We start from the raw sequence: 72,089 nt of genomic DNA on the forward strand, positions 1-72,089 counted from the left end.
CCAGAGCAGATCTCCTATAAGGAAAGGCTGAGAGAGCTGAAGTCCCAGCCTGGAGTTCAGCCTGGAGAAGAGAAGGCTCAGAGCAGATTTCGTCAATGTATATAAATATCTGAGGGGAGGGTGCACAGAGGATGGGGCAAAGCTCTTTTCAGCGACAGTACCAGAGGCAGTGGGCACAAACTTCAACATAGGAGGTTCTCTGTTTGAACATCAAGAAACACTTTCTTATTGTTAGGGTGACTGAGCACTGGCTCAGTTTGCCCAGGGAGGTTGTGCAGTCTCCCTCCTTGCCAATATTTAAAAGCCATCTGCACATGGTCCTGGGCAATCTTGCTCTAGGTGACCCTGCTTGAGCAAGGGGTTGGACCAGATGACCTTCAGAGGTGCCTTCCAACCTCAGCCATGTCGTGAGTCTGTCTTTCTGTGAACCCACACCTAGAAGCCATGCAGCACCTCACACCCTGCCAGCACACATTACTGCTTTCCTAAAATGTACAAGACAGCTGCAGATGTGAAGACATCCCAATGAATGTTAATCAGTGAGCTGTGTTATCTGAAACAATTTTTTGTTGATCCAGGTTATTTTCACTGAAACAGTTTAAGGAGTGAACGTAAAAGCATTTGAAGAGGCTGACAGAACAAGAGGTGACTTCTGGAAGGAGGAAGGTGGCCACTGGCCAGGGCTAGGCTGGGTCCAGTTACCTGTTACTTCCATTAACTAGTGCGTTTGCATTAGAAAAGCATGTATAGGTTCAGTGCCCGCACCTCTGAGCTGCTGTGTTAAACAAGTACTAGGAAATGGAAACGAGAAGACCAAGAAAGCCAACAAACTACTACAAAACTCAAGACTTTTCCAAACAAGCTAAGGAAAGCAAACTTCAAAACAATAGACTGTAGTGACAGCCTTTACTCCGGAACTAAAATGTCTGGGAATAGAATGGGTCAAATAAATTGATGCCTGTGGCTTCCTTACTGAAAAGGATGTGTCAAAATGTTCTAGAGTGAAGGTGCAGGCAGACTGGTTATGTAATCAGGCAGATCACATCATGGAGTTAGAAAGCACATCCACATATTTCATGAGGAAATATGTTTTCTTAGAGAAAAAGAGATGAACGTGATAACTGAGAAAAACACTTCATCCCAGATGAACCCCAAAATAAAGTTCTTTGGAATCTAGATCACCTTTTACTGATGAAATAAGAAGTACTATAGAGTATTGGATCTGGTAACTGACATATAGGGCCACAGTTTTGTCATTGCTGTCCATATTCTGCCCATAAGCATCTATAGGGTACATGTTTACGTAAGTCATATTTGCAGTGAGAAAAGTAATCCTTGATTTTTGTGTGTGATCCACTCTTACAGAGGTTTGCATCCTGCATTGTTTACATATTTTGGGATACCCAGTATTTTAAAAGACAGATCTCATTATCTTAAACCTAATGCAGACATAACTTGGTGTGAGGTTTTTCTAATGAGATAGGCAAAAATATCTGGCATCTCTCCCTTTGGTTTTTAAATAATAAATTTATAATCAATACATGTTAACTTACTCTCCTTGTGCTACCTTACCTTCTGCAAAACCTAATGTGCTGTTTCCAGATTTGTGTCAGCGTCAATCAGTAACTCTAGACAGGAAAGGCAGGTTTGTTATCAAAAAAAAAAAAAAGACAGGACTCATAACAGAAACCACAGCACATGATTTCTTCTCTGTCTGTGTTTTACTTTGTGGTGACTGAAGGTCATTGCTACCTGTGATCTGCCTGCTGTTTTCATTCCATTTCCTAATGGGAAAAAAAAGTCTTAGAAAAGCCAACATTAAACTTAATCTTAATAATCACCTGTGTCTCCAGAAAGGCTGGGAAATGAACTGAAATATTGTGGGTTTTGTTTCTTTTGGACAGATATAAAACATCCCAGACAGGGAAAAGGGGTCTTTCCCTCTGCTGTGCCTTCTTGGTATGTAATGTGGGAGTCAGCACCTTTGAATACTCATAAATGCATCAAGAATGATATTTAAAAAAGAAGAAATAGTTGAATGTGACCTCCTAGGTATGTTTGTAGTCCAGAGGTATAGTGAACATAGAATGCAAAACTCCATTGCTTTGTCTTGTTATTCTTATATGTACTATGGTAGAGCCCAGGGGTAGTGATGCCTTGGCAGTGGGTGCAGAGCAGTGCCTGTGAGTATATAAAAATTACCCTTCACAACGTTCTAAAATAGCACTGCAGGATTCATGTCTACTAAGGGTCTAAGGTGAGCCAGAGTGCAAGGCCACAATCAGTTCTCTTTTTTAAAACATGGCCAAAGTAAGACAAGAAAAAAACCTATGTTTCCATCCCTCCTCTTTTACCCAGTAGGTCATTGTTGAGGACAGTCTCTTGGGAAGAACAATTTAGGTTGTAAAGTCTCATCTATTTGAATACCTAAATCTACATCAGCTACCGTTCAAAGGCCCTAAACATGAGAGTACTGGGACCGGGAGGAGGGGGTGATAGAGAAGTCTGTCATTTCATTTTATGGAAGCTGTTCCTTGAAGTAAGTGTTCATTGAGCAAGAGGTGACTAAAGCATACCTCCATTACCCAGTGCAGTCACATTCAAAATGAGCACCTTTAGCTTCATTCTTTGTTCTGTTGATACCTTACCACTGTATATGGCTGATGAGCAGAACAGGCCTACAGGCCACCTTCCCATACCAAAAGTCCCACCTCCAGGCTAGGGAGTTATACTCACATGTTTGTTGTCCCTCCTTTCCCCCACCCCCCCCCCACCCCCCTTTCACCCTTTGAAAATCAAAATTTCAAAAAGGTTGAGGACCTTTGTTAAGGACAGTGAAGCTCAGAGGCATCAACGGTTGGGAACAGTTGTGGGCGAGCACCTACTTGAATTTCCTTGGAAGACTGACTGTAACCTTCTCTTAGACCATTGCTCACCCATGACTAGACATAGTGGGGAGAAAGCATAACCCTTCTTCTGTTGGCCACAGTTTGGATGGTAGGTGATATTTCAGGTATTTTCTAAAAGGCTGCTGGGGTGAGGATCTCAGAAGGCACTCTTTGCCTATGATACCAAGAAAGCATAACATAGGTAAGATCAGGGCTATTACCATTGAGTACACAGGCAACTGGGGGCATTCATTGCTGAAAACCTGGGAATCTGGAACGCCTTCAGGATTAGGTTTACCAAGGGTGTTGTTTGTTGGAGGTTGGCGATTTTCGACTCCAGTGTTTAAAGCCAAAGTTGAATACAGAAATGACCCTTCTCTTGAGGTTTTAGACTTCAGCTCTTCCAATTGGTTTTAAAGCCCACCCAATGCATTCATGGTGCTGAGACTTATTTTCTTATTTATTCCTATTTTTAAAAAGGGGGTGTGAAATATACGTACAGGATGATAATATTAATTTTCTTTTGGATTTTAAAAAAGTGACTAAGACCACTTCAAAAATGATGAAGATAAAATAATAGAGTGTCACTAATGTTATTAATTACAGTGAATGCCACAGGAGGATCCCCCGTGCAGAGTTCATTTTCTTTTGTTGTTAAATGAGTCTCAATGCTAGTTATTGTTAAACTGTGAGAATTGACATGGACTGCTGGCAAAACAGGCAATCTGCACTTTCTGCATGGTGGAGTTGCCCCTTTTTATAAGCCCTTGACCACATCTAATTCTACTCTGTTCTGCCATTTGAAAACTGCAGAAGATGTAAATCACTATTTAAGAGCTTTTGATATATGCAACTGTAAAAGGCTGTAGAAGTGCAAACATGGATGTTGCTATTGCTGTCACAGAGGTAGTAAATGTTAACCACAGTCCAAATTAATGTTTTAATTCTTCTTTGGAAGCAATTCACCTTACTCTTTCAAAGAAAACACCATCTTTTCTAAGTATTTCTATTATTCCTGTTCAGGCTGGAAATTCTTTGGCAAGGCAACACTGTGTTCACTTCATAAAGCCAAAAGACCAGTTACTGTACATTTTCTAATGCCCTTGACTATGCAGTGGAGACAAGAGACACCCTTCAGCAAAGCCACAATTCCTCTCCCTACATGTCTGTCTTTACTAGTCATTTCCATTGCCAGGCCTTTCAGAGGAAAAGGGTTATACAAGTGGGATCTGAAGCACTTGCATCAGGCACCAGGGCTGGAATCTCAGTGCAAACACATGGGCACATGCACGCAGTCCCAGAAACAAACAGGCACTAAAAATGTCAGTGCATCAGTAATACAGTACTGCACATTTCATGGAGCTCTGTTAACACCTGCTACTAGTGCAAGGCCATCTTTCTATCCTTTACTTCCTCCCTATGTACTTGTATTGCCTCGTAATTTCTGTAGGGATTTCTCTTTGAAGGCAATTATGGATAGACTACGTAGGAATTTATCCACTCTAATGTTTCTAATATTTATTTAACCTAATAGTTCCATTAGAAGTACTGAAACCCGTTACTTGGGCTCTACACTTGAGCATGATTTCATGTGTCAGCAGACAGCTCTTCTGCCTCCTCCTCCTTTTTCCTGTGCTGAACATAGTCCTTGTACCACAGCTTTATTTTTGCTACTCTTCTCTGAATCCTTTTCAATTAGCCTGCACATACTTCATTCAAATGTGGAGCCCAGAACAAAATCCAGTGCCTTACGTGAAGCTAGCCTACTGAATGATCTAGATACTGCTAAGTGTTGGACTTCACATTGAGTTTTGCTCTTGCCACAAATTACAGGAAAGACTCAGAAATGTTGTAAGAACATAAAAATAAGGGCAGAATTAAAGCACTCTTCACCTTCCACCTGCTTTGTAGCTGGCTAAGCAAGATAGGAAAAACCAAGATGTCTCAGATTCATTCAATTTCCATGCCAAATCAAGGGCATTAGTGTTGCTGTCCTGCACAGCACGGGAATGTATTACTTGCTAAATTGATAGGTCTTTGATCTCTCTGCTCTCACGAGCCAGAGAGGGATGAAAATTAACTGGGATAATTTCAACATCTAATTCTACATTTATAGCGATGCTCAAATCACAGACTTCTGAGTTTACAGGGGCCAGAGTCAGGATGAAAATGTTTTCCTCAGTGTTGTCTAGATGTATTTGGGAACTTAGAGAAGAGGTAAGAGAAGTCTAGTCTTCACTGCAGCATCAATGACTGGTTGATGGCAGTAACTGGGGTGGCAGGTGGCCACAGCTGGTTGATGTTTCTCACTGGAGATAGGGAGGGATTTCTTCTCCCTTATCAGAGGGACAAGAGTTTCCATGTTTTTCATCTTGTTAGCATAGGCTGTTTGCTAGGATCATGAGGATCTTCGGACACTGATGACACCTCAATCTTTCTTGTCCTTTGCCTGAGGCATGCAACACTTCAGAGAAGAGAATGCTTCAAGAAATCATTCTGCTCAGTACAGACCTACATCTATTATAGAGATATATAATAACTCTTACTATTGAGGCTGAAGAGAGGTTTTCACCAGTCCTTTGGGCTCTAGTGAAAAATGGAAGTGTGGTACAGTGAAATATTACGCATGCAACAATGTCTTGCTCCCATTTAGACATCTTTAAAGAAGGCCTCCTGAGTTTTCACAGCAGTATGTAGTAAAAGTAAGATATTATTAAAAGGTAGGTATGCTTAGGGAGGATACTAAAAATGAGTGGGAAATCTAGTATCTTGTTTAGTGTATTTTCATAGACTAAAAGAGGAGCTGTACTTTTTCATATTTGGACCTAGCTTAATTAGTATTTGTACTGTACCTTTAAAATGTTAGACTTCCAGTAGAGAAAGACCAGTTCCATCAGCCAGTATTTGTTGAGCAGAACTGACACAATTGTGTGCTCACAGTATAAAACCCAACTCATGGCTTTAGCATTAGACAACTGGCTGAAAGAGAGCAGAGGGGTGCCATTACTAAGCTTCCAAGTTGTAGTAATGTCTGAGTTTCATTCATGTATTTACTGTTGCCTTGATCATCTCCTTTAACAGAAAGAACTGCAGGAGGAGGAAATATACTCCAAAAGTACTGTGAGTAGCTGTTTGTGGTTATCTCACATTATCATCCCCAACTCAAAAAGTCACTCAGACAGACAACCTGAAAAAAATTTTTAAAACATGTGGACCCTTGACCACACACAACTGGAGCAGCTGACTTTCACATAACCTGAGAGCAACCCTACCTTGGCTCACCAGCAGGTCGCTGTCCTCCCCTGCTGCCAATGGCATTCCCATTCTGGCTGAGAGGACAAAATCAGACACAGACATTCATTGTTAATGTAGTGAAGTTCATCTGTTCAGGACCAGGTGTCAGCTATAGAGCAACCTGTCCCTGCCTTTAGGGTACATGCCACTTTATAATGGTTATACCCCTATTCTGCCAAGCTGTGAAACCACAGCCTTCCTATGCTCCAAAGAATCAAGTGTAGGAAGAATATGAAAACACTAACTCTGTGCCTTGATGTTGCTTTTCATCCTGTCTTCTTAAGGCAGTGACATGAGTATCCAACGATCCATGAAAGGATGAATCCTATGATCTATTCAAAACAAACAGTGCCTGTGGCAGTGTGAGCATTTTATGACTGTATCACAAGTATGAACCATAGAGTGATTTCCACTCTTGTCCATATCAGGTTGGTCATATATGCTCTGCCTGCTGTGAGGGAATCTCTTGCATTCCCTCTAGTCCTGCAGCAACACCAGCATGTAGGAGTGGTGAGAGAATTACGATCTTGGTCCTGCTGCAACAGGACAGGTGTATGTTGTACACTAAGAAAAAAGGCTGTACTTTGATAGCCAGAGCCTGCGGAGTTGCTCTGGAAATGAGGCTGGTGAGAGATTTCCAGAAACTGTTAGGGTAAGAAAGGCAGAATAGTGGCAGGATATACTGGTGCCTGCACCCAGCCAGTGCACAAGAGGTGGCATGGCTCTGGCATCCCAAAGCCTTTGCAGCCTATCAAGAGCCATAAGGACATCCTTGTCTTCTCCCTCGCTGTGGCTCCTGGCCCATGGTCGCACTGTTAGTGCCCCACACCAAGCCCACCTTCCCCTCCTGAGCTGGTCTTCTCCCTGGCAGCTGGTCTTGTGGTAATGTTGCATATGGGCTGCCCAGTTCACTGCTTTCTGACTGAGACTCATCCATGGCTCAGCCACGGTCAGCTCTTTTGATTTATTTTCCCTTCAGACAAATACTTCTGTGATGAGCGTTAGAGTAACATTAACAACATTTCTATTTCCATTCAGTTCTGTGTTGTTGTGAACTGCATTTCTCTGGTAGGTATTTGTTTTTGCAATCATAGTGATGAAACACATTTACTGGTTGTAGCAGTTACAGGAATTCTAAATAAATATCTGTCTTTGTTTAATTTCAGTAAATCGGGACATTTCACTAGCATCATAATAATAGGGATTTGGGGAATACTATGTGTCCATGAAATAATGCTTGAAGCAATTTATTCTTGCATCAGCACAAAACCCCCTTCATTTTGGGCTATTCCCAGAAGATAAGGGACTAGTTTTCTAAACTAGAGGATTTATTCCACTCCCCCACCCCTCCTCGATTTTGCTCTCAGTTTTGTATCTGTTTTGCTTTTGCAGCTTTGGTGTGTGAAAATATGTAATTGCAGTCTTCCACTGGATGTAAGTGGTACTATTTATAGTAGTTAGCCTTCCTAACCTCCAGGTTATTTTCCATCTCCAAAAGGTACCAATACTACTGGTGTGACCAATATCACCTTATCACTCCCTAGAAAAACATACAGATGTTGTATACCTTGTAAGTGACCCTGATTTTGGTAGTATTGTTATCCTGGCTTTCCTTTTAAATTTACTTTTTATGTATTTCCAGATAGCAGGCTGATACTGTCCAGATTTATACCTTGTTAACCCTTTCCAGATGAAAGAGAACAAATACATGTAACTGAAAGGTGAATTTAGAACAATATGAAGGGGACTGTAAACTGGTGAAAACACAGATAATGTTTGCTCAGTGTTTTCTCTTTAAAAATCATTAGCCTCTGTGTTTATGCTTCTTGGTGCAGTGATATGAAGGACGTTGATTTTATTCCATCATTAGGCACAGCCTTTTTTTAAAAAAATAAAATGTTATTTAAAATGAACTTTAAATTACATTGCAAATGTAAAAAAGCTATGCAGTTTTGAAAAATTGTTTGGCAATGCTGACCATTTTCATAGATTGAGGCACTTCATTGATTTCATACATCTGAAATCCAGGGATTAGTTTCTGAGAAATTATTTCCCCACCGCTCCCACTTTGATGGAAGGGTTCTATTGTTTTTGGGGCATGTCTGAACGCATGGGATGCCTGTTTCTGGGAGAACTCTATCATTCAAACGACATGATATGAAAGGCAGAGTGTAAACTACAGCTGTGGAGAAGCAGATTGTAGCTAATGGATCCAGATTTTGCCAGGACTCATCTGTACATCTTGACTTTACATTGAGTTGTGCATTTGCACAATAACAACAAACTCCTTTCCGTGTACCCTTAATTTGGAGTGTTTCTTAAATCTGTCTATGGAAATGTGTCCCCCAAAGTCTTCTCAAAAGCAGCTAAATTAGTTATGTAATTTTTCAGGACAATTATGATTCACAATGGTAGAGAATATGGGCTTTATTATGTTGCTTTTATGTATGGGTATCTACCAGTGAAATCTGTGAGGACTGTTCTGTGAGAAAAGTCCTCAGGACCCTGCCTAAAAAGTTGCATGTGTTAGGGTTGCAAATGGTGTATATTAATAGGAAAATTAAATTTGTTTTTCTCTTCATCCTTCAATAACATGTGAAGAAAACAACATGGTTTAAACCTAAGTACAGTATTCATGCTGGCCAACAACCCGCTATTGCGCCACACACGAAATTCCCATTGAGGTCAATGGAAGTGCCCTGAGCAGAGTGTCTCTTGGACTGAGCCCGTTTTTGTGTGCGTGTATATGTGCATGCATGCATGTGTGTGTGTGTGTGTCTGCGTGTGTTGAGTAATAATTTTTCCACACCAGAAAAAAAAAACCCAACCAAAACTTTGTTGTCATGCTATCTTACAAGGAAGCTAGTTTCACCCACACAGAGTTGAAAGCACATACCACTCTGTTACAGCACATAAACACTGTTATCACGCTAGTTGCAGAAAGAGCACTGTCACTGGGACATTTTATAGGCATGGGCTTTTATACTATTCAGCAAGCTATTGAAAATTAAAATGTAATTAGTGTAGCAAAACAATAGTTTGCATCTTTTAATTACTGTTCCATTTTTTTGACAGAATGTTTTAATTATTGTTTTTTCTTCTGTTCTGTTTTTATTGATTTGGTGCCAGTTCAATTGTGTTACCAAGACCTCCCAGTACTCAATGAATTTACCTCAGGGGATTCTGCCTTCTTCATTGTTTTAAAATAAACCAGATCTCCAACTACCTACAAAACAAAATTAGAAGTGGAGGAGGAAAAAAGGCAGACAGAAAGGAGAAAGAAGGAAAGAGGGGCAGGAAAGGAAGGAGGGGGGGCAGGAGGGTAGAAGGAAGGAAAGAAGGAAGGAGAAGGGTGGAGAGAAAGAAAGAAAGAAAGAAGGAAAGAAGGAAAGAAAGGAAGGAAGGAAGAAAGGAAAAAGAGAAAGAGAAAAAAAGAGGAGAAGGAAAAGGAGAAGGAGAAGGAGAAGGAAAAGGAAAAGGAAAAGGAAAAGGAAAAGGAAAAGGAAAAGGAAAAGGAAAAGGAAAAGGAAAAGGAAAAGGAAAAGAAGGAAAGAATGAAGGAAGGAAGGGAGGGAGGGAGTGAGGAAACAAGGAAAGAAAGAAGGAAGGAAGAAAGAGAAAGAAGGAAGAAAACCAAGACAGACCAAGAGGAAGAAAATGAGAGAAAGGAATGAAAAGAAAGAAAAGACAGAAGGAAAGAAAGGGAGCAAAAGAGAGAAAAAATCTTCTGTTATCACATGCTTGATATTTTTATTCATGTGTGTTAGTATAAAATTGTTATTTAGCTATATTATCAGATTTATTTTCAATTTTTTTATTTCAAAATGTTCTGATTTTTTGAAAAGTAGTAGGAAAACTCAACTGGCAAAGAAATTACATTTATAAAAATTTTAATGTAAAAATCATAGTATAAAACAACAACCCCCCCCTCACTGATAATTTCTCAGTATAGTCCCTTGGGGAAGAAAATGCCTGTCCTGAGAGACTAGGTTATGGTAGTACTGTCATTCGCTGTGGGTGTGCATGCACTCAATTTATTGCAGCCTTTCAGCTGTCAGAAAAGTGCAAAGTAAGTGGGAAATGACACAGAGCACTGATTTAGAACACTTTCATCTCTATATGGTCTGTTTTTGTTAGTGATCAAGAGAGAGGAAAGTAGCGGTTAGGCACTATCTGTACTACAAAGCAAATGCTGTGGAGGCTATACAGCACATGGTCTTTTGAATGACTGTATACCTCTAACTAGAAACAAACAAACACACAAAGCACTGTATTTTTTTGAGAGACTTTAATAGCTCCTTTGCAGCCATTTTGTACATAACAGGAAGCAAACCATTCCAATTTCCAGTGTGCTTTATTCTCAAGTATTTTCACCCAAGGGGTTAGTCACCATCTATTTTGTCTTACTTTTTACTTATTACATATTTGTAAAATGTAACAAGTCTCACTTCTTGCATATCTGAGCCTCTATGAGGCAAGACATTATTTACTTACTATGCTGTTATTTGATTACTTAATAAACAGCTCACAGAGGCAAACAACAAGAAACCCAAACCCATGAAGACCAACACTGCATTTTCAATAGCAAGATCCCTTGGGAGCCAGGCACTGGGATTTTCATAGCAGAAAAATGTGGTCATACCACTCAGAGGCATTGGCAGGGACTAGGAGAGACCGGGAGATGGTAGACATAAAGCCCAAACAAGGAGGAACTAGTGGAGAACCTGATGAAGTCAGGAGGATTAACATTGTATCTGTCTCTCCTGGGGTTCATAGTTTTGAGTTCCCTTCCTTTCATGAAACATCTGGTTGCCTTTCTTCAGGGAGGAGGGCCTCCATTTGCCTCTCCAAGTAAGCAAAGAAGGTTTGCTTTGCAACTTCAGCTCTTTCACGGAAAGGAAGACACGAGCCTTGCAGTTCACTGCTACACCTCAGTACTGCCAGCCCCTCCTGGTTGAAGGATTTGGTACTGGACATCCCTTTAATAAATTTGAAAAGTATTTTTCTTCCAAAATTTAGCCTTCAAACTCACAAATATCTGCAGCAAGTACCACACAAATCATTAAAATTGGGCAGTAGGTAGGATCTGCTGCTTTTAATTTTTAACCGTAGCTAGGCTACTGTTCTTTAAATTACTGTTTCTGCTCTACCTCCTTTGCCACTCGGCTGGAGAATCATCAACACTCTACAGGACAGATAAGACAGCCCCAGGCTATGCCCCATCACATTTTTGCAGGGAGCTGGAAGCTCCCCACAGCTGTGGGCAAAGGAAGCTCCCCACCCTCTTCCACGGGTACCTGAGAGCTGGCCCCCACATGCGCTATTGGCACTAGCCTTAGTGAGACAGTAGGCAGAATGTTGATGGTGGCCCATGTCACGTTGGGGTTGATGACATGGTTGGCCCAGGACACGTGTCTCCTGGTTGTAAGGAAGATGTGGGATGTGCAGCCGTGGTGTGAGTGAGGGTGGGGGAACCCTGGGCAGGGAGGCAGCGGCTGCCCTGTGGCAAGAGAGGAAAGTGCTCCTTTTGTTGGTTTTCCTGTCTTTTGCAGCCATAGCCCTGGAAAGGGATATGATCCAAGTCATAATGCACTCCCCTGCTTCCTCTGCCACTCAGCTGTAAAGTGCAGGAGCTTTCTACAAGGACATTGACCTAAGAATAAGGAAAGACATGTGGCCCCAGTCTGTACTCTGTTGTGATCCTACAGAAAGCTAGAAGGTCCCCACAGCTGTGCACAAAGGGAGATCCATACCACCCACTTTCTCTGTGTGAAACTTCTCTGTGTGCAACATCCTTACAAATATGTGAGGGAAAATGGGAATTTATTTCACCAAGAAGACAAATCCTAAACTTCATCAGCTTTTTTTGCAATAAATATATTTAAATAAATAAACTTCATCAGCATTAAACATATGTATTGAGAGTCACTATGAAATACATACTGGCACTAAAATTTCAGCCTGACCTGTTTCCTCCTGATTTTCTAGATGTTTGTTCTTCCAGAGAGTGCAACTGAAATTTATTAATATCCATTGTTCAACCCTGAGGACATATTTATGCTTCCCACCTCTTCTGTGCATAAAATATTGAAGTATAAACTTCAAGCCTACTTCTGCACATACATCTAGAGTGAGTATCTTTCTGAAGAGCTCCCTACACCTCACTTTCAACATTTGTAACATAGAGGTCTATGTCTGAGGGCTGGCTCCCTTTATAATCAGTGGGAAGATATACTCACAGGAGATGATTCATCTGACCTATTTTAGATATCTACATGAGGATAAGATTAACCATGCCCTAGAAGTATCTATTTCTACTCCATTGTCTGTAGAGAACTCACTGACTGCAAACATCTCAAGTTGGATGCAGTGAATCCTCCTTTTAATGCAAAGACCAATCATCCTGAGAAATCCCATGTTACTATCTGTCTTTGCTCCCTACCAACACTACAAGCTTATAACCACTGTGAATGTCAAAAGTTGTAGATGAACATGTTAATAGCAGCATCCCTGGATTTCTATTAATGTGTGAGGCCTGGCCCCCGTCTCCCCCAAGGGCTTGAGATACAAATGCTGTGGGTGTGGAGTTCCATGTAGGAAAGCTTTTACAGTGCAGGAAGATGGAGTAGCTCCTCCTCTGCTGGCATAGCATTAGAGTTCAGCCACATGTGTGTGTACAACCTTTGGATCTATGTATCATCCCTCCATGGGCCATGAGATTGTATCGATAAACTTGTCTCTCCCTTCAATTAACAGCTGCAGGGACTGTAGCTTTAAGCTTCGGCATGCTGCTTATGCCAACCTTCTAAGCAGGGTCCTTGCATTTTGCATCCCTTGCCTCAGTCCACTGGGACCGTGAACTCCCTCAGGACCCAGAACATATATTGTTGTCATAAGGTACTTCTGAAGAGTATGAAATTTGTACACATACATTTTCTGCACCAAATGGTTCATATGCAAAGAAGTCAGAGAAGGTGGAGTAAAAGAAATCACAACATGCCAGTGCTTCAATAATAACTTGCGGGTGTGAGGAGGGTAAAACCAGAGTGAGTGAGGCAAAAAAAGAAAGACACATGATTAGAAATAACCCATTAGGTGTCATTTTTTCATACGAGACCCACTCACGCTTGGCAGAGTAAAAACAAGTGTTCACCAATATTAAGCCTCACAATACTACGATTGTTTTCCTATCATTAGCAACACAGCCTAAGTGGTTCCTTCCAACAAAGGGTGGTGTTTCTGGCTGAAGGTTTGCTCAGCCAGCTCAGATTTGCTCTGAAGTTTATTTACATGCACACTGTTGTGAAATTGTTATGCTATGAACAGAAGTGCTGGAAAAACTGTGGGACATTAATCTGCCCAATACTGTTGTCATAAGTAGGCCCTGATCCTGTGGCCTGCTCCAAGTAGGCAGACCCCAGTACTGGGACAAAACATGATGCAGGCTGGAGGTCTTACACAAATGGCATAGCAAGGATGAGCTTATATTTCAGATTACAATTTCACAAATGTTTGTTTGTTTGTTTTCTTTTTCTAGGAGAGTTCTCTTTGGCAATTCATGGACCAGCACACTAAGGCTCCAACAGGATGTTGCAATACTGGCCAGGCTTTTTTTTTGAGAAATGGAAGGCATGGTGTAGGATACTCCTCCTTCCTCAGAAGCTTCAGCATAGTTATGTTTCAAGAATGTTAGTCTGGCAGCACTCCTTGCCTTGCCAGCAGCAGGTAAGGCTCTGTCTCCTTGGGAAGGACAGCCATTATTGTATTGTCTTTCTTTCTCTGTCCTGCACAGTGTTCCCAGGGCATGTTGTGTCAGCAGCACCTCAGGACAGTAAAACTTGGAGTGAATGCCTCCTGGAGATGGAAGGAAAGAGGTGCAGCTCTGGAATGATTGTTTTGGGCTATCTGCTGACTCAAGAAAGCATATCTACATCTACATCACAGGCAATTCACATCTCCAAAGTGTTTTATTGAGCAGTAAAAGGTAGAAAAGCATTCAGAAACAAGCCTGAGCGTGTTGTAATTGGATGGTTCCAAAGCTGGAGCCCTGAAGAATAGCAGCTTGCTTCAATTCAGCCCCAGTTTCCCCTTCACATGAAATCAATCATATCCTTGCTATATTACAATAAAACTAAAAAGTCTTCATGTGTGTCTATCTGAAGCCTCCTGCGTCTTTCTCCCTACCTCCACCTATTCCTATGCCTCTGATCCTCCATATTTTCATCAGAGGGAGTGCCTGATGTATGGCAAATACTGGAATAAACTTAAATTGCGTTTATATAATGCTTATTCTTGTCATGTGTGTTTTTTCCTTCTCCAAGTTTATGAAGGCCAGACCAGGATTAAAAGACTTAGCTTCACATTCCTAAAAGCAGTGCAAAACTTTCCACCCAAATTAGCTGGCAACTCCTCTGGATATCATGAACATAAAAATATATTTTAAAAGATGAATCACCTCTGGACAGCTCAGGTGAGAAGTAGCAACTTGGTAGCAGCACAGATAGCTCTCAGTTAATTTAATTTATTGGAAATGCAAGAGAAAAACTCTTACCAGGCAGAGCTGCCTGCTTTTGGACAAACAGCCTGTCTGTTTTGCATTCTCCTTATTTGTTGTTTGGACTTTGTCATGATATTCAAATAGATATCAAATACTTGGGGTCAATAGGAAGGACTCAAAAAGCAATTATGTGTAAGTACCGTCTAACTGCTAGAACTGAACAGTGATGTAGAACAAAATCTACAATTCTAGGCTGTGCAGTCATTTAAAATGAGTGAACACATTATTACATTGTATTAGTTAACGGGAGCCCTGGATGCACAAGTGGCAATTTCCTCTGCTTACTACCAAGCTATCTCACAGTTATTCCACAGATGCCTTACTCTAAGGACAGTATCACTGTCGCTTGTAACTGTGTTCATGAATCCCATTGCTGCAGACAATGCTGCAGAACCTACTTGTGAGGAACTGAGACCCACAAGGCTGGAGTCAGGAGGCTACTTGAGGTGCAATCCAGACACTCAGGCACCCAACATGAGCAGGCAGGGGTGTGTTACAGTGAGTTTGAAACCCACCTGCACACAAAACAGGGAGCACATGAGAGCTGCCCTGTAGGAAACACTTGAGCACAGGGTGAGTCTGTAACTCTATGGTGGTACTGTCCTGCAGAAGATGGGTCCCAAGCAGCCACAGAAACTTGCACAATCTGTTTTAAAGGATAGGCCTTGAGCTCCTAAAATTCTTAAAAGTACAGTCTCCGGGTCTGCCTTCAGAGAAAAGGAATGGTCCAAGCTGTGACAATAAATCATCCAGAATGGCTGAAGAGCCTTCATGTGCCTCGCAGCACCCCTGTACCACTGGGTGCTCAAGGGGTCCCAGGAAGATGGAGCTCACCACAGAGCTCAGCTTTTTTTTCCATGTATTTGCACGTGGCAGTCATTTAAACCTTTGATTGAAACAATCAGCTTATCCAGGACCAAGCTGTGATCCTCCATGAACAGACCCAGTACTTCAAAGGGATGGCTGACACGAGTCAACTCCTCATGGGCCCAAAATCTTAAAGAGCTGGTTGCTCTCCCCTCTCCCCCTTCCTTCACTGGAGAAGGCAGAAACACAGTGATGCCAGTGCTGGAGGCAGGGAGAGGAGGCCTGGTTACAGGCCAGGTGGTGGGGCAGCTACCTCCCACCAGCGGCAGCCCAGCCCATGAGCCTCACTGCCACCTCCCACCCCCGAGAGGTGCTCAGCAGGCCCTCCATGGGGCACCCCGAGGGCCTGCGCCCCCTCCCCCCCATGTGAGTGCATCTCCACATTCCCACCCAAATAGCCTGTACACATAATACCACGTTTATGCTGTTTTACGCTGGCTTTCTCCTGGCTGTGAGAGCACAGATAATGCCAAGTCTGGAGCAAGGCCTGCTGATAAAATGTCAAGGTGTCAAAAAATGTGACTACACTTATGCTGGAGACCTAAAGCTGTATTTATTGCACAGCTGAACTGCAGCCTTGGCCTAACCTTGTCACCCCAAGCTGCCTCCTCATTCATCAGAGAGAAGCACGCATGTCCGGAAAGCCATTTCTCATCCTGAACAGTGTTTCTGGGAAAGGGGAGCCAAACCACCTCCTGAAGGTGCATGCTATTTATGAAGAAGCTTCAGGTGATCAGCTCAGGCTGGGACGACCAACTTTCATACAGCTGAAGCCAGCTGTGGTGGGGTCCCTGGCACGCTTAAAGAAAAGCCTTATACTGCAGGGCAGCCTTTATACCTGACTTGATGGGTATGCTTTTCGTTGTTACCAGGTTCTTGAACAAGTGTTGAAGACAGTATTAAAACTGAAAACATCAGCATGCACTACTGATTTCTGATGTGGAAAATGTTTTTTATTCACTTTAAGTGATCTATTTGGACTAATTTTTAGTCTTCCATTACTGGTGGGATTTGTAAAGACTGTTTCCAAAGCAAGTAATGAGGAAAACAGTCCTTGCCAGTATCCCTTGTGGGAGCAGTTGGCATAAATTATTCTGCTCACGAGCAAATTAAGTAGCCACTGTTCATCTGTGTTCTGAACATCTTCTGTAATCAGTATCACAAATGAAATGTACTAGTACAGGTTGTACTTCTCATCTCCAATAGAAATGCTTTTTCTTTTTTCCCTTCTGGTGAGCACACAGCAGAAATTGATTGTAATTAAGGAGAGAGAAATTGGCAGCAGCATCAGGTCTTGCTTGGATCCATTTTCAATAACTCAAAGCTTGTCAAGATCTGTTTTCAACTCACAGGATGATCTGAGAGTGCTTGAAATGCCTCCTTTGCCATCTGTTCTGTGGGTTTCAATACTTGCCTTTTTTTCTTATTTAACTGCAGTAGGGTGCCAGTATCAAGACAACTTGTCTCCTTTTGCTGAGTTGTGGGGCAGGAATTTGAGTGGGTGAGGTCTAAGGAGACATTATTTAGCCTTACAGTTTTGAAACTCTTCCTTAGATCTTTACTTTTCCCTTCATGTGTTTCCATTCACACCTGAATCATTCATTATCCTGGCAAGCTGGGAAGATCCCTCTCTTCTTCAAGGTAACCACACATTTCTGAAGTAAATTATAGGTGTGGAGATTATAGAAATTTGTCGTCTAGGCACACACCCTGGCTCCTTTCCTTTTCCAAAGCATGTAATAATGAATTGTTTTTCTTTTTTTTCCCCATAGCTAATGTATGCCTAATGTGGGAACAGTTGTTTTCTTTGTTTTGATGGAACATTAAAGCAGAAAGTGTAACAAGGGAGGAAGTCTAAGAAGTGACATTTTACTTTTAAACACAGCTTTGAAAATAAGTGGCAAGTCAGTGATCGTGCTGCATTGGTGTAATCGCCTTTTGTGGCTTTCTGCTGGACTGTCAGCTTAAACATAGATTAAGTATAGGACAAAAGCCCAGAAGTCCGTTTCAAATTTTGGGCTTGAATGCCAATATTCAAGGTCACCTCTCCTTTCCCACCTTGTGATGTTTTTGACTCATGTTCTGAGTCCACTCTAAGAAAGGACAAGTTAGCCATTACCATGTTATTTTGACCAAAGCAATAGCAAAAATAGCTGACTAGCTGCTTTTATGATGCTGAAGCCGCGAAATGTGTTCTACCACTCAAACACATGGAGGGATTATGGTAGGATTAGAGGATGAAAACATGATGCCTTACTAGGAAATATTCATGTTCACAGTTATAATTCTCTTATATTTCCCAGACTTTAGTACCCCATGCATAAAGAAATGGAAAAAAATCCAATAAGTGCATTACAAAGCACAGAAGATGAAGCACCTATTGAAGATGTTTCCACAGGAGCAGATGAACTGTAGGATTACCAGATAATGAGAAACTGGGGTGTACTGACAGGAGTACTTAGATCCTGAGAAAATATTCAGTGTTTGCAACTCAGTCTTGCTCACAGTCACTTGCAAGCAACAGCAGAAAGAATTGCCAGCTCTTCCAGCTCTTTCACTCCTGTCCTTCAGACCTGACCTCAGCAGATAGGAGTTATTACATAAATGATGAGCAACAGGGCAATGAGAGAGGAAAATAAAACATGAGACTGAGGAGGAGGAAAAGTTTGGTATCATTTTGCTCTCCACAGAAGAATAAATATTAAAAGATGCGGAAAAGGGAAATGGAAAAGTGAAAGGAAGCATCAGACAGAGAAAAGAACAATTTTCTTTTACAGTTTTTTTCAAATCAAATTTACTGGGCAAATAAACATTTTCAGGTGCAGTTTTGTTTGGGGAGACACATTGTCTCTGGAAGCCAAAAAAATATTTTCTCAAAGAACAAATTTAAAGATAATCACATGTTTGGTTGGGAGAATGTAGTGGAAAATGGCGAAAGTGCTGAGATTGAAAAAGGCAGATGAAACAAGCAGAGACAAAGTAAGTCTGTGACCAGGACATTCAGGAAGAAAGGCACTGCTACACCATGAGTCTGGTGCTGAAAATCGTGTATGTATGTATGTGAGCCACATCCTCTGCAGCTATGTTTCTGAAAACCCCAAACTGTGATACCTGAGTACAGGCAAACTCTGAACAGCCGGCAGCAAGAGCTTCGCTAGCAAATTAGTCCCAAGGCTTTCTTACAACAAAATTAAAAGGGATATTTGAGGCCTAGAGGTAAAAGGGTATACAACATATGGCACACTTCAGTTATTTACCTCAGCAAATAATTATTTCAAATTGTTTATTCCAGAAAATGGACCTTTCATATCCTTCATCCAGAGCATCTGTGATGACCTAGATGCATTTGCTAATCGTAATTAGCGATTACATTGGACTAAACGTGTTTATTAGGTTATGTTAGTTTAGCAGGGGGAAAATTAAGTTTATTGAAGTTGTTGTAGCCAGGAATGAAAATTGCAATTATTTTTTCCTCCTGCTCTCTCTACAGTGATAAATTCCAGAAAATACATCTTGGTTCCCTCCAGTCTGAGCCATCTACAGATGCACGTTTTCTTTCTATAACCAGCTGTAGCTAATTGCATCAGTGCCGCCTCTACTGCTGCACATGAAAAAGAAACCTGTAATTTATTGCAACAGACCATACTATTTCTGCTGTACATCTTGCCCATTCTGTCATTCCAGCAAACGGATTTCTCATGGTAAATTGGCAGTTCAGAAGTGGAAAACAACCTTGCCCAGAAGAAAGCTTTCAAAAGCTCCTCCATATGTTCTATCCTGATATTGATAAAAGAACAAACAGAAAACATATTGTTTATCTGTAGGACCATGATTTCCCCATCAGCCAAAGAAATACTGAGTCAAATTCATGCCTCATGTACCTTTGCTGTAGCCAACACAAGTACAGCGCTCACAATAATGACCCATTCATTTTATTATTGCTTGAATGGCAACATGGTGCCTTGAAAAACATGCACAGGTGAGGTGGTGCAAATTACTGTCAAAATCAGTGGAGCTGTGCCAGTTTATACCAGCAACAGATCTGGCTCCAGTCTCTGCCTCAGGGAATTTATGAATCATAATGTAACTCTAAGTAGATCTAGTGACTGTAAAATTAAATCCTGTCTTTAATAGCAGTGAGGCAGGAGAAGGCGAAAGGTGAGCCCTAACCTACTTTTGAAAGGGTCATGTCAAGGGCAAGGAAAAAGGCCTTTTTAATTGTTCTTACAACTCCAGGGAATGAGACTGTAATGAAAGGCAGTAAAATCTTAATCATAACTGCATTGCTGGAGTTAAGAATTAAATATAATTTTGCCTAAACTTGTGGTTTAACAACATGAAGACTTCAGGGACTACACTGGTGCAAAGACCTCCCTTCCCCTTCCTCTGTTATCAACGCCATCAACATCTAGGTACTAACGCTCATGTAACTGTGTGTGGGGCTATGTTGTGAGCTGGATCAAGGAACTGCTCCAGGTTAAAAATAACCCAGAAAAAAATAAACTAACTAATAAGCTCATGGTATGCACACTTAATAGCAGAGGTTAGTGTATGTAAAAAGCTGGGAGAGCTCCTATGACTGGCATTGTTTAAGTGTAAAGCACTTAGTAATTCCTGGTTATTATTATGTAGTGTTGCTATTTATTACTGAGGGTTCAGCCTCTTGTCTGCATCTAAGTGTATATGAAAAAGACTTCACGCGTAGGCTGTGCAGCCAGGTGGTTGGCTCACTGCTCTGCCTCCTCCACTCACTGAGGTTGGCTCAGCTCAGACTTCCCTGTGGCCCAGCCACAACAGCTCACTCCAGCTTAGCAGCTGTAGAGGCTGAAGCCTCAAGTGTTAATTGCTCTATTACATTAATATGAAACTAGAGGGATGGAGTGGAAAATCACAGCCATTGTCTTTTCATTTACCCTAATTGACCAAGCAACAGTGAAAGAGTGGCCTGGAGAAAGCCTCTCCTTTTAATACATTGGTACTAACAAGGAATTAAAACAGAGGGATTTTAAAAATTCTTTACATCCTGTTAGTAATGTAGCTTCAAAGCTGTCACTGAGAGAGGGTTTTGTACCATTTAGGTAGTTAGCAGCAAAAGGCAGAGATCGCAGCTGTACAACTCAACTTAGGAAGTGGGTCTGGAGCTGACCCTGAAGAAGACGCAGCACTGGTGATGGCTGCAGCCATGCCAAAACCATGAGGGTGTTCTCCCTTCATATGCTGTATCTGGATCAAAGAGCAGAGGGAAAACAGACTTCCTATGGGATGGAGCAAAGTCTGTGGCTCACATTATGTCAACGAAGCCCAGAGAGTTGCAGTGATCTGTGACGCATCCAAGGACTGCCCTTCAGACCAGAGGTATGTTCTTCCTTTGAACATAAGTCAACAGAGAATAGGGTTTTTATTTAAAGAAAGAATCACAAAAAATGTGGTATGTGGCTTCTTAATTATTTGTCTTCCTTTGTATATATATTATTTTCTCCATATTACCTTAGGTTTAAACCCTGTAAGTTTACGCAGGCAAGACCCCACTAGCTTCAATGCAAAGGGTTTTCTTTTCTTTCAAATAAACACTATTTTGGTTCTTTCAAATAAGCTTCTATTTTGGTTCCTGCAGCAAGCAGTAACTGGGCTCGGTGCACTCCATCACTTTGCTGTGATCCGTTGCTGTCCCCACTCTCTAGCCTTACAGTTTGGTGAAGGAAAAGTGGGGAGAAAGAGGTTTGACTTTCTCCAATGCTAAACATTTCAGCTGTGCAGGCCTAGCGTGAAGCTGACGGTTACTTGTCTCATGTAGCAATGGGAAGTCAGCACCAGTGGCTTTGGACTGGGAATGACATTTGCAACAGGATGTGCTGTTGTGCTTGCAGCCCTCAGTTTCAAGGCAGCCTTAGATGCATAAAAATATTCCATACTAAAGTATTACACCTTAGCAAATACAACCACTAATGTGACTCATTGAATAGACTATCAAAGCAGCATATAAGCAAAGACTATATACTAGTAGAAACCAAGTTAAATGTTGTTCCAAATATGTATTCTGTGCTGTTGCTAATGTATTTTATGCTCTGGTGCATGTCCATGTGTGTTTGGTTTGTGTGGCAAGGTTTTGGCAGAGCCGGGGCTACAGGCATGGTTTCTGTGAGAAGCTGCTAGGAGCTTCCCATATGTCCAATAGAGCCAAAGCCATCTGGCTCTGAGATGCACCTGCTGCTGGCCAAGGCCGAACCCATCAGTGATGGTGGTAGCACCTCTGTAGCATATTCAAGAAGGGGAAAAAAAGATGCTGTGCAACTGGGCAATTGCAGCTGGAGAGGGGAGTGAAAACATGCAAGAGCAGCACCTCTGCAGACACCAAGGTCAGTGCAGAAGGAGGGGCAGAAGGTGCTCCAGCCACCAGAACAGAGTCCCCTGCAGCCTGTGGTGAAGCTCACGGTGAGGCAGGCTGGGCCTCTGCAGCCCCTGGAGGGTAACGCTGGAGCAGATCTCCACCTGCAGCCTGTGGAGGACCCCACTCCAGAGCAGGTGGATGCCCAAAGGACGCTGTGACCCTGTGGGAAGCCTGTGCTGGAGCAGGCTTCTGGCAGAACCTGTGAACCCATGGAGAGAGAGGAGCTCATGCTGGAGCAGGCTGGCTGGCAGGAGTTGTAACCCCATGGGGGACCCACGCTGGAGAAGTCTGTGCCTGAAGGATGGCACCCTGTGGAAGGGACCCACACTGGAGCAGTTCATGAAGAACTGTAGCCTGTGAGGAGGACTCATGTTGGAGGAGTTCATGGAGGACTGTCTCCCGTGGGAGGGACTCCACGCTGGAGCAGAGGAAGAGCGTGGGGAGTCCTTCCCCTGAGGAGGAAGGAGCAGTAGAGACAATCTGTAATGAACTGACTGGAACGCCCATTCCTTACCCCCTTGCTGCTTAAAGGTGGGGAGGAGGCAGAGTGAAGTTGAGCCCAGGATGAAGGGAGGGGTGGGGGAAAGGTGTTTTTTAAGATTTGGATTTATTTCTCATCATCCTACTTTGATTTGATGGGTAATAAATTAAACTAATTTCTCCAAGTGAGTCTGTTTTGCCTGTGGTGATAATTGGTGAGTGATCTCCCTGTCCTTATCTTGACCCACAAGCCTTTTGTTGTATTTTCTCTCCCCTGTTCAACTGAGGAGGGGAGTGATGGAGTGGCTTTGGTGGGCACCTGGTGTCTGGCCAGGGTAAAAACACCACACCATGTCTTGTGCTTGCCACAATTAAATAAGCAGTTCTACCATGCAACTTTTGTTCTCCTAAGAAAATGTGAGGAGGATAATACAAGTCTGTACAGCAGACTGTCTACTTACTGCATGCTAGGCTCTTCAAACAACCCCTAGGGACAGGCTGCAATTACAGCTCTTCCTTTGCAGTAAAATACTGCACATTCTGTTGCTTAACAAATTTCTTTCTTTTAAGGGGGTTTGCAACAGGGAAGGTTGAATTCAAAGCTGCTGATATAACCAAGGTAGAATGGGCCATAGTAGATTCTCAGGTTATATCAGCTAAAAGCAGATCTCATCTGGTTTCAAGTCAAGGCCTACCAAGCATTCTTGACTATTTTCAGGGTGTAGTTACATGCATATTTTCTTCAGCATTCTGTCCAGCACAGGAAGTTTCCACACTTTTCTCCTACCTCACCTATTTGTCCCAGTCTCTGTGCTGCTCTTGGCTGTCTCCTTGGTGCCAACTGGTGATGAAAGTGCCAATGCAACTTTCTGGGGGCTCATACTGTGCAGGGAATCCTAGCAATAGCCCTGATTAAAAAATTAAATCCTTCATACACTGTGTTCTCAGGAGCGTGTGCAGGCTAAATTGAAATAGTGCTGTATACAAAGAGCCTGAATGAGATGGAATTCTAGTAGAGGTTCATGTTCTTATTGATAGCATCAAGATGGATGAGAAAGAAGCACAACCAACAGCACATTTAAAGATGCTGAATTTGGTTCTACATAACCACAACACCAATGCTTTTCCTCGACCTCATCCTGACATTTAACCAACTAACGTGACTAGGAAGCACACAGGTTTCTAAGACAGCCACTCTCTCATATTTACATTTCAGATTACAATTAATTTTGCTGTGTGGCTGTAATGCTGGATATACAAGGACGATAGAGAACAGAGCTTGCAGGATAAAACAAGGTCCTGGGCCAACATGGGCTTGAAGACCTTCTCACATTGTGGTGTGACTACGTGTGTGAGTCTAGATACACCTGTATATGCCTGGCTTAACAAGGGATCTAGCTAAAAGCAAGCCAGCAAGAGTGAGGATACAGTGGGTCAGATACCTGTGTGGTTCAGGCTTTTGAAGGGGGACAGGTTTGTGTTGAATCTCATCCTGCAGACGATCCACTGCTCTTTATCTTCAGACATGTCATTTACATATGCAAGCTACAATCTTAAATTTGAGTGCGCATGCAGCCTCAGACCCCATCACTTCTTTTTCACAGGGATGAGCTGGAATGAACACAAATGTGCCATGACTTGTGTAAAGGTCCTCTGTGCAGTATGTTCACACCAAGGAAGAGTTTACGTATCTTTCATCCTTTAAGGGATTCTTTTTACAACTTGTAAAATAACTGTTTTGTAAAGATTGCAAAAATAATGTAAAAAGGTGGCTAAAAGGTTGATGTGCCCCAGGGTAAATGTGGTGATGATTATGCATGGAATACAAACAACCTCTACAAAGTGTACCAATACATAGAATGCGTATTTCTCTTTAAAGAGAGATGAAGAAAATATTTACTACCTTATTAAATCAAAAGAAGTATGTAATTAAAAAGCAATCACTAGCTTCATAGATGCAATATGCCTCTTTATTAGGTATTAATAATTTTACTAGGTAGTGGATTGCTGGAGCGCTGGGACCATATGAGTTGGTAATAAACCATCTTGACACATCATGTTCTTTCAGTCTTGCCAATGTGACATTTGCTGTGCAGGCACTAGGCATGTTATACGTCTGAATTAAAGCAAGTGAAAAGACCCTACTGTTCCTGAAACCTCTTACCGTGTTGGGCAAATTAATATCAAGGGCACTGACTTAAGAAGAAAAGATGCATTTTGATGTCTATTCGTACGAGAAAAATGTAGCACACAGTAAAATTGACTCCTGGTCAAAAACCTAAGAGGTATGCCTAAAATTTTCAAAGTGCAAGCGGGGTTATAGAAGCCTATTTTCTCTATTGATCAGCGTAGCCACTCTTGCTGGGACAATACTTATCAGGTGATATCAGTGTCATATGCCACATGAAACTGTTGAGATTTTATATTAAGCTCTAATTCTGACCAAAAAATGAGTCACAAACCGAAACCAGTGTGATGTTAGTTCCTGTGTAGTTCATTATTGCTGATGACTCCTGGGAAGAAAAATGACCATTAAGAATTGATCCCACACCTCCCACCTCCCCCACTCCCTCCAACCCTGAAAACAGATCTGGACATGTGGGTCTTCCCCCTTCTGGAAAAAACAGCTCTTAACTTTCAGTGGGATTATGGCCCATGTATCCAAATCTGTTAGCAAGATGACATCAATGAATTTGAAATGTTGTTCTTATGTTAATGCTTCTCTAATTAGCAATGTTTGAAGTAGCTCTGCTAAACTAAGAACATATCCTAACCTCAAGCCAAAACTCAATCCAACCCCCCTTTTGAAAAAAATCAGTTACCATTATTTTCTTCGTCAACATTATCTTCCAGAGCACAACCCACAACTCCCAAGAAAGAATACAAAACATCTATAAGCAACTTTTACTTTAACATAAAATAATCATGTATAAATTAGGCTCTCAAAACATTTCTGCAAGCATTTTGACCTATGACTCAACAGTTAAAAGAACGTTTTCAGCTTCTACAACTTATTTACCACTATCTCAATGCAATAAAAAATATGAAAGAGCAAAGGAGTTCAACACAACTCCTGTACCTCCGAATCATTTCTTATCAGTGGGAGGACTGTAACAGAAACAGCAGCAGTGACATAAAAGAACCAAAAACCTGCAGTTTGGACTTTCCGTTATGGCAGTGGCTGTGGAGGTGGGGCACTGTAGAAATGTCCTCTCCTGGGCTTGTTCATAAAGACATTTTTACTTTCAAGCTGCTTTATTTCAGTATCTGTTCTATTAATACGTCTTTCCAGGAGTGTACTGATAATCTATTTAAGGTTGGCAATAAAAAATCGCTCAGAAAGGTAGAAATGCAGAATATACATAGTAGCTGAGTTTTTATAGTAGCAAATCAAGCAGAACATACATATACATGCGAAAAATACAAAGCTAAGCAAATATACCTAACAGAAGGGTAAGAAAATGACAATCTGCCTGCTGTGCTGTCACGGAAAGCTGCCTTTTGATCGGAGTAGCTAGGGATAATATAAATTATAGACAGGTTGATGTATACTTTTTCTCCCCTTTGCTGTGGCATGCTAACCATTCTTCTAGTAGTTCAATTTTGATAGAAACGTTATCTGTTTTAGAACCATTTTGTCATGTAGACTTCATTTGCTTTCTTGTATATTTCAAGAACTGTATGTTTATTCTCTTTGAATCTATTGTTTTTACAGAGAGTGTCTTTTTTTCTTTTTTTCTTCTTCAGAAATTTGACACGGATGTGGTAGTCTTGATTTGAGATAAAAATAAAACAGTGAAGTGTGTTCAAAAGAAAACAACCCACCATCCATTATGTGAGATTTGCATAATAGGAAGATTTTTATCTTAAAACATGGATTGCCAGTAATCTTGAATCAGCTAGATTCCACATCATTGTACAAAGGGCATCAGCTCCTTGTGAGCCCACCTCATTATTACTAATACTTTCTTGACCTAGATAGAGTGATAGTATTCTAAGTGAATTTTCAAATCAGGTATATATGGAGATGAACATCTTAGGCAATTAGTAACTTAGCCAGGTTACAAAGCCACGTATGAATGCATATGAAGACGTGCTCTGTAAGTAACCAAACCACTTGTCTAATTATATGACAATCATTGTGGCAGACCGTACACAATTGTTCAGACCGCTGCATATGTTTTTTCCATAAAAAAAAAATACAAAGGAAAATGTGTTTTATGACACTGCCTTTCACAATATTATGTTATGCTGCATAGGCACTCATTTGATGGCTAAGTCATAACTTAACATCTCTCCTCATCTTTGGTTGGTTTTACACTTTATCCATTTTAATCCTTAAGACTCACAACAGATTACTAATGTTAGAAAATACTAAACAGCTAGACCAGAGGCAGGATTATTTTCCAAAATAATAAGAAATAGTTTCCTTTTACTTTCTGAATTCTGGAGTTTATTACAATCCTTTCTTTTTGTCCAAAGTCTCTCGCAAAACTGCAGTAGCTCTTCACTATAGCCCAGTTTCAAAAAAATGCATGTCTTAAAATTTGTCTGTGAGGGGACAGGCAGATGAGTTACTACTTCTACTATAGCCTGCAGTCATACTGATTATACACTTGCCTTAGCTGGATGATTCAGAGGTTTACTAAGCTTATCAGGTCCCTGTATCTTCTGAGAAGAGAAGGGCCTTCAAATTTGCCTCCAAAGGGAAAACCTGGGGAGTCTGAATAAAGTACCTTCACTCTCAGATGAGCACTCTTCATCTGACCTGGTTTAGCTATTTACTTCAGGATGAGAGGAGCTGAACTGTAAGCCTTCCTCTCCCCTGACAGACAAGGATACCTGGACAAGTAGTTTACACGCAGGTCTATTCTGCAGATACCCGCATATGGTCAGACAAAGCTCCCTCTGAATTAGAGACTTACAGATATTATGGTAAGATGCCTCTATATTCTCGAGACCGAAGTCACGCACAGTTGGATCACCTTGTCTGGGGTACAGGAAAAGATACAGCTGGGCTTTTGCATTCTGTGCTATGTGACCTGGGGAATGAGGAAAGAAACTGGAGATTCTGCTATTTTATCACACATGCTCTCTTTCTGGCATTATTCTGACAGTATTGGCACAGCTTAGTTCCTTACTGGGGCAACTACATGACAAATATTATTTGCTGATAATTACACAAAACTGTAAATCTTATTGGAGCCTTCATATTTCCTGATACTAAATGTGTGGAACTAATTTGACTCATGGCACCGTGCAGATGTGGAGACAGTTATTCAAGTGATACCTGTCTTCTTCACATTCTAATAAGAATACTTATGACTAAAGTCATGTAGCAAGAATATTTACTGGTGGATTCAGTCACACCACAAACTATCCCTTAGTCTCGAATAAAATGTAGAATTTGACGCAATAATTCCTGCTGTGGAGGGAATTAATTCTTTCTTGTTTACCAGAAATTACTTTTTTTCCTATTTATTATTTGGCTAATCATACCACATGTTAGAAAGAACAAGAGTAAAGTTACATAGTTATTTTCCTACGTGTTGACAAGTGAAAAGTTTCAGAGGTTCTCCCCAGTCATGGTTCACATTTAAGCATCCACAGAATTTCTTTCCTGAGGATCAGAGACATGTCCTTGATAAACAGGAACAAATAAACAAACCGAGTCACATGTAATTGGAAACAAAAGTTATGATCCTCAATTAAAGCTGATTAAAGATTTTAAACCTAATTCTGAATCCTTACCCTGCTTTCTACAGTTTTTTTTTAAATTTTTCTTCCAAGTCCTTACATTAGTTTTATAATCTTAAGAAACAGTGCTGTTAAGCAGAGTGAAATGTTCATTCATTGTTTAGATAACCTATGTAAATCCTTTTCTCCTGGGTAATGGCTGAAACCATTGCAGGCTGATCACCTGCCTGCCGATGGAAAGCAGTGAATGAAATCCTTATTTTGCTTTTCTTACCTGTGAACTTTTTTTCTTTACCTAGTAAACTGTCTTTATCTTAACCCATGAGTTTTCTCACTTTTACCCTTCTGATTCTCTCCCACATCCCACTGTGGGTGGAGCAGTGGTGGTGAGCGAGTGGCAGTGTGGTGCTTAGTTCCTTACTAGGGTTAAACCACAAGATATAGGCACACTCATTGTCAAATAAAATGTGAGAATATAGCGAGACGTTGCTAGTCTAGGACGGTTCTGATGAAGACACAGGAACAAACATTTTCCAGAAGCTTGCCCTCAGAAACGTCATTAAAGAGATTCCAGTGGTATTTTGATGAACACCATTCTTCAGTGTGGGCTTACCAGAAACAATCAGCTCATACTACGTGAGACCAAAGACTTGCTTACAAGCATGCACTTGCTGCTGGAAGTGGGAACACCGTTAGAATAACGCTACATGACTACTTTGAGGTTTAAGAATTTGGTTTTGTTCCATGTTGAAATGAAATCAGAAATGTTCTATCAGTTGTGTGTACTGGTGGGATGAATGTGTCACTTTAATAGCTGGATGATGAAGGGACAAGGCAGGCACGTGGAAGACCCAGGTACAGCTTCCTGCTCTACCTGGTTCAGGACAGGGTGTTCCATTCTTCATCAGAGATTTGAACATGCTTCTCCCACATACTGACTCAGCACCAGAGTCAGCCAGCTCTAGAGTCTTTGCTTTGCATCTTCTGTCTCTTACTATGGAACTGGAGAATTCAATGCAAATATTTTAAGAAGCTTTTATATAAGATTTTGGGTTCCTCTGACTTTACGTTCTGCAAGATAAATGAAGTTCTCATGATTACTGCAAATCAGGAAAATGCTGAGAATGGCAAAGGCATTTTATGTTCCCAGGAGCACTTGTCTATAGTCAGCAGTTGCAGAGTGTGTTTTCTGTAGAGGGCACATTTGGACAAAATTGTAGGCATGCTGCAAAAGTTCCTGCAAATTCAGGACACAGCTGCTGATAAACTGGAGAGGGTAAAACAGAAGTTTACCAAGTAGCCTACACTTGCCTAGAGGGGAGTTGCAGTGGAGCCAAATTAATCTTGGCAGCCTCAGACATAAACAAGGGGCAACAGCCCAAAGTTGCAGATTGGGAAATTCAGGCCAGACATTAGAAGAAAAAAATTTTTTTTCATTAGGAAGGTGGCGCAGCACTTGAGCAGGTCACCAGAGAATCTCCATCCTTCCACAGGGTGTTCAAGACTTGGAGAGACAAAACCATGGATGACCTGATCCTGAATGGGAGGTAGCCTTGTACTGAGTGTGAGGCTGGGCTAAATTGTCTTTACAAGTCCCTTCTAACCAACATTTCCATGATTCTATTAATATGGTCATGGAAATGCCCATCATGTTAAAGACTAGAGAAAACTCTGCTGTAGGGAGAACAAAGAGAAGGTTTTGAGGCAGATGGACACCATCTGAGAATGGTTAATACCCTGAATCACCACCCTGAACCTGCCTAACACTGACCAGTACCAAAATAAATGAGACTAGGCCTCTCAGAACAGAAAAGCTGGTTTAATTTCCCTCTTGGGATGCTGTATGCTATGTATATTGGGATCCTCCAGTGTCACAGTTGTAGTTAAAAACCTCTAGGTAATTCCTTATGTGCCACAACTTGGAGGACAGGAATATGCCTTGTGCTTCTCTCCCTGAGACCTCCTGTGACCTGAACAGTTCATTCAGCAACCTGAATGATCTCTGTTATTCACAGTACAGAATGCTGTGAAACTTACAAGGTGTCAGCTGAGATGGATAAGCAGCATAAATGGTTAACCATGAGAGAATAGGACTACTAACACCATTTAATAGATTAAGGGAATAGAAGATGTGTGATGAGAAACTCTAAGTTAGTTTGGGTAGCCTGATGTGCAGCCAAGCCTTGACAACAACTCTATTATTTCACAAAAGAGTGTTTCTCCTCAGTCCAGTGCTGCCGGCATCCTCTCTTCATAGTGCAACACGACCAGTGTAGAATGCTTCTTCCCTGTACCCAAATCTCACACAACGTACGCTTAAATTTCTGAAATTTAAGATCAAAGAAAGTATTCTATACAATGAAGTGAGCAGAGATGGACAGGGCACTTAGCAACCTTATGGGAGGACACTGGTCTGTAAGAGACTGGGGGTCTATGAAAGGCGTAGGATGTGCCTCCAGCACACACCATGCTGGACCTGGGAAGCACAGTGATGGGTCTTATTCCAGCAGCAGCACAGTTGTGTAAGCAGACCTGTAATTGATCACTCCACTGAACTTATAAGAAGTGCCAAGCTGATAAGGGATGTCCCCATTCTCTGATATCTCACAGAGTGACATTTCTGACTACCGGATGACATATATTTCCTTGTTTGGATTTTCCATCACAGGGCTAAGATTGAACCATCCCATCTTCAAGCCTAGGTGTCTAGGAAGCCTAGGTGTCTAGATAAGCCTGGATATCAGGTAGGCATCTAGATGGCAGGGGAAACGTTCAACTGCCTATGAAGTAATTTCAAAGCTGTTGTTTAAAACCTTTCAATATCATTCCAAAATGCAATTTTTCCAGTAGAGTTGGAGATCACAGAGCATCCAGGCAGCATAAGTGATCCTGGCTATCTTTTCTCTGACTTGAATGGCATTTCCTTATGCTCATGAATGTATATGTTGATACCTATCATCCTGTACAACTACACCTACATCTAAGTACCCATTTATCAGCACTGATTGTTATTTATTTACCATTTATTTGCTGTGCCTGAGATGGCTGCTGTGTTGTGGGTTGGTCTCCAGGGGGTTAGGTGAATTACTATCTGAGGATTTTATCTGGGTTTCTGTATGTTGAGGGTAAGCGTTATGAGAAATAAAGCCACAAGACTATCCTTCCTTCATGCTATTATAGTTTGAAATGGGTTATGACTATGGCAAGTGCCTGTGACTTTCTGTAAGAATGAACCACATCTGATAAAGATGACAATCAATACAGTGTTAGAAAGTTAACTGAAAAGTAGGATGATCAGCGTGAGTCATGCTGTCAGGGAAAGCAGTTTTACCCATTTATTTTGTTTTGTTATTTGATGCAACAGCTTCTCAGCAGATATTCCAAGATAGCATACAACTTGAAAGGTGATTAAGTGCATTCTGCATGCTGCTGAGCGCTCTTCAGCTCCTAGTGATGGCAGTCATTATTGAGGAAGCACAGCACTTTTCCAAATTTGGCTATAAATCCACAGTAACAAGCTGACAGAGGGGCTCTTCCCCTTTGATACAAGAGCAGGAAATACAGCACAGAAACTGCCTTTTCCTTCTCCTAGCCCCCAGTAGGACTAACCGCTTTAAGAATTTCTTGTCTGTTTTTTTGTTGCTGACCCTTTAAGTCAGACAAGCAACTTCACACCTGGGTGACCATTTCACAAACAGCAGCCACTTGCTCCATGTTTTTCCACTGGAAATCAACTGATCCCAGTTTTTTTTTTACTTCTGTCCAGGGATATGGCCTGCATACTTGCTACCTTCTTGTACAGATGGAAGGCAAAATTATTAGCACATGTTTTTCTCAAGGCAAGCAAGCAAGGAAAACCTACTAATCTTGCTTAATTTGCAACTGGATTCCATCCTGTATTTTAAGGTCAGGATCCCATGGTCTTCAGAGAAGCTACAATGGTGTATGTCACTGACATATGACAATTTAGTCCACAATAATTATTACCGTCTCATCTAATTTGCTTGAACCTTCCATGTTTTTTTTAAGCTTTTTCCTGCCTTTACTTTGCAGCAAGCTCTACAGCTTGCTAAACTAGGTGTCTGTGCAAAGCTATAATGGATTTCGGGGGAGGTTATGGATGCCTTATTCTAGAGTTTGTCTTTTGGACCATATTACAGAAGAGCAGAACAGGCTGAACCAGAATAAGAATGGTGTTTGCAGCAGATCTTGCCATCTCCACCTGCAACACATTTTAGTTCCTTGAAATTTTATAAAGTAGGAAAATTAGTTTCAAAGAAGACTTCTGAACTTTTGAAAATAGTTGCCTTTTTATTAATATTATTTTTTCCTGAGGTGTGATAGAATCTCATAAAATTAGGCTGCAGTATTTCTTCATCATCAATTAAAATAATGTTTTTTCAGAAAGATAAAAAAGTGCTGGCCACATTCTAACCTGCCAATGCAACTGGTATGCTTGCACAGGGCAGCTTGCATATACCATATTGACTTCATTTACTTTCTGAACTGAGATTTACTCCAAACTGGGTCAGTAGAACATGTGTAAATTCAACTCTATTTGGACTCAGTGAATTGCAAAGCTTAGTCAAAGACAGAGTTAGTTATAATCTGTCTGAAGGAGTGTCAGCCAAGTTGGATGGTTGCTCCCACTGAAAATTCCCACAGGTCCATGTTGGGATTCATGTAGTGCTGATTGTGCACAACATGTTGTAAAGCCTGGCTACCTACAATAAGCACACCCACCCTCACTTCAGAATGCACCGTTGCATGCAAGGAATTGCTATGCCAGGTGTAACTAGTGAGTTAACTTCAGTCAGGTATGCACCCCTCAAGGCACACAGCAGCACTCATTTCTATGCTGACTAAATAGACTTCTAATAGATAGTTCTGTTTTTCTCTGTGGAAGCTTATACAAAGCACACTAATCATCCCGCATACAGAGCTGGTGGAGGAAGGAGGTTTTCCACATTAAGGAGCAGCTGGATATCTTAACACTCTTGGGCTTTAGAAGCTATTAAATCATAAACCTAACACTACATAGCTTCATACTGTTTTAAATAAATTAACTTCACTAGCTAAAATAAGTCACTAAAGACCCTTTATTCATTCTTCACAAGGTTACAAGTGTACATGTGATATTAACAGAATCTCTTTGGGGTAAATGTACCTGGGTTTTATGATAAGAACTCACACAGGTGACATCCTGTTTTGTTAACCAGGCTGATTAGCATTCAGTACTAAGTAGAGAGGCAGCTAAAATACAGTAACATAATATTACTGGTTCTGTAAGAAAAGACTCAATGGCTGCATAAGATAAATGACCTGAATGGACAACAGCCAAGGAGTGTTTGCTTGGAGTACCTCATAAATCCATGCCATAGTATTTGTAGTTTTACTACTTTCAGAACTAATTTCTAGAACTGGATAGTAAATCACTGCCGAACAATTGTTTTCTTCTTCATTATGTAAAAATAAATCTTATTGCTCTATGCAGCAAAGGGGTCTGCATCTGTAGAAACTGCTTGCATAAGGAAGTACTGATGTGTCCCACACAAAATGAAAGTATAACTGGGCATGGAGGACAGTCACCTTATGAGCTAGGTTCTGTGGTCCCTTTGAGTGACCAGCTCCGAAATGGGTAGAGTCTATATACAGCTCATACATTCAACTAGAAAATTCAAGTAGAAATGTCTGACATGGGAGGTTGTAGAGATAATGACATATCTCATTTTTCAGTCTGAGAAAGCCATAAGTTTTGTTCACTGAAGTAAGTAGGTGGCTCGTTTTTTGAGATTACCATATTGCCTTAAATACTTTGCTGTTAGGATTCCTTTTATCTGCATCAATCCAGGATAGATTTTGCTCTGAAGAATAAAACAGTAAATCCATCTTCATTTGGAAACAGCAGATTATTGGTGAGGTCTGAATCTAACTTTTAACACAGCCAGTAAGCATGTTTGCATATCTCACTCCTACTTTGCTCTTAGTATTCATTGAATGCCAACACTGTTTTACAAAAGATGTCTGAAGGGCTACCTACTGTCACAAAAGAATCCACTGTTTTTAAAAAGTAGACATGTGACGGTTATATCCACATTAGTGTTACAATACTGACGTAAGGTTACTCTGTGTCCTGCAATCTTCCAGAGAGAAAAGCTGTGCAGGAACAAAATCATGAAAAGGGGATTTATAATTTTCTTGCCCTGTGATAAAAAAGATCTAAAATGAGATGAACCTGCCCTTGGTACAGAAAATAAGCCCTCTTGCTGGCAGAAGGTCTAGATAGGGATGACATCAGATAGTATATGGTTCACAGCTCACATGCTGCAAAGGCAAGCCAGCTCCGTCCTAAGCACTCTGTAAAGCATTGTACGATGAACAGGAGTAAGGATTCAGTAGGGGACCTTATTGTTCCCTTTCCTTTGCACCAGGATCTTGGTGAAGTAGATGCATGATGCATAATGAAAGAAGAATGCCCTAGCTAGTCCAGAAAAAGGAGGAGCTTCGTTTCTGCCTTTTAGTTTGTGACTTAAAATTTTGTAATATAGTATTTCTTCTAAGATCAACATACTAACTTCAGTAAGGACAATAGCAAGAAGGGGAACAATAAATCAGTTTTAACATTCATTAAATTGTGCTACAAAAAGAATAAAAAATCTTAATCAGTGACAACTACCTATGAAATCACATCCTCTATATTCTGTTGTCTTAAAAACATTGCAAGAAAGCCCAAAAGATTGCATGACATGCTGGCATGTTATTTCTGTAAATGTTGTTTTGTTTTCTCAACCCCAACTTTGCCAATGGGAAACAGTAATTCCCCAAGGGAAAGTTAGCTTGCGTTGGTACATGCCAGAAGATGGGTGAGTAAAACCTCTGTGCTTGTCCACTATGTATGTAAGTCATTGCTTTTCTGGAGCTCCAGATAGCTTGCATAACCTCCTCTTTGGTGGTTTAATTTTCTTAAAAATAACTTATTTAGAACAAGCACAACATTTTAATTGGGGACTGGATCACATTAGAAATGGAATGCAGAGATGGGAGAGTAGCAGTCAACTGTGAGCACCTCATTTCTCACTTGCCTCCCTCCTCTTCATCTTGGATACCTCATCTACCTACAAATTATCTCAAAAGCAGAAAGCCACCCTACTACAATATCTTTTCAGATAATGTATTATTAGTAGTGTCTTGGTGGGAGGTAGCATCCTTGTGCCCAGAGTTAGTTGTTAAACCTTTAAAATGTTCTTTGGGAGAGATTTTGGGTCCAAACCCTGTATCCAATGCCAAGTGTACAGTGATTTATAACAAAGCACTCAATTCAGTAAAACCAAATAGAAATGGAGGAATTCCATTAAAAATCTCTGCATATCTTGTTGTTCTTTTCCTTTTTTCTTTCTCTTAGAAGTGCTGTTTATTGGATGGTCATGCTGTATCCACCGGTTTTGTCCTATTCATCTCCTAGGTAAACATGGTAGTGACCATGAACAAAGGTGTGACATTGCCTGGAAATACTTCTCCATAGTAGCACATTTCATGTAGTACAGAAAGCGCGATCTTTGTTCATGCTAAAGAGCATTATGAGTAGAGACCTATAGTAGGTCTGAAAAATTAATGCCGGCTGCTTTAACAAGAGTAAATCCTGATTGTGCCAATAGGCTGTGTTGAGACAGGACTTTCTCAGTGCCGTAGTCCAAGTTTGTGGCATCACCTCTTGCAGAATTTCAGCTCCCCAAGGTATTCTTACCTCTGCTTTTAGAGCAAGCAAACTTCTTTGACCCAGCTGTTAATAATAAAATCACACAGTAAAGAAGTTATAAATACCTATTTTAAAACCCCACAATTTTACCTTGGGAGGAGACAGAATTTAACATGACAGATATTAGTCATGTTGCTCACATAACTATCAGAAGGTGGTCTGATATCATAGTGATGGATATCACATAAAAATAGAATATGAAGTCTGAAAAAATTCAAAAAACATATCTAGATTTTTTACAACCTACGTTTTGTCCTACTTTTCATCTTTATCTATTGATAGAGGCAGGATTATTTTTTTAAAACAAGTCTCAACACCATGATATTTGAACACCTCCCAGGAATGGGAGAGTGGGGAGAATCCTGTAGCAACCTGTTAATGGGAGTACATCTTTATCCCTGATTGATAAATGTAGAACCAGAGACAAGGAGAGGTTATCTGGCCCTCACAAATAAGTACATCTGTGGCAGGCCTGGGAGAAAACCCAGTGTTTGATTCTTGCCCAGTGAGAAACCGTAAGAGCTTAACCATAACCATCACAATATCCATTCTTGCCCTCTTGTTAAATCTCTGTATTCCTCCTTCCATCACTCAGCGTGTTCTCATTTAACTGACTACTATTTCTTTCTCCACTCTCAAGCACCCTCCCAGATATCTAATGGCTTTTCTTTACCAAAGCCCATTTCACACAAGTTCTTTCCCTACTAAGTTCTCCTGTATGTGAAAGGACGAGTAGATCATCAGTGTTTACAACTAGCCCCTGCACGGCTTTGCTCTCATCAGCCCTTGTGGTTGTTTTCCCACAAGGTTAACTTTATAATGTATTGCCCCTTTGTGTTCTACTATTGCCACTGAACAAATTGCCAGAAGAAAATAGTAGAGTACTACCACTCAGTATCTGCACTGTCTTTAATTGATCATTGAATTCAACTAGCCTTTTGAAAAATTTTATAGATTCAATCTGCATCACACAGAAGTCAGAAGTTAATGTAACTTTCATTAGTAGGTCTCCTAAATAGTTGCACCGGAAAGAGAAAAGGTTAAAGAGGAGCTGCTCAGTAAATATGGCTATTATTAAGCATTGTCTGCTTGGGAAGATGCTCCAAGCCTCCATGAGTAAAGCTTCATCTAAGGTCAGAGATACAGTTGCAGAGTTGAATTGGTGCTGAAGAACCAGCTACGAGGTTCAGCTGTTCCTCATGTGAGCTGTTTCTGTACAGCACACAAGCCATAGGAAACACCTGACAACTTGTCAGCTGCATTAAGGAAGTCAGTGGTCTTGACTGGTTTTTGTTTGTGGGTTTTATATCTAGTTTGACCAGAAGTGATAATTTTGGGGAATTCATAATTTGTATTGACTTTGTCTTTTTCCTTTTCCTTTTTAAAAATTTTTCAAGTCAGTTTTCTTGGGCTGCAGAGATAAAAAAGTCCACTATTCAATATTGATATCTGAAGTTTTATTTAGCTTGGCTGTAACAAGCTATATAAATCACAAAGATTCCTTTCTGTTTCCACATTGATTTAGCACTACTGTTGTAGCAAAACCCAAAAAATCTTTATAATCAGGCATAAGGACATTTCTGTTATTTAAATAACTGAGAAAAGGTTGTATTTTTAGGGGGGGGAATGAATTTAATTTTTTTCCATCATGACATTTTTTCACAACACAGATTAGAAATTAGAAAAAAATGTGGTTTTGGAGGAAATATTGTTTGACTTCATAATTCATAGCTCTGATTTTGTTGTTACTTTAGTGCAGGGAATGGTCTTGATGATCACTTATGATCTCACGAAAAAAAAACAGCCTAGCAGCCCTTCTCCTCTCTGAGGCTATGAAGCTATAATTTCCGCTGATGATACTCCAGGGTATAAGCTTACCATTGATTTTCTGTGAAGACACGTGAAAATAAAACTTGACCACTCAAATGTTTGAAGGGAAGTGAAGACCAGACATAAAAATACAGGTGTAAGGAGTGGATTTTTCCATACAGCTATACAGGATACGCTGCTAGTTTATTGTGAATCCAGATCCTGGAGGCAATTTGTTGTATGGGACTCTTGGTCTGTGTTTTTAATGGTCAATTTACATTTCTAGCCTTCATTGGTGCAGAGGAAAGCCAGCAAGTGTGGAGGGAGTGCACCCTAATGGCTCAGAAATCAGAAAACAAACAAAAGAACGTAAGGTTTTCTTAAAGCTGTTCCGTAGAATTCCCTGACTCATGTTTTTTTAACATTTGGGAGTGACTATAGTGTCAGCTCATCAAACTGTTTTGCTTCTAACAGTGCGTAAGTCAGAATTTCAGGAGACTGTAGCAAAATGAACTACATCCAAAAAATCCAGACGGTTGTGCAACTGCAAACCAGTGACCTGTTTGAATCTGTCTTATCTTAAAAATATCATTTGGAATGTCGACTCTCTGAGGTATTCTCCATCCTTTAATATTTTCATTGACAGTCATCACTCTGTCCGTTTATGAGCACAAGGAAAAATAGGAATTAGTGAATCACTGGCACATGATTTTTACATGGGAAAAAAACAAGTTGTTGCCCTGTGCACTCTTTTTTTCCCATAAAGAAAAAAACATTGGGAAATGTGAACATGTGGGTGCTGCCCACAAAAATGCAGCGAATTATCCTTCATTCTCCACTGTTTTCTGTCTGAATGCTTTAAAAGGTAATAAAAAGCCCTACTACTTAAATCTTGCAGTGTATCACATTATATATTTTAGTAATAAAATCTAAGTACACTTAAATATATATACATCTCTTTAATACATTTTATTGTTACACTTAGCTTTCCAGCTGTTAACTGCTTTAAGTAGGAGCTTTTCATGTTATTTCTGGCATCTGTGGCTTTTTTCCATCAAATGTTACTTCTTTGAGCCACTTTATTAACATCAAAGGCAGGTGAATTATTTAAGGATTAGAATGAAACACCCCTTAGAAACAATTGTTAATTGACTTCAGATTAGTGTTTTGGCACTACCTAATGTAGCTGCTGTAATATAACTTGCCAGTGGGTGCTAGCCAGTAATATACTATGGACTTGCAAACCTGTGATGGTCAAAACCAGATTCTCCATGCAGTTGAAAAGCCTCACATGATGTCTTGCTCTTTCATGAAATGAGAAGAGGAAGGAAGATAGACAGTTTTTAGTGGAATAGAATCACAAGTCAGTGATTCATTAAATCCTATTCTATTTTGTGCTTGTAAATGGATAAAGAGGTGATTCTCTGTGAAATGGTATCTCCATAAGTTTCCTTTTCGAGCGATAATTCAAGTTAACATAAAGTCCAGAAGATTCCCATTTGTCAGAGTTTCTGAGAAACAGTTTGTTCCAGTGTGAAAAATATCATTATTTGCAATTGAAATTTGCAATTGAAACAGAACACTTTTTACAAGTGGCAGTATCACAAGTTGGGTATCTTCAACATTTCACAATCTCAACCTGCACTAACATGTAGTTTTATGTTTATCCTTTGAAAGCATTGACGTTTTCATCAAAAGTGACATTTCAGCAACATGTTCTAGAACTTTCAGGAAATCTTTTCCCTTGCGTATTTTGGCTGCTGTATTTTCAAATATGGCCATGACACAATTAAACCAGCCTCACAAAAGACGCTGATATCTAAATCAGGCTGGTGGCAGTGCTGTCTATGGAGAGTCACAATTTGCAAGTCACTTTAGTTGAAGCCAGTTGTGTGGTCTTTTTGTATTGCTTTGTGGTGAAATTCATCCCTTAGTTTTAACCAGTACAAAACACCGTGTCACCTAAATCCCACTTCATCTGAATGAGGTATGTACAACACACAGGCAGCATAAGCCTCTGCTGAGGGCTCTTTGGAGCATTTATTGAGGACATTATTTGAGCTGCCTCCTGTGCCAGGGGAGTGCAAGGTGGAGTTTTTGAGGCTGAATGTCCAGTCACTTGTTGCAACACTGTGGGAAGCTTGAACTCATAACTGTAAAATGTGCTAGCTGGCTTTGTAGCATGATTTACCAGGTAAGGCTGTGCAAACCCCACCAACAGCAATTTGCATAGGTTTTGGAAAATGGAGCTGGTGTGATCACTTTGCAGCACTTTGGGACATCCCCTCCACTATTTGTACTTTGAGTTTCAGTATTGTGTGAACCTGAAAACTCAAAGTGAAACTGGCCGTAGCCATGCAGGCATCATCACCCTGTTGCAAGCAATGTATCTGTTACTGCTGGTACAGACTGAAGTGTCTCTGATCCCAGCCAAAGGCTCTGCAGGATCCATTTCCAGTCTCAGGAAAGAGGAGGCTTTGGCCAGGGATAGTGCTCTAAATCAGCTACCTTCCCTTTGCACCATGTACTCACACATACACCTCACACTTTTGCAGCATCCCCACGTGTATATGTCTGACTTGTTTAGAGCTGGGAGATGTGTGGAGGAAAAGAATAGATAGACTGGGTGAAAAAAAGTTTGCTAGGGCTTTTTTTCAAGTCATTACAAATATCAAAGTTTTCTTGTTCAGGGGTAAAGCTGAGGTAGACTTAAAAGCTCTGTCTAAAATTTTTTTACAACTCAGCTGAACAGAGAGATACTTTTCATATTGTGGAAGACTGATTTTTGGTTCATATCAAAGAGCCTGAATTGCTTTAAATGAAACTTAAGGTAATCTACAACTTTAGCAGGTTTAAAAAGCACTGAGATTACTCTTTAACTAGTTTTGTATCAGGAATTTCTGCTAAAGGTATAAATATGTGTATAACACAGACACAGGTATCAAGGAAGGTAGTTTTCTTCATTAAAATCCAGTGAATATTAAGTGAACAAGCCAAGAACTCAAATTTCCTAGCAAAACAGCAAAACAACTATTCTGATTTTTGGTTTTGTAACAAATACTTGAGAATTACTAGCAAATGAAAGACAATAAGTGAAGATGTATGTTTTGATGAAAAAATCAAATATTTGTTACAGAAATCCACACAATTCTGATGTTTTCACACAACACTAATTTATTACTCTAAATAGAGATTCCAGATTTACAAACAATACTAAAGTGAATATGACAAATTATTAAAATTCCTCAATTGCAGCTTCATACTTTCCTTGTTCAGGTTCCTCAACAAATGCCATTACTGGTTTTTTCTGTTTTACCCATTACAAAAAGGCAGAGAAGGAGAAGAAAATTTCACTAGTAGAGAAGAATAACAACTTTTCCCATCCTGTTAAATCAGGATATTCTATAGTTACAAAGCAAGTCAACTTGTAACTAAAACATTGTTTAGCTGGTGTAACTATTTCTGTTAGAGAGGAGCCCAACCTACAGTTTTAAGAAACAGATATCAAATTTCTAGTAAATATATGTGCATAGTTACTCTGAATTTTGGTTCCATAGAGACTGGATGTGGAGTTAGCTCTTAGACTGAGTATTCCCAGTATTTGTAGATGTGAATATTTGAGACTTGCCTTTCAAATCAGGATGGAACAGTTCATCCTGCTGAATCATTTAAATCAGCTGAGGAAACCTGACCCATTAACCCTCACCTGCAAAATACAACAAATATTGAATTCTGCCTTCTCAAACACTTTTCAGAAGTTACCACATTTACTACCATGTAGTCAATGGAAACAAGTCCAAATTCTTTTGGTCCCCAGTGCCTTATCTGAAGAAAATGACGTTACTTGCTTGCATTTCACTCAGTTATTAGTGACTAACTAAACAAGTCTCGGGTTCTTTAGCTGATTGCAGAACTTTGGGGTTCTGTAAGCGACTCTTGCTGTATTTGTTCTTTTCAGAATTACCCTCAACTAAATCTTTCACAGGGCAATCACATCTCAGGTCTGATTTCAGATAGAATGAGTACACTGTTGATCGCAAGAGGCATCCAGATTACACACTGGAAACAGCAAGAGAGACCTTGTGGACAGACACATGCATACACACTTGTGCACACACAGAGAGGTTTGAGCAAACACATGGAGTACTAACAGAGCCCTTGGGAGTTTTCATTTCTTTCCAAAATGCCAGGGAGTCAAGAAGAGAAACAGCCTGTGATTTTCAACCACCAGGCAAGATGGAAGAGAGAATGGGTGGAGGAGTGGGAAATTTGTGTGAGATGGAGTCAGACTCACAAGACAGTCCAAGAATCAGGGTAGTCACGGGGAGGTCTTTCTTTGACTTTAATAAATATATCTGGATCAGAATAATCTGCTGAGTTTGCCATCACCACTACTGGTGGACAGCAGTGTGATAATACAAAGCAAATCCCAGCCTATGGTGATATCTGAAGGAAGATGAGAGTGTAGTTTGGAGGGGAAAACTTCACATGCCTGTGATCGTAAGACCACAACCATTTCACATGTTATGGGAGTACAACCTTCTCAGTCCCTGCTAATGACAGGAGTAAACCCTGGCAGATTTGTGAGTGATATAACCCTGTCCATCTCCTGACCTTTCTGCCTCATTGCACAGGCCAACAGGTTTTGAACACGCACAGACAATCTTCGCCATGTGATTGCTACTCAGAAACCATCTCTGTAATTTAGATTATGAAAGGCTTGTGGTGACTTTCAGGTTTTGTCATCAATAGCATGTTTTCAGCGTGGGTGGTAGAGCTGTGCCAAGCCCAGTACATCATGATCAGAGCATGGACTGTTTCAGGTACTCTGCTATAATAACTTTGCTGTGCTTATTTAAGTCATATATTAATCCAGTAGGAAGAACTATCTGGAGTGTATCTGTACTGCAGTGTCTGAAGCCTTCAAAATGATAATTGATCAGGTGCAGAAGTCCCACACATGAAGGCTTAACCTTATGGGGAAAAGGAGGAGGTAAGGTACCACTGTCACTCCTGCTCCTCTCAGAGTCTCATGGGAGAGCAAGGTGCATAAAACGCTCTGCTTGTTCTGGTTGTGTGCTGGCAGCTTTGTGTACACAGCAAACGTAAAACTTCCCCCCACCTTCTTCTCTGAGGTATAAGTTTGTCGTGATACTAAAACCCTCCTGAACCTTTATTTCTAGGAAATGATCACCCATGGTCCTAAGCAGTGACTTGCATTGGTCCTCTCTGCAGATTTACAGAGCATGCTTCTCCAGCTCACCCTTCCTTCCACCACTCTGCTTCTACTAGGCTTTACAATAGCTGTCCTGGCTGTTCTAGCTCATGGTCTTTGGGCATTTGGACGAGTGTGCAGAGATGCTCTTGGTTTGCATATATCACTGAAATTTTGGCTGGTTTTCCTACTCTCTTTTCTTCTTCCCCTAATTTTCAGCACTTACTTTCATTTATAGTGATAGAAAGTGCTTTACTGGTTGGGCAGTGAGGACTGGTCAGATCAGACAAGAGAACCGTGCATCATTAATTTAAGTGGGGGATTTAAATTCAATGCTGTAATAAACCTGAGCTTGAAGATGACTCTCTTTCCTTTGGAGAGGTAACATATCACAGGACAGAAGCGCTAAGCCCCACTCCTCACTTTGAATGGCCATCAGCTGTGGTGTATCAAAGCAGGAAAGAGTGGATGACTGTTTTCTGCAAATACAAACTTAATGCTAGTACACAGCGCAGCCCAGAGAAATGGGAGGTGATGAAATGCTCCATGCTTGACCCTAATGGACCATATTCAGGATGTTGGTCAATGCTCCTCAAAGAAAAACAAGCTCCAGTTTGTTCTATAAAATGAGGAATGCAGCACAGAAAACTGGGTCTGTGCCACAGAAAGCCCAGTGACAGCGGTGACTAAGAATTTTATACTGTGTTGAGTAATACCGCTCTGCAAGGCGATGCAGGAGAAGGAACAATTTAGCACAGTGTATACTCAGATTTATAGAAAATCAGCTTCATGGAAACTGCCAGTAGAGCGGTACTGATTGGTGTGCATTATGTGAGCGCAGCAGCAAAACAAAACAATGCTGGGAAACAGATTGGTTTTGTTCTCAGCTACTACGCACAGATGAAACTTTCATTAAGACATGTTGACTTGCTCTGGCAGCAGCTTAAAACTACCTCCTAAAATTCTGATGCCCTAGGACCTGTTCCCTCTCCCACTGCAAATTTTTGCAAGCGAGTCATTTGTACAGTGAACTGGTATACCAAAGATTTTGGGGCTTAGAAAGTGCAGGAGCAGGCGGCCTGTGTGCAAACTAAAGGCAGAGTTGCTATGCTCTTTCTTTCCAGTGAAGCTGCATGCAAGGAGTAGGGAAATGCGTAATCACTACCAGTTACTTGGCAGTTACTTTTGCAAGTTAAAAAGATAGTTGTCGTGTTGGGCTGTGCGGTCCTTGCAGCTCATCTATACAACTCTCATTGAATTCGTGTAGATTTGCCTGGAAGGAGCGAGGGCAGCATAGGATCACCCTTTACACTTGCTCAGAAGTAGAGAAGGGAGATGAAATCATGCTTTTATCTTCGCAAATTGAAAATCTCCCTTCTGCCCCAGCTGACAGCTGTGCTGTGTTTCTAGGTGCAGCTGTGCCATAACCTTGGTTTTTTTCACCTATGGGCTTTTTCTGAAAAGCAGTGGATTGGTGAGGAATCTGTTCCGAAAAACTCCAGTTAAGAAGACATCACACACTAAGATCACATGGACTTGAAACAGACTTTTTTTTTTTTTTTTTTTTTAAGCCAGACTTTCACTCTGGCCATTTCAATAACGGAATGTGCTTTTACAAATAAACCAAGGAAAAATTGGTGGGGAAAGGTAATATCTTTTATTACACAAGCTGGGGAAAACCAGACAAACTTCAAGGCAGACCAGTTCTTCCTTAGATACAAGCAAGCACATTCATAAAATCTGGTTTATCATATGGCTGGCTGCTTTCATGTCTCCTTTGTTTCATTTTTCCACAAGCACTTTCTGTCCATCTGAATGCCTGCGGTGATGCAAATTTTATGATCTGTTTAGACACACATGAACTAACATATTTTGTGCCATTCTCAATTCCACTTTTTAAAGGAAATTACTCCAGAACTCACCTCAGGAGAAGAAAAAGGCAAAGCAAAGAAATTCACTTTTGATTTCTAGTAAATCCATTAAGAACAGAAAGAGAGCAGTATTACAAATGTCCTTTTATCACATGTACACGTATACTTTGTGTATACATTATGGCTTCTAAATTGCTAGAAAAATCTACTGCAGATTATGTCTTTAAAATTCAGAAAGACAGTATGTTTGGAAAAAATTCCAGATAATTTACGCCTATTTTGTAAAACATTTAAATACAATATATATACAAATATGACAGTATATACTATAGGAAAATACTGATCCTACCTACCTTGCTGTAAAATGAATTATGGCTCAGTATTTTCAGATGGTGGCATACAGTCTTACAAATTTTCAACAGCACTGTTGTTATTCACTTCCACCATGATAATATCATGTGGCTCCAGTTAATATGAGAGCCTGTAATTAAAAATTACAATGGTAAATGCTATAACTACACAGTAAGAGACTTGTCTTGAAAATCCTAAACAGCTGGCAGGAATGCATTTAATACCATTTACGCTAATAATTGTTGAAGAACTTGCCTGTATAGGCTGGAGCTGTGGTCAAACCTCACTTTCAGGTCTGGAGCTTAACTGTCTGTATCTGCGTGACAGCAAACAATCTGTATTCCTGTCTGCACTTCACATCTTATCACACTCTAAGACCATGCAAGTAGCAGATGTTATTTTCGGTGCTAAAACTCATTTCGGACTTACTTGGCATGCAGAACAAAAATGCCCATGGCTGCATTTTATTGTGACTTTTTTGACAGATAACATAAGGTTTATTGTAAGTTCTGCAGTGTAATCTGTCAGAAGGGTCCTACAGAATTTTTGTGTGAATCTGTGACTGAAAAATTGCCGTCTGGCAGCCGAATTTTCTACTGACCTCTGGCTCCTATCAATTTTGAATGCACACTTGAAGAAATATGTCCTGAATATACTTACAAATATGTGTGAAAATCATTGATGAAATACTGATTTTGTTTTCACTTCTGCTGCTATTCACAGCAGTCTGAGGGATCTTAAATTTTTAGATGTGTGGAATAACAGAAAGCTTTTAAATCAATCAAAAAAATCTTTGCACTGGCTGCAAACAAATTTATTAAGTTTACTTCATCATGTACTTAATTTTGCTGGTTCATTTTCTGTAACCAATAGATCTTCCTGATCTGGTACCTCATATACCTGATACCTGAATACAAATGCCAGTAAAATTGGGAGAGCAGAAATGAGCAGTAGGGTGGAGGAAAAAGGAGAGGGGAGGGCTGACAGACATTATTTATATGAATTATACTGTTTGTGCATTGTTTCTATATCCAGACACATACCATCAACTATGCTAATCAGACTGACTATGTCCTGTCATGAGCTGACCCTTTATTGCCTGAGGCTTCTGGAGTCACCTTGGCCTTCAGCATGTTAAAAGGACCCTGGATGAATGAAGCTTGATTTTCAATCATAAGTAATTTTTCAGAGTTAGCATATTGCAATATATATTCTTGAAAGGAAACAGATGAACAAGCAGGTAGACGTCGAACCACTGTAAACTGCATTGGTTCTTCACATGGCTAGAAGGGACCAGCGCGCAGCATGAAGGAATAGCTCAGTCCCTGTTCCCATCAAACCCTTGACCTCTCTGTGAGACTGCCAACATGGATACCAGTTATGGAAGTAATTTAGGGCGCAAACAAGTATTTACCAGGAAATAAACCAAGACCACCAAACACATTTCACAGTGGAGACTAGTCATTAGGCTAAGGCAATTTTAGGTCACTACCAGCTTGGGTCTGATTCAAGAAAGCAACCTCAAGATAAAAGTCTCTACATCCCACCGCCCAAGTCCCTGCGGCATTCAGTCCCTGAGTTCCTTCTCTTTTATAAACATAATTCCTGCACAAGATAAGAAGTTTCACTGTACATTCAGTAATCCAGGAAAAGATTAGAAACAGAAGAGGGGTAAAAAAAAGGCATTTGAAGCACTTTGCAGAAACAGAGAACGTGCAGCGTTTGTGTGAATAAGCAAGAAGAAGGTCCAGCACTCCTCCCCAGTGCAAGCATAGTTAATTACTTTAGTGGGGAAGCAGGGATCTGTCCTCCAGGAGCTTATTGCTGACATGAGGCACTTTGTTACTCCACAATGCTCCCTTAATAACATTACTACATTGAGTTATCTGAATTATCTGTATTTATTAGTTCATCTTTAAATACTTTGCTTCTATTTTGTTTCTGTCTTCATGTTTTTGTTCCTTCTATAAATCCAAAAGTAAGAGTGAATTGCCTCCACACAGACTTCATCCTCCATGATAGTGGGCAAGTGCTTCTGAGAGCACACTTTTTGGCATGTATATGCAGCTGTTAGAGGGAGCAGCAACAAAGAGTACAATCCTGTCTGTAAGCAGCATTTACTGTGTTGTTAGTAGAAAAGTATAGAGTATATTTGCTACCTATTTGCATAGCATGTTTCAGCTCTTGCAAGGAGCTGGTTTCTTTTCCTTACCTTTTTGCACTCACAAATGAAAACCTCTACACCCCTTCCTGCCCTGGATATTTGCTTTCTAGATAAGGAGGCACTGGCAAGGTAACATTACAACCCCTCCTCCAAGAATGGGACACAGAATAAATGTGTTTCTGACTAGGAATACAGTGGTGCACTCTTATATATGGTTCAGTACTAGAGTGTATCCATTCCTATGTATGTAACTAAATGCATCAGCAGTCAGAAATATTTATAAAGATTACTTACCTGATTTTGTGCCCGTAGAGGAGCATACCCCAGCATTTCAGTTTAGGACAATGATGTCCTCTCATCATTGCTGGAGAAAGTCTCTTCATTGGCACCAGTGCTACCGTGCAATGGATAGAAAAGCCACTCTCAAGACAAATCTACCCACCTACCTACTTTACCACTGAGGCCAGAACTGTCAGGGACTATCCCTCATGGCATGGCTCATTCCTTTATATACAGTTATTACTGGTAATAAACTGGCTCATCTCTAGAAGAGACTCTAAAGCAAGAGAAGTTTCCTAGTTAGTTTAACCAAAGTATAAAGCAGTATAATAAAGCGGTTTAGTTATTATGTGTGATAATAGTCAAACCCAGCTCTTCAGTAGTGGTTTTTCATTCAGTAGAAGTCAATCTTTATCAAGGAAATGTGTACACCAGGTGATTTAGAGACATGGGACAGAATCCTGAATCTGAGCCAGGTATGATCATTATAAAATAGCAAAAACTAAGGCTTTGGATGATTAGTATCCTTTAATGTGGGTTCAAAATTTAGAGTACATTAAGTTCTGCTCATTCATAGAGGTCAGTTGGAAGCCTGATCGGTATGTAAATCCAAAACTGGAGTTGGAATTTAAAGTCCAAAATCAGGTCCATCTTTTGCTGTTGCACTGAGATAATTTGGTTAGGTAATATTCTGTGTAATTTAATCCAGAAGAAGGTACGCAGTGACTAATGATTGTAAGTGATTTGTTAGTGAGAGGTCTTTATTTAGCTCCTCTTCTGGCATCAGACATATTATATCACCAACTAGAGAAATGTCCAACATTTGTAAGACTAATGAGGAAACAAGTAAGTCATATGTGAAGCTAGTTGCTGGCCACAATGGTGGGAAGTAGTAGCTGGCTGTCCCTCACCAGAATGAGGTCAGACTGGGGGGGGGGAGGTGGGGAAGAGACTAAGTAGACTTACAGAGAACAGCAATATAATCTCAGTATCATATTTTGTGATGTCACAATAGATGATGATCATGGTGATATGACATGTTCTTTCTGAGAGAAACCAAGTCCTGGAGTGCTCATACTCTGCTAGAGCTATTCTGTTCACAGTAGTTACCTCCAACTTTTTTTTTTTCAGAATGAAGTAATAAAACAGACCATCTTTGCATACAACAATTTAGAAAGTCTCTTCCTTCCTAGAAAATACCTCTTGCCATTCTTGTAACTGGAATAAGTCACTAAAAGCATTTTTTTAAACAGTACTTCCTTCCATTTGCTTGCTCATTTGTGGTCAAAGTATATTTATTCACTTTGTAGCTCTCATCCTGCCAAGGAGCAAACATGCAACACAGGCCTCCCAAATAAATGACAGCTACAAAAGCCAATTTCTGTTATCCCCACTGTAAATCTGGAGGGAGGCCCAGATCCACAAATTTTTTCAGCTCTGCATTTCTTGTCAGATCACCTCAATGGACAGCAAGGCACCTGAACTGGAGTGAGGCCCCTAAACCTCTCTGCAGACCTTACTTCCACTAACGAATACAGACTCACACTAATATAAATAGGAATAGTAAGGTATTTAAACCCTTGATAAAGTAGGCCACAAGATACTCTGCGGTTGTCAGTATTTTCAGTGTCACAGTTAAGCCTATTTGGTAGAATAGAGGGCCAAGTAATAAGGAACACTGAGAATGGTCTCCGTGCATAGCCACAAAGCCAGGGATTTAGCTTTTGCAGGACAAGGAATGATTTTCTGTGCCAAGCGAACATTCTTCATGCAAAAAAACCTTGAAACTTCCGGTTGGCAAAAATTTTTAATGGAAAATTTCTCACTTGCTAGAACCCACCTTCGATGAAATGGAGTTGCAAAAGTTATAACAGCTGTTTCAGAGATTAGCATCCCAGTTGTTAAAGAAGCAAAGGGTTTCACAGGCAGCTTTGGGGCATGAACTGCCTGTGGCGATGGGCATGTTTCCCATCACTTTGTAGAATTGTATCGGAATTAACCAGACAAATCACTCCATCAGCTAAAAGAGGTCACGCACCATCACCCACAGAATCAAGAAAGAGCTCTCTGTCTGCCAGTCCTGTCCATGTCCGGGCCAGGTGAGGTTTCCTGTGCTGAGTCAAATTAAGCTGAAGGCTCCACTCCTGGTGATGCCCTTTAGTGGAAGTGCTGAAGGTGATGCCTCCTGGCTCATCCAAGTGTTTCCCTCCTCCTGTGACTGTTGGGTGTACGTGGCAGTAAAGCTAAACCTTACAAACATGCACAACAGGTTCTGCCTCTGGGGAATGGCCAGTGCCAAACAATGGCTTGGCCTGCACACACCTGTGGTGACAGAGTTCATCTGGAGGAGTGTTTTGGTGCCCCACACCTCCCCGGATGTAACACCCTCTGCCTTTTTCATCTGGCGGCATCACACTTTGATGAACAAAGAGCAGATATATCTCTGCAGCAGGTGGACCCGAATTTACACAGGAAAGAGTCTGACAAGAACTTTCCACCTTGCACTTCTATGGAAATCTTGTTTGCTGTGGTCAGTTTTGCCATGTGTACAACCCTCACCCTTCATGAGGTGATGAAGTGCACGGCCCAAGCAGAGGCCATCATTGAAAGACCATTGCAAGGTGATTGAAAAAGACCAGTCCTTAAAAATTAAAGGGCCTTTTCTTCAGTGGCACAGGCAGTAGTCTTTTACTTTTAGGTTGTGTTTCACTGGCTTTCCTGTCAGCAGGTTTCCTTGTCCTTCCAACACTGCCTGCCATGCCAACAGGCAGATCTGCCATGGGCTTGGAAGAGGTGGTCAGCATAGGAGGAACGCAGGCCCGAGGAGAGACAAGAACAACGGCTGCATCCTTTGACAAATGGCTGGGATGAAAAGGGAAGGCTGTGCTTTGCGTGCTTGCCCAGGCATGCTGCCAAGTGTATGCAGTTCAGCTCTGACTAAGAGAAAGTTAAATGCATCAGTAGGCCTGGTCATGGAAATGTGACCCTTCCAGAGTCACTTTTGCAAGAATGAGAAAACTTATGGAAACGTGGGTAGGAATTTCTTGCTGAGGTGGCGTAATAGTGCCAGGCTGATGAGGAGCCTGTGAGGAATGCTGTACTTGCCCGGGAATGAACTGTCTGTACTCTGATTGCGACAATAACAGAAAGCCCGATGTTGAGTATACAGCTGAAGTTTCAGAAGTTACAGCCCCATTACACACACCCAACCAGATCCAAAATCCCAAACCCCAGCCCCCTCCATCAACACAGAACTTGGTAAAGAGTGGCAGGAATGCCCATGCCAGGAATGGCCATTAGAAAGGTAAAAGGGCCCTATCTGTGCTCTTGCCTGGTCTCTTTGCTTTCATCTTTTTCTCCATTTTTCTAGCAACTGCTTCCAGCATGGATAATGGCAGCTCTCTGTATACTCTCTCATCTTCTCTCTCCCTCTTCAAATCATGATAGTAACCCAGTTATTCTTGCCATGTATTACAGCTCCTTCTACGAGCTGCTTACCAGACTGAGCTATTTTAATGGGCTGGGACAGGTACAGTCCCTCATAATTACACACCACTTCCCCACTGAGTGGCAGCCAAGCCTCTGTGCTGTGTTGCTTATCGCAGAGAGATTAAAAATAGTTTTATAACAATATGCAAAACTCTTCTAAATCCCATTGTTCCCACATTAAAAGCAGAATCAGATCGAGCAATTTTATTGAGTTAATTTAGATGTAAAAAAGCTTCACAAAGACTGACAATTCTGTGCTTAAACAGGACTGGCAGTATTTTCAGATTTAGGAAAATACTATTTCATTGTAGACTGAACCTTCCTGTTTGAGGTTACAGTGGCCTCAAGGTCCAGCCCCGATATCAGTGAAATCTGTGGAAATCTAGATGGAGAAGGAAGAGTTCAGATCCATTTTAGGGCATCTTCTCCAATTTGAAGAGTATATGTGTAAAGAACGACAATTCGTTATAATAACAGGAATTACTATAAATATCCCTAAAAAAAATCTAATAAATTAAAGCTTTAAAAGCATTAAAAGTCAGAGAAAACAAAACGTTCCAACTGTTCTTGAGGTTTTAGGTAAGCCTTGTTTCCCGGCCTTTCACTGCTACTCCCTGAAGTCTAAATCAAGAGACTCTCAAAGTCAGGAAGCCAGACAGACTTCCAAAATATGTGGTGACGCGAAGGGGCCTGTGAACCGGAAACAGACATTTACCGTCTTCTTTCCCAACCCAATTGGCTCCAAGTATCTGTAGCTGATGTTCCAAGATTTTGGGTTGTGGCCAGAAGACCTAACCTGAGAGATTGGGAGCACACAGATCATGGAGGTCACGAGTCGCTTCATCTCCACCCACTTCTCTTGCAGGGAGAGTTTACAACACTGGCACTTTCACAACAGGAGAGAAAAAAAAAAAAGAAAGAGAGGATGTTTTTAATCCATTAGACTGCTGCTGATTCAGTAATAATAAACATGAGTCTGTTTCCTTGATTATTCTGTACACAGCAAACATTTGTGTAACGTGTCAGTTAAGTACGTGCGCTGTAAGGATCTCTCATTGAAGTGTGTCTGCGTCAATAACAAATACATGAAAATGTGCCTTTGTGTGCGTTTTTGCGTGCCTGCTTGAGTAAGAAAGAGAGCAAGAATTCAATTCCCAAGACCCTTAGTCATCCTCTGATCTTTATTTCTGAGGGTGATCAAAGTGCCAGCTTTTGAGAAGATGATTTTTCTCTGCTGGACTAAAGATATTAAGTTCAGAAGATCGCGCACTTCTCAGCCTGCTAGGAATGAACACTGTAAAAGTTTGGGATGTTTGCAGGCAGCGAGAAGGCAGTTTGTTGCTGCTGTTGCTGCTGCTTTTGCTGTGCCTCTTGCTGTGTTACAGACATCTTGACTGGCCTCACTGATTTATTGATGAGTGTTTGTTGGCCTGCAAAATGCAAACACATTGTAAGACTGTTTGTACACTAGCTAAACTTTTGCAGACAGTTTACATGCTAGAATGCATTCTTTGCACACATTAATCTGTATTCCCAAAGTATGTCTTCCTCTCAATGCAGACTTCCTTTTACTCTTATTTCACTTGAATGTTACAAACCACATTAATGTTACCTAACTTTTGATCTTATGAGTAGTGTAAGGTCATTTACATGACAGCTAGGCTACTTTATTTTTATTTTTAAAATTGCAGTTTAAAAACTGCAATTGCATTCAGAAACATAATAGAAAGGACAGTTGTATAGAAGGGAGAGTTGTACAGAAAGGAGAGTTGTACAGAAAGGTCAACACTTCATTTTGAAACAGTTTTTATGTTTCAGTATTAACTGCATGTTTTTTTGGAAAGACCTAAATAAGGCCAACGCTAAATGCTTTATTTCAGATTAAACATTTCAGATCAAAGGAAAATGAAATATTATATGTTTTCCATCTTCCTTCCCCTCTCCCAAAATCCCATCCCTCATTTTTTCCAGCTCATTCATGTCCTGAAACATTTATCATTTACACAACTGTATATTGTAGACTCACAGAAGGGGGACCACTTAGGGACTTTGCTGAATCATGGGTTGTATTTATTATTAGTTTTAAAGTGACAATGCACAGGAGAACATAACATTTGAAAGTTTAAATTGAAATATATGTGGTAGCTGATATTGTATTATTATAGTGTACTGATATGAAATTGGGAGTGACCAGATACAGAAAGGAAGACAAAAGAAAAAAAACTGCTAATTTTTCTTGCTATTATTCTTCAGAATTTTTTTACCTCCTGCATTTTTAATAAAATCTGATCCACACTTAGGGTGGTGATCTGTGTCTCTTATCTCAGTCTCAGGCTAGATCAGAGCTCCAGGACTGCACTACTTCTAGCTGAAGACTTTTAGCATTAGATCTGACTGTGCCATTGTTCAATCTATTACCACTCTGTGTTTTGCCTCAGTTCTCCGAGTCAGTAATGTAGGAATGTAGATCTCAATTTGGATCCAGAGCTTTAATACCAGCCTATTTGTATTTTGACATTTTCTGAAGCTATGCCCCCTCCCCCCCCCCCAAAAAAAAAAGAAAAAACCAAACCAAACAACCCCAAACAAAACTATTAATAAATCAGAGTAAAATTTTAGTCCTGCTGAAGTTGATGGTGAAACTCTCACAGATTTTAGCAGAGCCTGAACTTCATTTAAAATATTTATGTTCTGGCAATCAACCAAAACCTCTTCCCAGTAGCTTGAGAAGCCATATCCCCATATATCTCAGTTTATCTTTCCACTGATGCTTTGCACAATAATGCATCTCACCCAGACATAGCATGCGACTCCTCCTGATGTTATGTTTCTCACTCCTGCCACTCATCCACTAGTGGCTGCAGTTTGCCTCCTCCCACAAACAATTTCTGCCTTCCTTCCCTCTATGGCATTTCCTATGCCAGAAAAGTACACATCAGACCCAGTCTCCTCTTCCAAATCTTTTCTCAGGACTCTTTTTGTTTTGGTCCACTGTCTCTTGAAATTCATTTTATGCCTTCATTTAGAATATTACTCATAAAATTAATTACTGAAATGTCTTCATGAATAAACAAATAGCAATTAAAAATGCAGTAAGGAAGTTTCAGGTTAGACACTAGAGAAAAATTATGATGTATCTCATAAATATTTGGGAGGCATTTTCTACTTCCAGATGTCATTGGCTCTGCTGAGAGAGCTCTGAGCTTTACATTGCAAGATAAGCCGCTTTCATACTGAAAATAAAAGAGGTGAGGTACACATGAAGCCTCAAGAGGTGACAACGTTGCCCCATTTGTGCCAACTTGCAGAGCCACACAGGAGGCAATGTGCTGTGTGCCCTGAAGGTGCGCAGAAATGTCATGCTGCCATCAAGTCCCCAGGAGCATGGGTGACTTCAAGGAGAACAGTCAGCTCCATCTCTTCAAAATCCTGCTGACCATAAGGCAACCATTACAGTGTATTTCCTAGACATTGTTTAGGTTTGGCACAGAAGACTTGCATGTGTTTCATGGAAGGTGCATGAATTTGGGAGACCAGGCACCAGCTGAAACGGGAATTTCCATGCAGCCCAGCAATCCTGCGGCTTTTTGTAACTTACGCATTGTCTGTCTTCAGCCAGCTGGACAACAGTCCTGGCTCCTTGGCACTTATGGCACATTTTTCCAGTAAACTCTAATAAAATGCTTCCTATCATCCCATTTCATTGGAATGAGGAGAGTTCCCACAGAAAGTGTGCAAACTTGGCAAAACACATTAAAGCCAATGTTATCCCAGCACAGCAAACATGCAATAAAACTTTCTTATCATGTAACAATCAAAGGGCTTTTCAGATGACTCTGGCACTGCTTTTAGGTACTGTGGGATAATATGTTAGGTGCCAGACTGCCACATTTATCCTCAGTTCTCCTCTGAACTGGAAATAAGGTTAAAAACTTTAATGACGCTGTCCTTAGACATGGCTTTGCAATATGCTACATGTCTAGACTGCTGTAAAATTAGGAGGATTTTGTTTGAATGACTTGTTTATATGACTCCCATAATAAATAGCCTGAGTCTCTCTAGTTGTATTAAAACCACATTGGAGCAAATTCTATGCCTCATTACACCACTGCAAGTCCACCATCAGCTATCAGGAGTTACTGCTTGAGAGCAGAATTTGTTTTGCCATTTTGTAGTCATAGCACTGACAAGAAGTATGAGTCCAGTGTTGTATGTATTGCAATATGAAGGGATGTAAAGCTGGAGGAAGCCTAAGGCTTTTAAACTGAGGAGGGAATTAAATCAGCTTTTGACTTCATATATTCCCACACTTCATCTGCAATAAAGGTGATGCACAGGAAATGCAGAATATTAAGATTCAACAACCAGTGCCTGGCCCAAAGGGGAACAAAAGGAAATGTCTTTCCCCAAAATTGATGTGTTTGAGATGTCAAGCTAAGGAGAAGCAGGCCCTGCAGAAGACCTGTGACATCCTGAAGAGGATGGATATTTTGTTGGACAAAACGTGGTCTTTCTTATGACGCTTTCTCTGTAATCCTTGTTCTAAGCTTTGTCTGCCCTGCCCTGGCTGCACTCAGTCTTATTCAGTCTTGCAAGTTAAACAGCTCCTATCTGTCTGGTCCTTGGATGGGAGAGTGGTTGGAAGTCCCAGTTACAAAAATCACAGGCCAAGAAGATACAGCTGAAGAGCTGGCGGCTGAGTGTGAAGGAACTGCCCAAGCCTTGTTTTAGCAGGCAGCCAACTTCTGTTTTAATATTTACTTCCACGTGGGGGGATTTTCCTGGAAGTCATGTACTCAGAGCTGTAGGGGTCTCTATGCTCCTGTGTATTCATGCCAGGCCCTGTGCACTCTGAGACAGCTTCTGCCATGCACAGGGGGTTGCCCAGAAAAATTTAACTCTAAATCACTACTTTTCACAAGTAGAGGTCAAAATCACAGGATTTTTCTTTCCCTGTGCTGTGATCAGTTTTCTTTGGGGCAGCTGACTCAAGCATCTGAGGCTGTTATGAGCCCACAGGTTTCTGCACCGTGAGGCTCATCCTCAGGGCTCCAGAGGAGCTGCTGAGGAGCTGGTGGAGGTTTTGCTTTCAGACAGCAACCGTTTTGCCCTAGCGTCTTCCAGGCAGTTGTGTCTATGGGCTTCCAGCAGCTGCTGTCACTCCAACTTTGCCCCTAGCTGCAAAGAACAGCTGCAGAGAACAGCAGAGAAAGAGGAGGCAAACAAGGTTGAGTAAGACAACTAGTTTGAGAAGTTGCTTCAAAAAGGGACTTTTCCTGAGCTTGAAAAACCCAGCTTGCTGAACTTGACAAAGGTGCATGCTGGGCTGAGGAAAGAAACCTCAGTCAGTGGCAAAAGATTGTGTTCCACATGCAGGATGATGAACTGTCTACTGCAGAAGGTCAGGATGAACCAGGCCACCTTCCAGGAAACCTGCAGGAAGCACAGCACCGACCTGCAAAGGCAACACTCTAGAGGCAGTACAGTAAAAGAAAAACTCTCTTATCTCTTCAAAATCATGAAGCCATCCCCATCCTGCCTTCTGCTAACCAGGTCAGCTTGGGTAGGTCGCCTGTGAGGTCAACGAGATAAAAGCATACTAAGGGAGATGTCGCCTTTGCATATGGAGGCCTGATTGCTGCTGTAGCTGATATGCTAACATTGCGGTCAGCTGGTCTGGAAATGTTTCCAGTGCTAAGATCCTTGGGGATTCCCATCTCTGTTTCTCTGATCAAAAAAGCCCAGCATGTGCTTGACAATAATGCAGCAATCTACAAAGGCTTCTTCTTGCTGTTCTGCAGTCAGCGGAAACCCTTGCAGAAACGATGTCTGTAATGGCAGTCTGGAACCTGGTATGGTACAGGCACTCGGTAGGTGCCCAGTGCTCCCTGTGAGCCTGTCCCTGCCCCAAACCCAGCACCCTGGATGTATGCCCAGAGGGTGAAGCTACTGTGCTCTTGTCCTGGAGAAGTGCTGGCACACCTGCCAACATGCCAAATTGAGCGTGACGGTGCATATTAAGCCCATCTATATGGCTTCAGTTAGGTTTCTCTCTCAGCAAGTTGCTGGTAACAGCTTCTAAGTGTTCGCAGGGAACAAGTTTCCTAAATGGTCCTCTCCTATGCTGTAGTTGAAGTTGGGAGCTGAGAGAAGAAGCCACCATTGATCTAACATTGGTTGCCATCACACGACTCAGGCATTTCAGAGGAGACCAGCTGTTTAGGTGAGCCATCTTCACTTTAACTGTTTGACTTTGCCCTGAAGAGGATGAATGGATGGCATGTATAGGTGTTATGGAGGTGTTTGCTCAGTCATAGGACTAGCATCCTAATCCACTCAATTGACAGTGCTCCTTTACAGGCATTCATCTTTGGCTTCACATGTGAGGGTACAAGTCAGGAAGCTAATATGAGCTGGAGAATTCCAAAAAGACTGCCCTTGCAAGTGCACCTTTGTATTCCCAGTACAAGCAGAGAGCGCCAAAGAGTACAACATTTAGTGCAGACATCCACTTGGTGCCTCAAGCATTCTAGGCATGGGATCCACGGCAAGTATTTTCCTAACTGAAGTATGCTTTAATGCTTCAGTGAGGATATCAAGAACATGGGGAGGAGAGAAACTGGATTGATGGCTGCAAATTTTCTACTGAAAGATAAGACTGTCTTACTGATAGTAAGGGCCTGGGAGCAGATTGCAGCCTTGGGGGGATCTGATATATAACGGTGACACTCAATGTTTTTTGCAATAGGCACAGCTTTTTGAGGAGGTCAGCTTTTGTTTCTAGGGTTCTGTATCTGGACATTTCAGGGCATTTTCACTCTGCCTAATTTTGCACACCTAATTTAGTCACCAACATGACAAGTCTTACCTCCCCAGCATATCTTTACCCTTAACAGAGAGACAGACTGGTTCTTCTAGAACAGTTTAGAGCACTTGAGTACCTCTGAATCCCTCTGAGGTAACGCTTAACTCTAGATGGAGCCTGTAGCCTCATAAATTAGGGATTTGACTCAGTGTCTAAATTTATGTGCTGTAAATAAGCCCCTCTAGGCCCATTTCAAACCCACTTCATAGATTTCACTGGAGTTACTCCACATTTACATCACTTTTTGTGAGATTAGAATTTGCCACAGCTCTCATCTTCATTCTGGCATCTCGGCCTTCATCGGGAGGCTGCTGCTGGGTTTGAGTTTTGTTTTAATGTCGGTGCACTCATTTGCTAGTTTTCGGTTTGAATGAATGTGAGCACTGGCTTCTCTGAGATATCTGAGAAGCTTCTCCATAAGTGGGGGCAGCCTCAGCAGACTTTGCTTTCGCTTCCCCGCCCCATGCCTCAGTGCAGCACCAAGCCAATTATATAAATTCATCGCATCACATTTACTGAGGCAACTGTGCAGCAATTACACTAATCCTGAAATCCCCTTGGTGGCATAAATCTGTTTAAAGTGCATTTATGCTGTGCTGCATGGCTATATTTATACAGTCTGATTAGTTCTCCCAGTCTACTCTCAGGAGCAACAGACACACTAAGGGAAAGAGAGAAATTTCAGCACAGCTGAAGTGAGGTATGGCTTGATGTGCACACACAGTGCTGCACTCACCTTTCTACAAGCTCACCCAAGCTAATGGACTTAAATCAAAACCACATTTGCCCCATGGTGGTTATGCCCTATGAAAGGCCAAAGCCCCACTGCAAGTGAGGAAAGCTTGGCCTTGTACAAGGTGAAGCTGGCAGCCCCAGAAGGATTTACTCTGTCACTGTAATGTCCTTCTGCCCAACAGCTGGCCTGTGTGAACACAAGGCTAGTTTGCTCCTGGTCATGCTCCATTAGAAACAAACATGCAGCTTTACTATCTGGGAGTGGGTGCCTGGAGGCCCAGGGTCCTGGGCAGGGCGGCTGTCCTAAGAGCAGCACACACTGAGGCTCTGAGTTCAACCAGCAACCACCAAATCATGGCTTGATTCTCTGTAGCTCAATATTGGCATCTGCCTAGGCATTATTCATAGTACACTGAGAGGTTCAGAAGTTCTGCATTCTTTCTGCACTCCTCTCCTTGACACATATAGGCAAAATCTCCCTAAAATGAATGGATGCAGAAAGAAATAGCCTGCCTGGAGCAGGTTAAAACAGTGAGAAGCAAGCAATAACCGGAGACTAACATTCAGCTACCCCCAGAGACACACGCCTGTGTACTCACAACCCCTCCTCCATGAGAACAAATACTGCAAGTGTCAGCTGGTACTGCATTTAGTGCTTAACATTAATCAGAGAAACCATCAGTAGTTGTTAATGGCATCTATTTCAAATAGTAAAGATTTTGAACACAGACTGAGGTGAATTCTGTGAATTTATTAGAATGTGGATCAGTGTTCATCTTAACGGAGCTGACTTAAACTGGGAAAACTAGGTTACTCCAAATTTCTTCAAAGAATTTGTTGGTTAAATGCAGATGTCAGAACTTACAGGACTGGCTATCTGGTGGGCTTTCACAGTAAGATGTGAATTGGTCATGGAAAAATACTCCAGTAAAACTGTTTTTCTTAAAATAATTATTATTTTGTAACGCAGTGTACGCCAAGTAATCAGTGAGTTTTATGGTAAGCTTGAAAACCCATAGCAGTGTAGGAAGTCTGCTGCTTTGTAGACAGTGCTTTTATTATCACACTGCAAATCATTACACTGCAGACACTTGCAAAAATTAGCAAGAAATTATGAGTAAGACACTGAATGAAATCTATGAGGCTTGGCGTTTCCTTCTGGTTCAGCCACAGGCTCTCTGTGTGACCTAAAAAACATTATTGACTTTCTTATTGCCACAGTTTTCCCTCATTAAAATGAAGATAACAATATTTCCTTTCTTTCCAACTTCTTTTTTGCTTTTCTTTTTACACTGGAAACTTCTTTAAACTGGGTATACCTCTAACTGTATATTCATCACAACAAGTAAGGGAGCTCTAGCAACAACAGTAGAAATAGCAAAACAAAGAATCAAACAAGAAGGAGGTGAAAAAACCAGCATGAAAGAAGAATGAAAAAGTGTCCTGAGTTTAAAAAAAAGAAAGGAGAGAGGTAAGGGAGGTAAAAGGGAAACATGAGTTAGACAAATTGAAGAAACACATGACAGAAAGCAGACAAAAGTAGAAAAATCAACAGGGCAAACCCCCAGGATCAAAAAAAACAGAGTGAGTAGGAAGAAACAGGAGGAGCAAGACCAAAGACCCAAGACACTGAAGACTAGAAAAAGGACGGAAGGCAGAAATTGAGTGTTAAAAATATTTTTTGTATGGTCTTAGTGCTAGAATCCTGATAGTGAGGGAAAAAGTTCAGTAGAGACTGACCTCTTGGTTTGGGTCCCCTCTTGCATACTCTGAATATCTAAAACATCAGTGAGTCAGTTGCAGTTTGGGTGTCTGGGAATACAGGGTTGGGCCTTTATGGTGTGCTTGGGAAAAACACACAGAACCATGCCCAGAGCAATCTGATGGAGGAAAGGTGTGATGTCAGCATTGCCTGGAGAAAGAACAACTTCTTGCAGATCACTGAAAATCAAAAGTGCTTTCCAGGAAGCAAAAACCTGGCCATCGAAAAAGAACACAATCATGCATGAATGATAAGCAAATGTAATTCACTTTCAGACATGTAGTTTTGAGTCATGGAGGAGTGTATGTCCTTGTCTATTCTGTGACTTAAAATATGAGGGGGGGTTTGCAGTGTGGCAGAAAATCTTGTGTCCATCTTGCACATCACCTTTCCCATGAGGTTTAAAACAAGTTAGACTTATTCCTCTCATGGCAAACCCCAGTCCAGATATCAAGGCCAGATATGTTTAAAACTCAAATCCTGTTGCTCTTGTGATTTTGCTCTTGGGGCCTGTGCCTTTCACTCTTGAGGAGTAGTAAAAAGGACCAAAAGTGTATGGGTGTGTGTGGCTCTGTGTGTGTGTGTGTTTGGGGTGGGGTGGGTGGGTGTGGGTGTGGGGGGGCAGGGTGTGTGTGTGTGTGTAAGTGAAAGAGAGAGGGATGGATCAAGACCAAGATTGCTTAACAGCAAGGATGCACCAAGAACAGCTCAGGAAATCCCCTGTCCCGTGTTGCCATGTTCCCATCTCTTTCTTTATATCAGAATCTTTGCATTCCAGCTTGCTGGGGTTGGAGCTGTGTGTTACATGGATGCCCTTTCCCAAACAAGTTAAAAGAACAAGTGAAACAGGTCCCAGTAGCTGTGATTTTCTATGTTTAATTTTTGAGCAATTCACCTCTAAAATAAATACAACAGCAATACCATATTTACAGACTGCAAGTGCCAGTACTGTTCCATGAATAAATCCAACCACACTTCTTCACAAGACTGAAGTATTTTGTTACACATACATACACTTTAAACACCACATATATTAAGAAACACTTTCCTACAAAACAGGGCAAAGGAATCATGAAATCCATCAAATGAAGCAGAGCTGGATTATACCCATAAAGAGTTCAGCACAAGGAATTCTAGTTGGTTGACATGTTACTGAAATAAAATCTCCTTTATCTCTGGAAGACAGCTATACTAAGACTTGTAAAATACTCGTCTTATTAATCTATCCACTTTTCTTAACTGAAATATCACGGCCCTTTTTTGCATCTTGATACATCAGCAAAATCTCCAAAGAACAGATCACAAATATATCCCATATTAATGTAAGAGAAATTTATTTCTGAGTTTGACAATACAAGCAATGTAGGAGATGTGACTTTCTGAGGAAGGAATCAGTCACACTGGAGTAAGTATTTTTATCCTGATCTACCACAAAATAGAAGCACTACTAGTAGCTAAGTCAGTTTCCATCCTCATTTATATTGTAATCACAATTAAGGTAAATTGATGTAACTGACGTTTTGGCAATTCTGAATGGTGCTTAAACAAAGTTTCATAGTGAGGTAAGTAGACTGGCTTTAAGTAAATCTAATTACACCTCTGCCAGTTTTTATGCATGAACAAGTCCTTGGTGATGACAGTAGAAAATTTCATTTATGCTAGGGAGCGCCACTGCTGCAGTAAGGAGCTGCTCACTCCTGAGTCAACACGCCAGCCCATCTCAGTGCTGGAGGAATAATCCATGAAGCTGAGGTTTTAGCTGGAAGCCAAGATGTTTCGCTCAAGGCTCTGGAGAGATGTGATGTTCCACTGAAATGCTGGGAAATGGTCATACAATAAAGTCCTCTGCTCCACTGAAAGGGCTAAATCCAGCATGGGTGTCTGAGATGCAGCTTTGCCCCAAGTCCATAGAGCAAATATTTAAAGCTGGTGCCAAGATGTCTTTTCTTGAATGTGGTTTCCACTTGAGAGGTATTTTACTTATTTGTCCTCTCAGTTTATCATACTTCATATTTTGGGAGTGAATCACTGACATTCAGCAAAGTACAATTTTTACTAGCATTGCCTGAACCTCAGATTGTCGGCTCAGGTCCACATGCTTAAGCAGGCACAAACAGTCTTCTAAGAGATAATGCTCAGAGCCTAAACACATGAGACAATAATCTCATGACTTGTGCAAATCAAATTTATTAAAATATGTATAAATGACATGTATACACATTCTTATTGTTGCAGACTGGGAGTTTCTGTTTAAGGCTGCAAGCCAAAATGTACAGGGAGAGACTATGCTTTGGAAAGGCAGTGAAGTTTGGCAATCCACTTGGCATAAACTTTCAGATTGATAAAGCTTCAAATTACTTATCTTTTTTACATGCCATTGGAGAAGGAGAAATGTTCGATGACGTGGTTATATTCCTTCTAAAGACTGGGAGACACACACAGATTTGGCCACAGGCCATTTTGCATGAGACAGGTGCCTATAAATCACCCAGGGTTGCTTCCCATAGACCACAGAGAGACAGATTTTCTGAAAAACAGAAAGTTAGGTGAACATACGGCTCTCGGTGATCTCATTTCCAGACCTGTAGGATCATATAGCAATGCATGGCCTTATAAGTGAAATACTTAGCAGTAAGGGAGCTAACCAGGTCACATGGCCTCAGAAGAAAGGTCCCAGTCAGGTTTCTGAAGGAATGTCAGTCTTAGAGAAAGGGTTGGGAGCTAGGAAAGATGCCTGAAGCTAATCACTACAGCTGTGGGAGAGAGTATTAAAATATACAGGAACGGGTACCGATTAACATTTGGCAGGGAAGCAGAAAAGCCCCAGAAGATGCCAGAGGATTTCATCAGGGTAAACTTGAACAAGAACTAAAAAGTTCAGGAGCACCAGATGGCATTTCCAGAGGTACTCCCTGTTACAGGCAAAGATAAGGTTGTCTTGTATGTGTGAGAGGAGGCAAGACAACTCTGCTACACATTTTTGATGGGAAACAAGGTAAATCCATGATGTGTGGGTGAAGAGTGAAGTTCTGCAAGCTTTCCTTTGAGTTTCACAAGGAAATGAGTATTTCTGGAGTCCCAGCTTTGAAAAAATACTCTTAAAAGCTTGTCTCTAATAACTACTTGTCATAAATACATAGAGCAGCTATATACCAAGTTAAAAAGCTCACCCATAATCTAAAGTACAAGTGAGTGCACTGCAGTGGTACTTAAATTACATTGCAGGAAGTTACCTGGAATCAGAACTGACCTGGCTGGCCTGAGCTGATTACCGATAGCCAGCTGGTTTTCCACTCCATCCCATGTTGCCCATACAAGATTTTCACAATAGGTGAAATTCTGCCTCCCATTATCCTAAATAATGATAGCTCATTGTATGCGGAGCCCTCAACATGACGTGGCACAAAGTGTCATCCTGTTATAACTCTGGATCAGACAATGTTATCAACAGTCCTAAAATATGGCTTAAAGCAGAAGCACTAAGAGTCTGGAGACAGAGTGCTTAGGTGGTAGATTTTAGAGCAACTCCCTCGACTGATCCAGTACAACTATACTAGTAAATTATAGAGCGTTAGTGCCATGGACTTGGGCAACGGGACTTGGTCATACTATTAAATTGTCAGAAAGGTCGTTGGCACAATTTTAGCCCAGGCCCACTAGCATGGCTCAGGAGTCAGCATGGCTCATAGCCCAAGTGCCTCAGCCTCTACTCCAGGGGATGGAAGAATGTAACAGGGTGGCCTTGGCCAAGAAGGTGCCACAGAGCTGGAGAGTACCCCAGCACTGCTCTGCTCTTGGGTACAGATGTAGCTGTTGGGTCCTTCTCGAGGCTTCTACATCTCCTGTGTCTGGGGTGCTGAGACTTCACTCTGTGTGTGAGAAAGGGCTTAAAGGCTCTTGATTCATCTTAATGAGATACAGATTTATTGAAAAAAATCTTTAAAAATTTTGAGAGAGGGAAAACATTATTTCCTGCCTGCTTTAGCCTTAAGTCCTTATGGGATCAAAGTTGCATTTATGTTGTATTAGATACGGGAGCAACATGCAGATAACAGATCTGTGTCTTTCAAGACAAAAAGGACTGGCTTCACCCTTGTACATTTTAGCTCTTATGATAGATCAAAAGTAACTTAAAGTAGGGCCAGTGGGTTTCCAACACCACAGACCAAACCTCCAGACTCTTTTTATTAGTCCAACAGTTCTGAGCCACTTCAGGCCAAAGAGACACCAAGACCATCTTATCTCTACAGCAGGCTTGAAGAAAAGCAAGTCCTTATCTAACTTAATGGGAGACAACTTTTCACAGCTATGCATTGAAGCTGTACTCAGATTTCAGGGAGTTGCTTATTGCTTCTTGTGCTGAAGTACACGAAAGGATCAGATGCTTTTGGTGAACCAGGTTCCTGTTTTGAAAGAAAGAGGAAAGTACACAGCAAGACGTAGATAACTTATCTGCGTTTGTAAGAAATTTTCTTTTTTTCTTTTATACTATATGAGCAATAAAAAACTATTTACAAGGCGCACAAGCTACAGTTTATAGCTAGAAAGATGTTTCTCTCTGTGTTGTCTCTGCAAGTGTCAAAACAGACTTGTATTTCATACCAATAAAACATGAATTTCATGCCAAGAACAGCAAGAAACAAAACAAAATGAAGCTATTTCCTCAGAAAAAAAAAATCCAACTCTTACAAATCTGCCTCTCATCCTGTAATTGGGCTGCTGGGAGCAGACACCATGGGAACCCGTACAGCAGCCTGCCTGTGCGGATCCGTTCCAGTAGGCCCCCCTGTAGTCTCCAAACCATACTGGGAGGCTGCTTCTTTCCCCTGATTAGTTCCTTGCTTCTCAAGTGTTCCAGTTAATTTCAGAGGGTGAAGGGTTGCAAATTTAGCCCAGAGTGTGAAATCCAGAGTTATTGCTAGAGCTGGTTAAAAATTTTTCCAATGGAATGCTTTTTTTCCATCAGAAAATGCCATTTTGTCAAACCAAAACTACTCTCTGAGGCATGTTGATTTTCACAACCTTTTGTTTTGGGGAAAAAAATTGGGAAGAAGTATTGTGAGAAGGTCAAAATATTCCATTTCAACATTTTTGGGATGGAAGCTAAGGGGGAGGAGGTGTTTTTTCAAAGCTACTTTTAGTTTCAAAGTGTAATTTACTTTCTTTCTATCACAGAAAGAAAAATATTGCGATACAAGGATTTTTTTCGGTCATGGCAATTCATTTGTTTTAATTCTGATTTAGAGCAAAGTAAATGCTAACTTTCTAAAACTCCTTTGGAAATGGAAATTTCTTGTGCTTTTACATTAGTTAGGGTTATATTATAGTTGTGAATATATTGGAGACGCATTTTATCCATTGATCTTTGCAACAAGTGCTTAGATGGTTATTTGATCCCAGCAATTTTCTCGGTTAAATGAAAACCAACATTCATACAAACAAGCTTGTCTTGAAGAAATGTTCACAGATAGTGAACAATGAAGACATAAAATGGGCAAATGTGACAGCTGATTGCGATTTGTCATAGTATTCTTGTACAGATTTTTAACCAGTCAGGCAGATTTTGCACTTGCTAACTCTGAAATGAAGATAAGTAGTAATCTTAATATATTTTGATAATGTTTTTAAATGTGGCCCTGCTTCAGCTAGAAAATTAAACTTATATTTAAGTTCATTCGAGTTCAATTAGAATATGCTTAATTAACCCAGGTCTAATTTTTCTTAGGTGATTATTAAATATTTTGTCTTGCTTGTATTTCCTCAGTGTGCTCATTTTATTTTAATCATTTGATGTACTAAGTCTGGTAAATCAAACACACTACACAGATCCATCAGAAATTAATAAAAGGATTAAACACTCTGTTATCTGCACTTAACTCTGAAATAACACCTTACAGAGACCTCCTTATATTTATATTTTTCTAGCTATACTCCATACCTTGAGCAGTTAAATAATCCAGAACTCTGTGCTAACGTACACTACATTTGCACATCTAAAAGAGTGTTGAAAACCTAAGGGATCAAAGATGTTAGAGCACATTGTGGATCTAAAACAAAGAGTAGTACTATTTGTTTGATCCTGCTAAATTTCTAAAAATATCTTCCTCTTTAATAAGAAAGTAGAGTGACTCACTTGAATCTAGAAACTTGGCCTCGGAAGAGACATATCACCAGCACCTTGTAGGCAGAACAGTCACATCCAACACTCTGGGAGAGGAGGTGCTGTCATCATGACGAACAACCTTTCCTTCCACTGCTCCTGCTTGCCCAGTACAAGTCAACAAGTTCCAGGCCTGCCAAGTCAGTCCCCCAAAACCACTGCAGTGGCTTAGAAACTTCAGGGTCCTAAAAAATGATGAATATCAGGTCTGGTTTTATTGCCTTTGGACCTTTGAATGTTTTGGTTTCATGTTCTGAAGACATGTCTGCAGCCTTAAAGCCCAGAAACTTAGTTCTTAAAGACAGACTGAGATTTCCAGTTACTCACCTGATGACAATAGATGGGATTTTGTTGTGGGGGGAAAGAACATCAGAAAACATCAAACATACCCAGTTCTTCAGACCTGCCCAGGCTGCATCACTTGCAAATGCAGAGGTCGTGAATCCTGTCATATGTACCTTGGAAAAGAAGAGCAGTAAATCTTGACTGTGATCAGCAAAGTATTACTCTTTCTTAAGGGAATAATGCTAGATCTTCAGCTAGTGTAAGGTATCCTGAGCACAGTTAGTCCTTAAAGGTTCTGAAGACAAAAAATGAGACACTATAATTCAACTCATCTGAAGCAGGACTGGGCCCTAAGCACATCTACATTATTTGGCCTTTCATTTTCATGTGTGTACAGTAAATCATAAGAAAACAAATCAAATCCAAAGCATGTGTATTGATGGGTGAATTAGAATATCCATGTGCATATATACATTCAGTATGACAATTTATAGAAAGTTTATGTGTGTATGTCCTTTTTGGAAGTATTCACAGGATGAAATAATCAACTGTCATAGTTACAGAAAACTCACTTCTTTATAGGATGAATTGTGTTATGGTTTTTAAAAGCAACTTCTGTCTTCATCAGGTGTTTATACAGACAGCAAAAACTACAGGGAAAAAGTTTTACTCAGAGCTTAAACACACCCTCCCTGGCCCTTTCAGGTTGTTTTCAGCATCTTCTTGCTTGTGCTGCCACTACACCCTCATATTCCGCCTTCCTGTGGCAGGGCATTTGCACAAATTCCCTGCTGAACTTCCATTTTATGTCTACCTCAGAAAATCACTTCTTCACCCCTCCTTAGTTTACCTAGAATCTGAATATGGACATTGTTCAGAGGTGCAAGTGTAGAGATGCAATCCTAGCAACCAGCAAGGGGTCCATATACATTGTAGTTGCTTTGTTTGACAATTTCCTGGACTTGGGCGTTAGTTCCTTAGCTGACCTGCTGCAATTCTTTTTCTTTCTTTGCTTGTTTTTGATTCAGAAGAATGGGCTAGAGTGACCCTTACCCTCTCTTTTTTATGTGGCCTATTGCCATTTGGATTCCTAGACAATAGATCAAATTCTGGGCTCTGTTAGAAACTATATTTTTTAAATAACATTGTCTTTTCTGACTCAACCATCTATGTCAGATACACATCCCCAGTGGGCTGCCACAGTTAAACAGAGAAGATGGTGGTGTCAGTTGCTTAAGATGTTCTATCATATTTACAAAGAATGTGCGCTTTTTTTTTTTTTTTCTCAGAACAGAGCAGGGATTAAAATAAAAATAATAATTAAAAAAGGGAGCATCTCAGAGGCTGTGTAGACATGCCTTTGATCAGATGTGGGCAGGCTGTTCTGCACGGCCTCCAAGGCAGCTGGACCCCAGCCAGCTGAGTGCAATAGCGTCTTCTGAGGGGTGGCACAGATGAGCTCAGGCTCTCCTTCCAGGCTGGCTCGGCATGCAGGTGGAACAGCACCAGCCAGGGGCACCAGGCTGCATGGACGTGCCCAGAGTCTTCTCCTGCCAGTCAGGTTCTTTTCCAGTCAGTGTTTTGCCCCAGGCACTCCATCAGACTTTCTCAGGACACGTTCACAGTGCTGCTCCATCTGTGTCCTTGGTACTTCAGTCTCTCTGAGATCCTCCTCGGCTGCTCTGGCAAGTGCTGGCACACACAGCTGCATCCATCCATCCATGCCATGGCTTCATTTCCCAGTGATGCCTCTGAGCCACAGTAGAGCAGGGCTTGCAGGCAATGCTCTCTTCCCTTCGCTCTGGTTCCAAACAGAGCAATTACCCTCTCCCTCGTTAGCCCCCAACGGAAGAGTTGCCTCTACACACCTCACTTAACAAGGCCTGACCCAGCTCATTACAGCATTAATAACCGACACAGCTGTGAAGCACCTTTCATTTCCGGAGTGCTTTCTGCTCCCAGCTCATCGCCTGCATCCTCTTTAATCAGATGCTCCTGATCAAAGTCCTTGATCCTCTTGTCATGTTAACAGGGGTCTGTGTGAGATGAGCTGACTTTTGGGAGCACCTATAGGAGATACGAGTAGAGGACCCCTGCCATGTAGCCAGGACTCTGTTGGCTGCCTAATGGTAAGATCAGTGGTAGTAGGTGAGACCAAGATCAAGAAGTCAAAGGGAATATTATGTTTAATTGAAACATTAGGGATAAAACACTTGGCCTATTTGTCTAAATGGGATTTATCCCACTAAAGGAAACCACATACGTTTCTTAGACTGCTCATTTTCATTGCAGTTGTTATAGGCCCATGGTGCAATTTAATGCAGAAATTTGTGTACTTGTGACCTTTAGAAAAGGTACCACTTTCAGTCTTCTGCACTGAAATCTCCCTTCCCCACCCACGCTCACATACAAGTCTTCGGTAAACAATGTGCCATGCAGCAGGAATCTTCTGTTTGGTAGAAAGTTTTCCACAATTACATAAGTGCAGCCTGAGAGCTGGTGCAGAGGTAGCCGAAAATAAGAGAGTGAGATTTACAGTAATGCAATTAGATCACTTACAGTAAGAGGGAACGCTCTTTCCCGTGTTAGGACGAATGCCATAGGAGCCTCCCGCTACTCCTCCTCTGAGTCATCTTTCCAGAGGCACTTCTGAGAGCCAGCCACCCTCAGGTGTTGAGCAGTATTTGTTTGTGCTGTGGGTGAAAAAATGTGTACACGCACACACAACCCGAATTTGATTAAGCAAATAAGGGCAAAGAAACCAGAGGGCTGTGGTTTCTTTGAATGTCTGTCTGTCTGCTTGGTGACAGAGCCAATGCTTGCAGTCTCAGCCACAATACCTTGACTCATCACGCAGTCTAGAAGCAGTGCTCATCCCCGGGGGGAGTGTGGGAGCTGAACCACACATGCGCACCGGGGAGCAGCTGGGAGAGCTCTGACAGCCTTATCAGCCCTTCTTGAGGCTCCTCTTCCACACTCATCTGCACCTTGGTAAACGAGGAGTCCAAGATTTATCACAGTGGCATAAGCCAGTGCTTTAACTTTTGCCAGGTTAAATAACTTTGAAAACGCTGCTTTGGCCTAGGGATTGAAACACACGGTTCGGAGCAACCCAAAGTTGCCTTCCAGGCTCTGCCTGGGCAAGTTGTTTATCTTTGGCGTACCAGCAATAGAGTACCGTCTCAGTTCACAATAAATAATGGCTTGTGTGCATAATAAACCTTATCTACCTCCCAGGCGTGTTGTGAGAATGGATGGATGGTTTGGAGGAATTTTGTAAGCTGTTCATGAAAAGAGTTACAAGCGTACAGTATGTAATTATTGCCCTTATCTTACACAACCATCCAGGTACTGAAGGAGCTCTGCCTTTATACATGCAAGACAGTAAGGGCGTACTGCAACATCACACTTGCAGGAAGGAGAAGAGGTTTCCACTCCACAGCAGCTCCAGGTGAGCCTCAGTACTTATTCCAAGTGGAGCTAGGTATGGGACTGATGTGATCTTTTATCCTACATCAGCTAGGTGAATTATAGGTACTGGGTAAACTACAAAAGCCTGGAAGCAGGGACCAGAAGCCAAGAGAGTTTTGTTCTACCTGACTGCTACAGCCACTGGGCTACAAAGTCATGCCTCTGCTTCTGCTCCACTTTGGTCCTGTTAGCTCCTTTTGGCAATGCAGCACAGCTTTAATTTGACCGGCAGAAAGTGCCCCTAGCCATGCTGAAAGGACTTAGCATTGATGATGAAAAGCATTTGAAATTGCAGGTAAGATTCATAGAAATGGCCTGCGCTGTTCACCTCTGAGTCATAAAGAGAAAGACATTTTTTAAGCAGCACACTGCCAGGCTTGAGCACAGCTGCATACAGAGAGCAAGACAACTTTTCAGGGAAGTGTTATGTTCTGACATAACAAACTAACCTGAGTCATTACAGGCTTGAGCCAAGCCTTCTTTCTTTAGTTAAGAGATGCAGTTAGAGAATTACCTATAAGCAGTGGCAAAGACAGTCACATGGAAACCAGGTTTCTGTACCCACTGCAATGGAGTTATACCGTCTGTGAGCAAAAAAACCCAAACCCAAAACCTTGGAGTGGGGCAGCTACAGATTATGCCAACTGCCCTGCACTTTATATTGACTTGGGGCCCTATGTGTAAAATCCTGAGTAATCCTGACATGGGTGGACAAGGGAGGCTGTAGCAAATCTCTGGCTCCAGAGAGAATGCTAACAGCCTCACAGTGCTGAGGTGCAAGAGGGTGCCTAAGCTCAAGAGTTTTTCAGTTTATGTAAGCAAGGTAAGAGAAAAGAAACACCTTTATAGGTAAAGGAGCCAGAGATCACAAGTTAATTTCTGGAGGTCATCCAGGAACTCGTTGCAGAGGCAAGACCTGACTAGTGCTTTTTTCCTCTCTTTGGGATACCTGTCCTCAGCTTTGAGTATGTGTGCCGATTCCTAAGCTAAAGTGGCCCAGTGACAGAAGTGCATTGGTGAACTATAAGCTCAAAAGGAGAAATGGAGGGAGGTGTGCTCTGTGTGTGTGTGTGTGTGTGTGTGTGTGTAATCTGAAAGTGTCTATAGATAAAATGAGGATGTGAATTCCTGTAGCTCAGAATAAGGATATGACACTGATGCTTTCTCTGGGAGTGGTGAAGTGGTTTTTGTAGTGCTTATGTGTCAGCTTCTGTGTAAGTGAACTTCATCCCCTCTCTACCTTCCCAGGTAAATTCCTGAAGCATTTGACAAAATGTGTAGTCCATAGAAAGAGGAGAAAATCCCTGTTACCACAAAATCTGAAGTAGCCACAGAATTATGTGAAAAAGCCCTTTTACAGCCTCTGCAGGACAACCATTTTAACACTGAGTTTTTTACTGTAGGTTTTATGGTTGGCCTTTCAGTAGATAGACATGGCTCATTGAAAAACACTGGATTTTTTAGTATTCTTTAGACCTAGTGATCTCCCTAGGGGCTAAACCATCATCCCACCTTTACAATGGAGGCACATTTTCCTCATCAGTTCTGGTCTAGAGCCATGCTGCGTGGTGGAGGACAAAGCTCTTTGCAATGAAAGTGCAGTTTTGCCACCCCACCTCAGAGGCTCCTGAGATCTTGCTCTGTCTATTCACAGCATACAGAGGGCCATGTCAATTTGCAAACATAACCCCCCAAAACATTTGCTC

Source organism: Falco biarmicus, chromosome 6, assembly GCF_023638135.1.
Source record: "Falco biarmicus isolate bFalBia1 chromosome 6, bFalBia1.pri, whole genome shotgun sequence".
In the NCBI taxonomy this organism is placed as follows: Eukaryota; Metazoa; Chordata; class Aves; order Falconiformes; family Falconidae; genus Falco; species Falco biarmicus.